Genomic DNA, 72,089 nt, shown 5'->3' on the forward strand with positions numbered 1-72,089 from the left:
AAGTATCTTCAGACATTGCCAAATGTTCCCTGGGTGGGGGGGCAAAACTGCCCCTGGTTGAGAACCTCTAAGCTAGATTATTGTAACTGCCTCTTAATTGTTCTCCCTAGTTCTGCCCTTGCCTCTCTATAGTCTATTCACAGAGCAGTCAAAACCATCTTTTAAAAATATATATCAGATCATCCCACTTCTCTGCTTAAAACCTCTAGTGGTCTCCTCCTATAATTAGAATACAATCAAGTTTTCATACCATGTCCCACAGAGCTCCCCATAATCTGACCTCTGCCAACCTCTTTAGACTAATCTCATGGCTCCAGGTCTAGCCACACTGGCCTTCTTTCTCTTTCCCCAACATACCTGTCTTATTCAGACCTCAAGACCTTTGCATATGTTCTTCCCAACTGCCTGAAACGCTCTCCCTAGTGTGGTAGGCAGAATAGTGGCCTCCCAAAGATGTCCACATCTGAATCCCTGGAACCTGTAATGTTAAATGACAATGAGGAATTAAAGTTGCTAATAGGCTTACTTTAAGATAAGAAGATTACCCTGGTTAATCCAGGTGGGTCCAACGTAATCACAAGGTCCTTATAATGTGGAAGAGGGAGGCAGAAGAATCAGTGTCAGGGCGATGTGATGTGAGAGACTTGACTATCTATTGGTGGCTTTGAAAATGGAGGAAGGAGACCACAGTACAAGGAATGTGGGCAGCCTCTAGAAGCTGGGAACAGATTTTCCCCTAGAGCCTCCAGAAAGAATGCAGCCCTGTTGACACCTTTATTTTAGCCCAGTGAGACCTGTGTTGGACTTCCGACCTCGAGAACTGTAAGACAATAAATTTGGGCTGTTTTAAACCACTAAATTTGTGATAATTTGTTACAGTAGGAATAGGAACCCAATACACCTAGCATCTTCACTGCTAACCCCTAAAGCCTCAGAATTTATGCAAATGTCTTCTCCAGTAGGAGGCCACTCATGACAACCAGGACTGACGTCACCACTCATCCCACCTCCAGTGGTTCCATATCAATTTACCCATTTTATTTCCTTCATAGCTCTGATCACTATCTGACATTACCATAGTTCATTCTTTGCACAGCAAAAAAAAAAAAGGCCCATTTTGACAAAAGGTAGAAAACAATGAGAAACTTGAAAAAATAAATGTGGTGATCATTTTATATGCCTCAGAATAGGAATGCCGGAGAAAGAACCAGGTTTGGATTAAGCAAAGAACTTTTATGTTGGATGAAAACACATTCTTGACGGTAGTTGGAATAATTGCGCAATGAAACAGGCTGCCAAAAAGGGCCACGGAGGCCTAGATTGCGGCAACACTCACAAAGAGATTAGATAACTCAAGTCAAGAGAGTAAGCGGAGCTCAGCCTCAAGCATTTACTTGATGACCTGCTTGTTCTTCCTCCAGCTTTAAAATGTGTGGAGCACAAAGCAATGAATCACGGGACAACATCTGCATGTAATTGCATTTCTGTTCCAATAATAAATGTTTCAACTGCTACGCTATTTACGAAAGCTGTTATCATAAAGAGCCAAGTGGGGGAAATTCGAAACACAAATGCTTATCTTAAGAAACCTTTGCTTTGCAATTCAGTGTCCAAGTACCCAAACACCAAATTTGCTGTAGTATATGAATTGTCCTGAGGACTTTATTTTTGAAATTCTATTTTAAACTGATTTTTAGGGGTTTGATTTCCTGTAAAAGACCTGTCACCCATAGTGTTCTTAATATTTTTTGAACCCAAAGAGGAGCAAAGGCTAGAAATTATTCATGTTTCCCTCATGGACCTATCATCTGAATTTTGGACCCATTGTTAACCTTGGAGAGGTGTTTGGCACCTTCTTTTTAGTCAAGAATGTTTCCTCTCAAAACAGAAGACTAGAAATACAGATTTCCCCCACCCGATTAATCCCTACAAACTTCTCACCCCTCCCCAGGATTTTTGGCCTTTAAATTGCTTGCAAAATGCCAGGACAGTTTAAAATTATTAAGAACCAATGTAGAAAAGAACAGGAAGTAAAAGAAACTCTTATTCCCTCCGACCAGCCTTGTCCTCTCATCTCTCCACTGTGGCAGATACGTTTTCTGTATGCCTTGGCACAAGAGAAGCCGACTTCTCCACTCAACATTCCCCAAGCCAATGTGCCACCATTAAAGCCCAGCCATTGTTTTGGCCTTTTAAACTTAGCTTTGAGAGAATGCATGTTCCACAAAATAAAGCAAGTTGAATTTTTAAACAATTCACTTTGCTTTGCATCTTTCAGTTGTGTCTGTCGGCACTGTAACATTCACTGCTTTGGGTAAAGCATGAAAACTCAGGCAAGCTACAGAGAAAATAAAGCCACAGCTCTTAAAAGGTGGCCTCTTTCCATTTGGCTAGGCAGGTGTTTCAAGATGATGTCGTTGAGAGTTTCTCTTTTAATGAGATGGCAAATAACCACCCGGGAGGGGAAAATCCTCAAAGAGCAATGAAAACAAGCAATTTTACAATAATAATTCTAAACAACTTCCTCATTCCCCAAGGTTTATATTCTTAACTCCTAGATGCTTAGTTTTCACTTCATTAGCACTGTTTAAAACACCACAGTTGAGTATCAAAAGCAAATGAAAACTTAGAACATTCTTTCAGGAAGATAAAAATATATCACAGTCTTTCAAAGTTATTTTTAATTAACTCTTTAAAACCCAGATCGATAACAGTAGTTGGGCTATCAAATGGTTAGCATCCAGGCTGCCTAAGACTTCTCTTTTTCCCACCCAGGGACAATGACCCACGGTGTAGATGAGGATGGAGACAGATATAGAGATAGTCATTCCTTCATTCACCAAATATATTGGGTAAATACTATGTGTCAGACACACATTCATATATTATGGTAGATAACAGCAACGTAATTAAAAGTTGAAAGAGTTTCAAAAGTTTTGTTTTAGTGAAACATACAAAACATTCCATTTTCTTGTTTTGAAATTAAGAACAGTGTGTATTTAGTGGTATTAAAAATCAACAAGAACACATTGCCAGTGATAAGTGATGTTGACAGAATGTACCCCCATTACAACATGATGAGAAGGGTGCTTCATCTCTGTGGCATTTTCCCCCAAACCCATAACCCCAGTCAAATCATGAGAAAACAACAGATAAACCCAATGTCTTAGTCTGCTTGGGCTGCTGTAACAAGATACCACAGACTGGCTGGCTGATAAACAACAGAAATGTACTCCTCACAGTTCTGGAGGCTAGAAGTCCAAGATGAGGCTGCCAGCATGGTCGGGTGAGCACACTCTTCTGGGTTGCAGACTTCTTGTCCTATCCTCACATGGTGGAAAGGGCTAGGGAGCTCTCTGGGGCCTGTTTTACGAAGGCAATAATCCTAATTATGATGGCTCTGCCCTCATGACCTAATCACCTCCCAAAGACTTCACCTCCTAATACCATCACACTGGGGCTTAGGATTTCAACATATGAATTTTGGGAGAATACAGACATTCAGACTGCAGCAGCTAAATTGAGTGACATTCTACAGAATAGCTGACCAGGACTCCTCAAAACTGTGAAAGTGTCGGAAAGGAAAGGAAAGAGAAACTCACAGCCCAGGGGAGCCTAAAGTGACATGATGACTAAATGCAACGTAGTGCCTTGGATGGGATCCTGGAACAGAAAGAAGACATTTGTAAAAAAAAAAAAAAAAAAAAAAGAAACAAACTAAAAAACTAGAGAAATCCAAATAAAGTCTGGAGTTTAGTTAATAGTGATGTACTGATGTTGGTTTCTTAGTTTTGACAAAAGCACCATGGTAATGTAAAACATTAACATTAGAGGAAACCAGGTGAAGGCTATACAGGGTCTCTCCATACTTTCTTTGAAAGCTTTTTGTTAATCTAAAATTATTCCCAAAAAAAATTTAAAAAAAACAAAAAACAAGAGCAACAAAACAATATACCACATTAGTTTTACACTGTGGCACGAGAAGGGGAAACAAGGTGGAGAAAAGATCCATCCAAGAAGGACAGAGACAGAGGCAGGGACATGCAAAGAGCCACAGACAGGTACGGAAATAGACTGGTGGCTTCAGGAGGCTGTTAGAGCTCTAGTGCCCGGTTAGATGGCTCCCTGCTAGTCTCTTAAGCTATAGAAATCAGAGAAAAGGAGCATTCTTTAAAAGAACTGAGAGACTTGACATAGGTTGGAAACATATATCAAAGTACTGAGAAACTTCTCTGCTTTTTCTATTTTCTATTTTTTTCTATGTGGTTCTGAAGGTTTTGCAGATGTGTCAACGAAGAGCTTTGGTTTAGCAAGTTTTTCAGGAACCGTGGAGAGATTGATCACCTAGCTTTTAACACTGAAAGCTGTCATGTGCCATAGAGTTGTTCTTTGAGAATCCCGGCCTCTCTAGTGTTCCAATGCCAACGAGATACATCTAGAGTTGGCCTTGACTTCATCTTAATGGGCACTTCTATTTAGAAATCAATCTAGTTTTTGATCTACCTGGGAATAGATATAATGGGAAGTTAAAAAAAAAAAAAAGATAGTTAAAAAAAATCCCTAAGGGCCGGCCCCGTGGCTTAGCGGTTAAGTGCATGCGCTCTGCTGCTGGCGGCCCGGGTTCGGATCCCAGGCGCGCACAGACGCACCGCTTCTCCAGCCATGCTGAGGCCGCGTCCCACATACAGCAACTAGAAGGATGTGCAACTATGACATACAACTATCTACTAGGGCTTTGGGGGAAAAAAAAATAAATAAAATAAAATTATAAAAAAAAAAAAATCCCTAAGGTTAGGTTAAGTTTTCACAGTTGCACATATGAAGTCTTCGGGGGTTTTCTTCTTAAAAGAAGAGTCCCAGTATTTCACAAAAGTTTCCCAGATCATTTAACCCTGCAGTTGATCTGCAATTAACGTATGCTAAGAATTTCTGCAGCCCAGTGTGCATTCACACTTTCCATGGTGTTTTTCTAAGAGGGACTTGAAAACAGTATTAACTGTCAGGATACTCTTGACAAAGTTAAGTGTGAGATATTAACAGCCAATCAAAGGTATTTGATTAGCGCGTGCCCCAAATCAGTCCAAACATGTGTTTTATGGATGGGATACTCACACCCAGGTCTCCAAATCTTTTATTGATGTTGATCAGAGAATCCACATACCGTATTACATGGAAGAAATCTCTATCTAGAAACAGATTAAGACTGTGGTAATGATTGGCGTGTTGGAAATGGGAGAGTAGGGAGATAGATCTGAGAAGATATCTCAGAGGACTGCATTTTTCATCTTGAATTAGTTTTATATCATAAATGTGAAGTTCTTGTGAGCTTGGATTTAAACTTTAATGCGGCAAATTACATAAACTCTTTAACAAGAGCCAAAGTTCTAAAGTGCCCTCTTATATTTGTTTTCGTTTTCCACTGAAACAGCATACCAAATCTGAATCTGATTAAGTCTTCTGAATCTGTTATCAGTACTAGGAACTATATAGTCTCTACAGAAAATTAACTTTGCCTAGAAATGCATGTTTTGGTGGTTTTACTCCTAAAAAATGCTGATTAAAAAGTCAATAAATATTGGGAGAGGCCAAACTTCATTTTTCCCAATAAAGAATTGGGTTTGTACATAGGCTGTAAACAAGGCTGGGATTTTGAGGTGTGAAAACACATAACGACTTTACATTAAGTTATGCTGTCAATGAGGGATGCTCTGGTTATTCTCTGCCGAGCACTGTGCCTAGCACTTGGTATATATGTAGCTTTATTCCTATGTATCTACGCATCTACCTATCTATCTAGCTATCTTTGTATCTATCATCTATCTATCTATCTTTTTATCTGTCTCCAAGTTTCTCAACTTCAGCACTATTGACATTTTGGATCAGATAATTCTTTGCTGTGTGTGTGTACGGGGAGGGGGGCTGGCCTGTGTATTGTGGTATGTTGAGCAGAATCCCTGGCCTCTACCCACTAGATGCCAGTAGCACCCCCTCTCCCAGTTGTGACAACCAAGTATGTGTCTAGATATTGCCAAATGGTCCCTGGGTGGGGGGAGTGCAGAATCTCCTCCAGGTAAGAATCACTAATTATCTCTATCTCTATGTATCTACATACCTATAGAAGAAACAAATGAATGGACAGATTTTATAGTAAAACATCCAGGCTTCAAACTGGCATGATCAACTGAAAAGGTGAGAACAATTAGTGGGATTTATTGCATATGATAGTATGCATAATATATATATCCATTACAATAATAAACTACAAGAGAATATTTTAGGATCCCCCATGCTTCCCTCTCCTATGCCTTCTACCTATTACTCTTCTCCTGCATACCAGGTGGCAACAAACTTTTTCTGTGCACACTGCTTTCAATATTGTTTAGAACACGTAAGTCAGTTGTTGGGTGCTGAATCAACTTAGTAAATTTATAGCAGATAATAATAATCTAAAAATCAAAGCTCACTTGATATATAAAAATTAGGCTTTTTTGGGGGGGGGGATGGGACTTTTTTTAATTTAAAAAGCTTTTCCTTAAATATCAAGATCCAGAGCCCCAGCTAATTCAGACCACAGAAATTAAAAAAAGAAAAAAATGGACCAAAGAGATTTGGTTTCTGAAAGCAAAGAGAGCTGTGTCCTATTTCCCATCTAGAAAGTGGGGGAAAAGACAGCTTTGTGAGGTGCCCTGTCCCATTAACCCAGTGGCTTGCACACAGTAGGTACTCAATCATTATCATTTAAAATAAATCAGGGTACGTTTTTAAGAATACATAACTGGTATCATTTCATACTAAACCTTAATCATGAACAAGACCATAATCAGAATAACTTGGGTCACTTTCTTTGAATCGAATCTCTGTGTTTGCTTTCTCACTGTGTCTCAGACTCCTCTGCACCATACTGAGTAGAACATAGACATTCAACTAGGAAGTAGACAAATGACCTTGTGTATGCCAGTAAAACTCTTTAAGGCTCTTTGATTCCATCATCTGTAAAAACGGAGGGATATTAATTTCTATCTCTCAGGTATTCTCTGGGATGAAATGAGACCAATAAGACCAAGTACCTTATTTTAAACGTTTAGTCATTTGCTTAATGCCCCTGAAGACTGGCTTCCATGGTCAACAGCTTCGAATGCCGTAGCAAAATTAATTTCCCCCCTACACTTGAATCAAGAATGTGAAAGCCTGCTGAAAAGAGTAAAACATGATATAAATGTAGGTAAAGTGGCAGCAGCGTACGCCCTACTCCTTCGAAGTACTTCTACCCTATCTCTCCTTAAACGGGAGCAGGATGCACTTGAAAATATGACTCCCTTTTAACTCTGACCATTGTTTAAGGGCCCCCAGGCCACCTAATCCTAGGAGGCAGACAGAGTGGAGACTAGCTTCAGCCTAAAGTCAGGACTGAATTGTTTGTCCAGAGCTGCCCTGGCTGAGCAGGCTTACTGACCCTTGTCTAACTCCCAAAATATGGTGGACTTGACTATTCCATCGTGGGTTGGGTGACCTCCATTAACTCGACCCCTGGTGTAAGTGATCTCCATGGCGTCATTCACTCACTCCCTTATTCATTCACTCATTTCTTCCCTGAGCAACTATATTCATATTATAGTAAAACAGTGACTCTGAGTCTTGTGGAAGATCAAAGGATGATTAAGGGATTCACTGTGCTCACAATGTGTGCACACACACATATATATTATATATATATATATATAAAATAAAGGTAATATGTGACGTAAAGAGAATCCAACGAAGATGTTCTTAGAATTCGATGAGAAAAAGACTACAAGTAAGAGGCTTATGCGAGTCTTTGTTGAAGGGCATCTAATCTGGTCTTTGAGGGATGGGCAGAATTTGGGCATAAGGAAAAAGTGGCCATGTAGATGTTCATTTTATAAAAATTGTTAAGCTGAACACATATGCTGAACTCCAAAACACTTTGACAGACACTTTAATCATTGTATTTCTAAAGTTTGCACTACATTCTCTGCTTCTCTGACCATTGCAAAGTATGGTATCTGAAATCTATATTTTAATTAGGCTAACAAAATTATTTTGTCAAACCACTTCTAACAATAATTGGGGTGTACTGTTGAAATGAAAAACCAGGATTGGGATTCATCTATCTAAGTCATCTAAAACCCTGAAACCAAGATAATTTTCCCAAAGAAATAGAACCTATACCTCTTTTTGCCTTCTTTGACTCAATATTTCCTCTTGTAACATATGGATAATATTACTTGTCTCCCTGAGGTGTGTGGCTATTATGGGAGTTACTAGGGCAATTTGTTCAAGTACTTTAATGAGCCCAGTGTATTTGAGATCAGTTCAGAAGATCTTTCTTCCATGGGCAGGCTGACCAAGGGTTCAGAGACTAGTTTATCCATCACAGCATAAAGGGCCTTAGCAGAATCTACCCAATGGGTGGAGGGTGAACTACTCACCCAGGGTCCCTTGGGGGAAATTGACAACTAGATTGGTAAGTGACTTTGGGGGCCAGGGATGGCTAGTGGGAAGGACAAAGAAGGACAGGTGGAGTGAGATATAGAAGAGAGAAAGTCCAGGTACCAAGTGAGAAATGTTTTCACTGGCTGGTGGCCTTGGAGGGTAAGAGATTAGGAATCAGGGGACCTAGGGGTTAAGGCTACATATGAGTATTTGTATATTCTACTTATGTTTCAAAATCAGCTTATAATAAGTGACACAGATAAAACAGAACTATCAAAATAAAGATAAAAGAGTAAGAACAAAATAAAATAATGAACCAAGGGAAGCAGTTAGATTAGAAAACAAGTCAGCAGAGTTATTACAACTGAACGTAATTATTAGTTCTAAGAGCCCTGGTAGCCAAGGCAGAAAGGGAAACAAGACAAAATACATAGTTCACTAGATAAAGAAAGAGGCAAACATTTTGCCGGCAGCAAGACCTAGATATTTTATTCAATTGATCTTGTGGTAGGCAGAATAATGGCCCCCCCAAGATATTCATGTCCTAAATCCCAGACCTGTGAATGTTACCTTACATGGCAAAAGGGACTTTGCAGACATTATCAAGGGTCTTGAGATGGAGGGATTCTCCTAAATTATCCTGGTGTACCCAATGTGACCACCAATGTCCTTATATGGGAAAGAAAGAGGTAGGAGGGGCATAGTCAGAGAAGGAGATGTGAAGACAGAAGTAGAAGTCTCAGTGATGCCATTGCTAGAAGGGGGCCATGAGCCAAAGAATGCAGGCAGTCTCTAAAAGCTGGAAAAGGCAAGGAAACAGATTCTCTTCTAGAACCTCCAGAAAGAACCAGTCCTGCTGAAACCTTGATTTTAGCCCAGTGAGATCCATTTCAAGGCTTCTGACCTGCAAACAGTAAGATAATAAATTTGTGTTTTTTCAAGCCACTAAATTTATGGTAATTCGTTACAGCAGCAATAGAAAATGAATACAGAGTTTTAAAAAATAATAGACCAAGAGAAAAATCATTGAAATGTAACTTTTAGGTCACTTCTGTCAGGAGTAAAAATAATATGGCTGAGTCATATAACTTTCTGGTGAGGCTGACTAGATGTAAGAATAAAGATTAGAGAATTTGGAGTGATGATTTCTCTCTCTCTCTCTTTTTTTTTTTTTTTGCTGAGCAAGATTCGCCCCGAGCTAACATCCACTGCCAATCTTCCTCTTTCTGTATGTGAGCTGCTGCCACAGCATGCCTACTGACAGACAAGTACGGTAGGTCTGCGCCCAGGAACTGAACCCAGGCTGCCAAAGTGGAGCATGCTGAACTTAACCACTAGGCTACCAGGGATGGCCCTGGAGTGATGATTTCTAAACAAGGTACATCAGAATCATCTGAGGTGATGGTGAACAGTTCAGATTCCTAAGTCCTTCTCCAGTCCTACTAAACAGATTCTGTGGCTAGGACCTGGGAATCTGTATTTTTTTTGTGCGTGTGAGGAAGATCAGCCCTGAGCTACCATCCATACCAATCCTCCTCTTTTTGCTGAGGAAGATTGGCCCTGAGCTAACATCTATTGCCAATCCTCCTCATTTTTTTTTCTCTTTTTCTCCCCAAAGCCCCAGTAGATAGTTGTATGTCATAGTTGCACATCCTTCTAGTTGCTGTATGTGGGACGCGGCCTCAGCATGGCGGGACAAGGAGTGCGTTGGTGCACGCCCAGGATCCGAACCTGGGCCGCCAGTAGTGGAGCATGCACACTTAACCGCTAAGCCACGGGGCTGGCCCCGGGAACCTGTATTTTTAACAAGCATCTATATTAGTTATCATTGCTGCAAACAAATTACCACACATTTAGCAGCTCAAACCAACACACATTTATTATTTCACAGTTTCTGTGGGTTAGAAATCTGGGCTTGCCTTAGCTGGCACCTCTGTTTCAGGGTCTTATAAGGCTATAGTTGATTTTCCAGCTGGGGCTGGGGTATCATCTGAAGGTTTCACTGGGGAAGGATCCACTTCCAAGCTTGCACAGGTTGTTGGCAAAATTCAGTAATTTAAGGGCTGTTTGACTGAGGTCCTAGATTCCCTGCTGGCCATTGGTTGGAGGCTGCCCTCACTTCCTTTTCAGATGGGCCTCTCCAACATGGCAGCCTGCCTTATCAAAGCCAACAAGAGAGAGTCTGCTAGCAAGATAGGGGTTACAATCTTAGTAACGTAATCATGGAAGTGACATCCCACTACTTTTGCCATATTGTATTGGTTAGAAGCAAGTCATAGGTCTCGCCCACATTCAAGGGAGAGGATTACATAATGGTGAGAACACGAGGAGGAGGGGATCATTGGGGGCCTTCTTAGAGTGTGTCCATCACAGCATCTCAGATGATTCTTGTGTACAACCAAGTTGGGAAGCACTAACCTAGGAGAATAAATGATTAGAAGGAATCAACCATTTCAGTTGGGCTTTTGACAGGAAGTGGATATAAAACAATTCAAGATTGTGGGCTCTGGTGATGTCTCAGCGGTGCCCTTTCCATAACAAATGCTATGGGTTAGCATAGTGTCTGGGCCTTGGAAACAGTCTCTATCATTACTCTCAGGCCCCTCTCTGCTGCCAGCTAAGATGCTCACTGTCCCTGAGCTGACCTCAACATCTCAGGGTAACAGCCCAATTTGGAGGGAAAGGGGTGAAGGAACAAGGGGGGATAAATTGACATAGTAAGGGTGGGTCTCTGAAATTTATGAGTTTTGATTATTTTTACTTTCTTGTCAAAAAATGTAAATTTTGCCCTGTCACAATATAAAGAGAATCCTTTTCGCAATTTACATAGCTGATTTTAAATACTATCCCATTCCAAGCTCCATCACATTTTCCTCAGATATTGAAATGTTATTCTGGCAGAAACATTGGCATGTGCTTGCCAAGCCCTCCTGGGCACAAAACTAAACATCATTTCCCAGCCCCTTGCAGCTAAGTGAGGCCAGGGAATGGGGTTGGCCTGTGGCAAATAACCTTACTCATAAAGCCTCTTGCGTGGTCCTTAAGATTCTCTCTTCACTCACCTCTTGGCCAGATGATGAGAACATAGCAAAGGTCTCTGAGGCCCTAGTGGTGACAGAGTCACTAGACTGAAAGAACCTGGGTCCCTGGACAACTACTCTTCTTCTACTGTCATTGGCCAACTGCATTGAAGTCAAATGTGAGTGAGAAATGAAGAGTTGTTGTGGGAAGTCACAGTTCATTACAGCAGCTGATGTCACTTATCCTGGCTAAAACAATTGTATTATTTTCTGTGTGGGACAGATGTCACTTGCTGGGTATGGAGGGACATGTAATAGAATAGGTCATGAGGATGGTGATGGGGGCATATTCCCTTTGTGTTCTTTTCTTCTAAACTTTCTTCTAAACTTCTACATTAGCATGGATCATTCTAGACACTAGTTCTCTATCTGTGGAAATTGAGGTCTTTTCTCTGTGAGTCTGTATGACAGAGTGGAGCCTCCTATTCTACCTCAGACAGTGATTATAAGGGGGCTGATTGTCTGGAATTGTCATACTCCCACCCATCTGACTTGAAATCGTGATACCACTGGAAGCCCCTGATACCAACCTTTGCCCCCAGATCAGAGAGCTTTTGTACTGATGCCAATTTGGTCCAAGCATATGTTGGCTACACCTTTTACACACTATGTAGTGGAATGCTGGCTTCCACTTGAAGGTTCAGTGATGGCTCAGGCCCAGTCTTGTTTCTACATTAACACACAAGCCTGTGCCATTAGCATATCAGCCCCTCTTGTATCAAAATCCAAGACTTATGCTTTTAAAAAGAAGAAAAAAATATAAGTCATCAAATAGCAAAGGTCTTGATTTGCAATCATGCATTTCTTGGAGGAAGCAACTATTGGAAAATGCACTGCTTCTCATCAAGCTTTTTAGAATAGTGGTAATAATAATAATCATAATAGCAATAACTACCACGATAATAATGCCATTTAAAATGTGTGAGGCCTTGTGCTCAGCGTATTACGTTGTATATAGTTTTATTTAAATTTCTGAGGTAAAGTATTAATATTATATTGCCACGTGCTGATGAGAAAACTGAATCTCAGAGAAGTAAGTTGCCACAGAGCTAATAAATGGGAGGATCTTGGATTAGGAGGCAAAACAAATTCCAAAGGTGATATTGTTAACTCTGTGAGTGTATGTGTCTGTATTCATTGAAATGGAGTCTCCAAGGAGAGAATACTGACTTGGCCAAGGTCCCAAAGCTCGTGACAGAGGTGGAAGTCTATCCAGAGCTCCCCCCATCTATACAAGCTGGCTTCCTTGAAATCCTAAGTGTTAATCTTTCAGAGTAGCTTCTAACAATTTCAGCACATGTTTTTCAAAGGACCAGAAATCTGCATCTCCTGCATCATGCCAATAGAAAAGGCCATGAGACCATCTAAAATTGGAGTGTCCTGTGGATTATAAAAATAATATTAAAGGTTATTTCTAGAGTTCCTTATAATGCCATATTTGAAATGCCTGGATTAAAAAACAAACACATGATATATCATATAACTAATTCAGAACCTGTGGAATTTGTGAATTAGTACGTATGCTAATTTTTAAAAGTGCAATTCTTAAGTTTTTTTTAGAGGGTTTTAAAACATAACCTTTTTAACTTAGACTGCACATACACAGAGCTTTGGAATATCATCTCCTATATCACTTATAAAAAATTATTTGGTAATAATTCTTAGGGCTTGGGCAGAAAATGCTCTTAGTTGATATTCAACTAACGCTTACTTATTTACTGAATGAATGAATGAACAAATAAACGAATAAGTGATATGAGAATCACACTATTAAACCTGAATGATAACTAAGGTTATAAAGTATATACCATGGATTTTTCTGAGTAAAACAAATCAGGCAACACTATTTGCAACACATACAAGATGACTGTCAGGTTACTAAATGTTAACTGATGATAAACTTGGCAGTTTGGCTGAAATTATGAATTAAAATCTGATATGGGTCCTGGTTTTGTATTCCACAGTTTGAGGAGAGTCTTATGCCAACTCGGGCTGCCATAACAAAATACCATAGATTGGGTGACTTAAGCAACAGAAATTTATTTCCTCACCGTTCTGGAGGCTAGAAGTCTGAGATCAGGGTGCCAACATGGTTGGGTTCTAGTGAGGGCTCACATGATGGAGAGAGACCAAGCTCTCTGGTCTTTTCTTACCAGGGCACTAATCCTATCAAGGAGGCCCTACCCTCATGACCTCATCTAAATCTAATCACCTCCCCAAAGCCCCATCTCCAAATATCATCACATTGGGGGTTAGGGCTTCAACATATAAACTTTAGGGGGACACAATTCAGTCCATGGCAGGGAGTATAGTAATGAGATCTTGACTTTATTTTTAATTTTCTAACCAACACTCTGGTTACATTTCTAGAATTTTGTTATACTGACCTCATATCACAAGCCCCTCACAGTCATGTCTGTGTAACAGAGTTTCTCGACTTTGTCACTATTGATGTTTGGGGCTGGATCATTCTTGGTTGTTGGGGGCTGTCCTAGGCCTTGTACGGTATTTGACAGCATCTTTGGTCTCTGCCCACTAGATGCCAGTAGCCTCTCACCCAGTTGTGACAACCAAAAGTGTCTCCATTCATTGCCACATGTCACCTGGGGGGTTCAATTGCCCCGCTTGAGAGCCACTAGTGTAGAAAAATGAGGAGCGCATTTGTTATGCCTTCAGCAGGGAGCTGTAACCCCATGACCTGGACTCGGTCGCAGCTATCAACTTTTATCGGGTGGGACTCAGGACGTTGACCTTCCTTTCCATCTTAGTTGGCTCCAGGCCTCTTTACAAGGTGTCCTGAAATTAACCAATGACCTAGTCCAATCTCTCCACCCAGTTTATTTTTTATTTTTATTGAGATATAATTGACATGTAACATTGTGTACGTTTAAGGAGTACAATGTGCTGATTTGATACATTTCTGCATTACAATATGATTATCACTGTAGCATTAGCTAATACCTGTATCATGTCACATAATTATCATTTCTTTTTTGTGGTGAGAACAATTAAGATCTAGTGTCTTAGCAACTTTGAAGTTTATAATACAGTATTGCTGACTATAATCGTTATGTTGTACATTAGATTTCCAGGACTCATTTATCTACTAGCTGCAAGTTTGTACCCTTAAACTACATTTCCTCAATTCCCCCACGCCCAATTACCCCTGGTGACCACCATTCTATTCTCCGTTTTCATGAGCTCAACTTTTTTAGATTCCACGTATAAGTAGTATCATACAATATTTGTCTTTCTCTCTCTGGCTTATCTCACTAAGCGTAATGCCCTCAAATCCAGGTTGTTGCAAATGGCAGGATTTCCTTCTTTCTTATGGCTGAATAATATTGCATTGTATATATATACCACATCTTCTTTATCCATTCATCTGTTGTCGGACATTTAGGTTGTTTCCATGTCTTGGCTATTGTGAATAATGCTGCAATAAACCTGGGAGTGTAGATATCTCTTCAGTATCCTGTTTTCATTTCCTTTGGATAAATACCCAAAAGTGGAATTGCTGGATCATATGGCAGTTCTATTTTTAATTTTTTGAGGAATCTCCATACTGTTTTCCATAGTGGCTGCATCAATTTACATGCCCATTCATCCACTTTAAATTTTGGCCATATGGATAGGACTTTTTTTTTCTAATCAGAATAACTAAAGTTTAAAGTTTAATTCTTACCTAACTCTCTTGGGATCTGGTAGAGTTACCTCAAAAAGAATGTGCTATTATATAGGCTACTTTTTAAATTATTTAGATCAGAATAGATAGTAAATGTGATGCATTTCATTGTCTTGACATCGACAGCTATTTTAAAAAAAACCTGATGAGCATGCTTGTTTACAAGTATCTTCTTTCTCAACAGAATCTCCCAAGTAAACAATCTCTTTTGCCTACTCTTAGATGAGTTTTTAATAACATTTTATTAAGATCTCCATAAGATTTGTAGCAACATTTACCTTTTGTTTTCAATGCTATAAGGAATCAATTGCTTTTCCTCAGGGGAAGTAAGGCTTCCCAAAACACCTTATTGCTTAAGGGAAACAGTTAGCTACAAATGCTAAAGGTTAGTATTTCAGCCCAGAGATAAACTGAAGAACCTCTCTTATCCTCAGAAGCAAATGGAGTTAACTCCTGAATTTGCTACCAAAAATATATTTTCACCAATGCTCCCTGTGAGTTAAATCAAGTCTGAAGTTCCACAAAATAAAAGCATTATGCAGTAAGTGGGCAGGTGTGGCTTAAACAAAGAAATACAAACCATTATGCCTCTACACAAAAAGAAAAGTTCTCCAAGTCACTCTCAAGTGTTTCCTCTGTGTGACTCAAGTTTCTATGTCCAGATTTGCAAACGCTATTGTTGACAAAGTCCTCTCAAAACCAGAACATAACATTCTATGCTTATTCTCTCTCGGTAATTCTCTAGTAAATTTATTTGGAACCAAGATATGTTATTTCAAGCCACAAGGTCCTCAACACAGCATGAGAAATCTGGGTTGTCTTCCATCTGCCTCTTAAATCTTTTCTCTTAATAACGATCCAGTAATCCAATTTTAGCTTGCATTTAACTCAGTGCTCTATCAGGCAGTACAGAATTCAGTTTGTTCGCTTGCTTCCCAAGTAGTCAGGCTGAAAAAAGTCTTGTTATTGTCAAAGGAAACAATGTGACTTGAAGACTTACAAGGAATTAAAAAGATAAAGAAAACGAGCCCCTATTCCTTCCATATGTCATCTTTCACTTTTTATTATTAAAACGGTAGCAGAACGTGGATTTGTTTTCAATAGAAAGTAGAACTTGAAAAAAGTCTTTTGTAAATAAGCAATTTTCTCAGGTGCTCCATGGATGACTTTCAAGGGAACAAGAATAGCATGTGATATTACTGAGAGGATGTATTCATCAATAGTTAATGCAAAAGCTTCCTTCTTGCCATTCCAAATTGCCCATGGTAAGCCTCACGACTAAAACCACATTAGAGTTCCAGCATATATTTATCCCTCTCTGCACAAAATTCTTATCTTATGTTGTTGGTTCAGATCATCTCCCTCAAGATATTTTCACCAGAAGAAATATTTTGCTTTAAATCAAGTGTCCCAGGTCTCAGCTTAAAATCAGTGATATGCTGAGAACATTTCTGTGGGGCAGCACTTCGCTACATCTGCCTACCAGCTGCCAGAAATGTAAATACATAGAACAAATTTTGTATCAGAGAGGCAGGTAATTTCGATCTCTTAGAAGAGAAAAGGCAACATAGAGAAAAGCTGCTGAAATAGAGCAGGAAATTCCCCTTCTTACCCTGCCCTGGACGTCCCTCACCCCCATCCTAAGTTTTTAAAAGTCGTCCTACAATTCAGAACTCTAAGCTCAGACTTCTCATGTTCTTATTGTGGCTTCTGACCTTTCAGCTGACCCACTGATAACCCAGTATAAGAGAGATTAACTAACCATATGCTGAAAGGTTCGACCATCCCTTAGGGGGTATCGAACTACATGGAGAACTCTATGTCCTGGCAGGGGAAACACAGTTTAACCCAATTTTCTTACCACTACATGCATTTCACGGCCCTGGGAAAAATGGATCTTCTTACTTGTTTTACCAAACTCCATCAAAACAAGACTAGGTGTCGCCCAAACAACTAATCAGAGCCTGGATTTTATTGTGGCTCGAGGGGAAAGCAGAAAGATCATTGACATTTTCTTGGCTCTAAAGCTACGTTAGGGGACCTCACAACCCAAACATTCCTCCAGGGATACCAAATGTCATTATACTTGATGTGGAAAGGGGTATTAACTCAAGAACCCAGATACCCTCATTCTTGTTTTGGAAAATTGACATATATGAGGGTAGTCATGCACATAGACATTGTGCTACATTTGTTCTTAGTGCCTTCTTAGAGTCTAAAATATTGAGCTGATTCTCAAAGCCTCCCTTCTGACGCCAGAAAATCTGTATGCGAGAATTAGGTGCACTATCATCGGCAGAGAGCTACTGCTCAACCTAGAGGCATTGTCTGCTGGGTAACCTCCCTTCCAAAGCTGTAGATCTCTGTCTTCCAACAAAGCAAACATCCAACACCAGGATGGGAAAGAGCCATAGTCCCTTTCTCAAAGCCTCTTGGTCAAGGTGCCAAATTTTCCAGTCATCTCTCCCAACCATAAGTGGCATTACCAGTTTCAATCACTTCTCTACTTTTCATCCCCAACACCCCTACTTTGGTTCAAGCCACCATCTTATCTTCCTTCCATTATCACAATAGCCTGTTTTGTTTTGGTAAAAGTTAATGTGGTATAATTTACATATCACAAAATTCACCCCCTTTATTGTGTACATTTCAATGACTTTTGGTAAGTTCAGCGAGTTGTACAACCATCACTGTATTCCAGTTTTAGAACATTTCCATAACTCCAAAGAGATCCCTCTTTACTATTTACGGTTAATCCTCGTTCCCACCTCCAGCCCTGGACAACCACTAATTTTCTTTCTGTCTCTATAGATTTGCCTTTTCTGAATATTTCATGTAAATGGAATTATACAAGATGTGACGTTTTGTGACTAGCTCCTTTCACTTAACATAATATTTTCAAGGTTCATCCATGTTGTAGCATGAATCAGTACTTCATTCGTTTTTATGGCTGGATAATATTCCATTGTATGGATAGACCATATATTGTTTATCAATTTAGCCATTGATGGACATTAGGGCTTTTTTGACTTTTGGAATATTATGAATAATGTTGCTATAAACATTCACGTACAAATCTTTAAGTGGGCATAAGTTTCACCTCTAGGATTGGAATTGCTGGGTTGTATAGTAAATTTTTGTGCAACAGTCTCTTAACTGTTCTACTTATCTCACATCTTGACCCACTTCAAGACCTTCTCCCTACTCCAGCTAGAATGATCTTTTGAAAGTGCAAATCCAGGCATTGTTTTACCGGGTTAAAAAACACTCCAGAAGCTTCTCATTGTTCTTAGATTAAAACCAAAACTTTGCTACATTGTTTATGGAGCCCTGCGTGATCTTTTCTCACTTCTGCAGCCTCTACTCCTGTTTCTCCATTTCATCTGGCCCCTTCTCCTTCTCTATATCAGCCAGACTAGATTTTAGTTTTCTGTACAGACTCTCTCAAGGCCTTAGCTTGGGCTTTTCCCTGTACCTAGAACTCTCCTTATCTCTAGGGTAGTGGTTAAGAGGGCAGCTCTGGAGTTAGATACCTGAATTCATCAATTAAAGCTGTGTGACACTGGGCAAATCATATCCCTGTGCATCAAGCTCCCATCTTTAAATTGGGGATTAATAATGGATCCTGATTCATAGGGTCCTTGGAAGGATTACATGTGTTACAATGTGTGAAGCCCTTAGAACAGTCCTCATTGAAAGTTAGTGATGGCCAATGAATTCTTCATGTTTTGGCTTAGCCTTGACTCCCCTTTAGAAGGCTTCATTGACCTCTTATGTCTAGGCTTGCTCCTTTAAATGTCTCCATAATACTCTGTTCTTGCTGTATCATATTATCATTGCCCTCATATTGTCATCTACTTGTCTGTCTTCCCCTGGCATTCTGAGTTCTGCAAGGCAAATTAAACCACTTCTATCACTTCTCCCACATGCATCTCACAAAGCACGGCTCACAGTAAGTGCTCATTAAAATATTTGCTGAATTGCAAAGCTGTACTAGATATTCTCCATATTCCATCCATTCTCAGCTTTCTTTGTCCAGTTCTCTCTCCCAGAGAGATCTCCATGGAATATATCATCCAGAATACTGACCAGCTGCAATTTGGTTGGGTTTGGCCAAGAGGAGGCTCTGGTAAGAAATAGATGGGTGGGTGGAAGAAGAGTTCATGGTAATTACCCTTCCCACTTCCTCCCTGCTGTGGTTCTGCTAGTGGTTGCATTCTGCTATAGGTATGGCTCCTGTCAGGACTTCCTACTTCCATAGCTCTAGCTCTTTCTGGTACCAGAAAAAACATTCCCTCCCTTTGCCCCTTCAGACCTAGGAGTGGTATAAGCAGTTTCCCACTATTGCTAATCCCTTGGTGCTCTACAACCCCTCCATCAGTCCATCCTCCCTGTTCAACCCTCTGTAAAAAGTTCATTAATCACTCTCCATGTAAACCCATTTGAGGGTGTCATCTGCTTCCTGTTGGGACCCTAATTGTTGGTACAATGACTGAGTATAGCCATTATTGAACAATCCACATTCCCGCTGGGAGGCCCAGGTGGCAGAGGGGTGAGGGGAGACTCTTTGCTGTGTTTTGTTGGAGAGGTGGTGGAGAGGTGTTGGAGAGGCTATTTATTAAAATAGCCTGTGATGTTTACAGTTCTTATTTTTATATGTATACATGTCACTTGCCATATGTCAGGATGTGTTATTGCCAATGGTTTCCATATGGATCGTTCTTAAGCCATTTTACTGGTGGATCTTGCTTTCCAGAGCACTCTGTAGTGAAGACTGAGTAGCAGCACTTGACTTGATTAATGGAAAATCGTAGTCCACCCAGAGTGCTAAGCAAGTATCACAATTCTTTCCAGTTCCAGCTAATGGTACATTTCCCAGGCTATTATTTCTAGTTCTATTTGAGAAACAACGCTGAATATGTGATACCATAAGTTCCAATACAGGAATAGGCTGTAGATAGACAAGTATCAGACTCTGAAACCAGGGAAGATCTGTAGGTCCAAAGACCACCTCCTGGACACCTGTGTCTTTTGTGTTGATCTGTTAACATTGGTTGAGCACACACTCCTTGCAGATCATGGTCTTATTTGCTCAGTTCCCAACAAATAAGAGGCTTGGACTGAACATTCAAATAGTTTATGATATAATTATTGCTTTGTGTCAAATAGATTTTTTTTTGCATGTGAACTTAGAGTTATAAACAATCACTCACAAGGACTTGGCATTATTATCCAATTTGCATGATTTAAAATGATTCTCTAGTATGATCAAAGCTAAGATTTCAAGAGTTCTAACTAAACTATTTTGTTGAAGTCATCAAAATTTGTCACGTGCTAAACGTGAGAGGCTGCACAGAGGAATTGATGAAATTTTAAAAGTGCACATTCTAAAAAGGTAGCTGTGTTAGTTTCCTATGGCTGCTGTAACAAATTGCCACAAATTTAGTGGCTTAAAACAAAGCCAACTTATTATTTTACAGTTGTGGAGGTCAGAAGTCCAAAATGAGTCTCACTGGACTAGATTCAAGATGTCAGCAGGGCTGTATTCTTTCTGGAGGGTCTGAGGGGAATCAGTTTCCTTGCCTCTTCCAGCTTCTAGAGGCTGCCTGCATTCCTTGGCTCGTGGCTACTTTTTCCATCTTCAAAGCCAGCAATGGCTGGCTGAGACTTTCTCACATCACGCCATTCTGACATTGCTTACATCCTCACATCTCCTTCTCTGCCTCTCCTGCCTCCCACTTTCACTTATAGGACCCTTCTAATTACATTGAACCCAACTGGATGATCCAGGATAATCTCTCCATCTCAAGATCCTTAACTAAATCACATCCACAAAGTCCCTTTTACCATGTAAGGTAATATACTCATAAGTTTCAGGAATTAGGATGTGGATGTATTTGGGGGCCATTATTCTGCCTACTACAACACCTGTTAAATTACTATTTAAAATTTTAGAAATCTTTGCCTTTGTTGTTATAAATAATGAAAAATGGTGGAAATAAAAACTATTTTATGAGTGTTTTTAGTCTTTCCCTAAGGCCATAAGAAAACCCTAGACACGGTCTGTTGCCTTGATGTCTTTACATATTAAATGAGGGTAAAAAGAACCACTTCAAAGGGTTTACATTTTTGAATTTTAAGTTACTAATACAGGTAAAATTACTGATGTAGAGAAAGCGCTCAAAAATAATCCCCTATTCATTACATACCATTTTTATACATATTATTTTCCCTGAGTTAGGAAACATAAATATTTCAGTAGTAATAATTATAATCATTTAGGTTTCACATAACATTTTATGACTTGGAAAGCTCTATGAAATAATTTCATAGTTTGTATCCTCTCATCTTCAAAATTAACACAGAGGAAACACAGTTTTTGAGACTACATATAATTTTTTCTTAAGTAGTTTTGGATTTGGCTTTCTATAAGATAGGAACTAGAAAATTTTTTTGGTTTCTGTGATGGAAGCTAGGAATTCTTCCCCAAATTCACAAGCCAAACATCATATGTGATTATCTATTTCAGCAACTGAGAAGGTCATTGGAAGATCTGAAGAAGGTCAGGTTCTACTTTTTTTTTTTTGTGAGGAAGATCAGCCCTGAGCTAACATCCATGCTAATCCTCCTCTTTTTGCTGAGGAAGACCGGCTCTGAGCTAACATCTATTGCCAATCCTTCTCCTTTTTTTTTTTTTGTTCCCCAAAGCCCCAGTAGGTTGCTGTATGTCATAGTTGCACATCCTTCTAGTTGCTGTATGTGGGGCGCGGCCTCAGCATGGCCAGAGAAGCGGTGCGTCAGTGCGTGCCCGGGATCCGAACCCCAGGCCGCCAGTAGCGCAGCGCATGCACTTAACTGCTAAGTCACGGGGCCGGCCCTCAGGTTCTACTTCTTAGCACCACAAAGATATCAGAGCTGTGCCACTGTATTGAGGACCATGAAGTAAATGGCTACCCAAAAAACTCATATTAATCAAAAGATTAACTGATTGCCAGATCAAGGGACAAGGGCGGTGCAAACAGACAGGGCCCCTGCTTTTGTGGTGCTTACATTCTATGGAGGATAAGGGGGAAATAATACACCAATAGATAAGTGAGTCGATACACAAGCAGTATAATTCCAAGAAGGTTAAATGCTATGGTGACAGTGATATACTGGGCTGTTTGTGCCAGAGTGGAAGCTACTCTAAGGGAAGACGTCTCTGGAGAGGGGATAGCTGAACTGTCATTTGATGACAAGCAGTTCATGCTGTAGGTTCATAAAACTCAGATCCCTATGGCCTCTTCTCCTCATTTCCAAAGTAGGGTATGTGGACTACCAAGGGTGAGCAAGGTAACCAGTTGGAGTAAAGAGAGAAAAGGTTAGAACTTCGATTTGTATTTATTTTTACCTAGAAAATAAGAAAGAAATTAAATTTTACTAATATTTAAATTTTTACATTGGCAATCTACACTTGGTCCTTATGACAGATAGTCATCCTCACTCTGGAGTATTGCAATGTACTGCATTTTATAAGAACCTAGTTAGGTGAATTTAGAGATTATATTATCTAATTTTAACTAGAATAAACCTCACATAATGGACCAATGGCTGTAAAAGTTTTCTGTAAGGAAACCAGGGGTTGAGGTAATACTATTATTGCAATCTTAAGTTAATAAGAAGAAAATGTCAGAAGCAACTCTTTCCCTCCTCCAAGTAGGCCATCATGAGCCACGTTATGACTGTTTATTCATAGCTGAAGAGAACTCAGTCACAAATATTTAACGTTATCAAGAAATCCATATAAAACATGTATTGACAATAACGTTCACTACAGACAAACCTTACCTAGCCTTCCCATAGGATGAAGCCATCACAGTGAGCAACACATTTAAAAATATTATTTATTTACTTCATCTTTATTCCATTATGTGTGCTTTATAATATACAAAATGTATTGGTTCCTGATTCATGTATATAATTTATAAATTGATATACACATATTTAGGGTTTGTGTGCATTTATTTTTACTTCTAGGCTTGCATAATCAAACATGCTTTGTGATCACTGTTCTAAACTATTTGATAGTTTATGGCCCTTGTCAGCGACTGTCAGCAACCATATACGGGACAACCCAGCTCTGAACTCTGGAACAGATTTTCAAGATGGTGTGAAGTTTTGAGCATAATTAAGGTGCCAAGAATCACATAATCCAGCAGAATCTGGGTGGAGCGACAATTCTCTAGTGATTTGGAAGGAACATTCCTATTCCAGCTAGAAGCTGCAGGGAATCTAAGCTGATCCCTGAGGTAGCACTATAATGCCTGTGCCTTTGGTTCATACAGGATATTGGCCAAGATTCCTCTGCAAATTTATTCCTCAAAAATAGAGTTCCATGAGTCTATAAAGGGTCTGACCAGTGACAAGTTTTAAGTGAGTGTGAGTGCAAGTGTGTGTGTGTGTGTGCATGCACACACGTGCACCAAAGTGACACCAAGCTTTCTTTCAGCCTTGTAGTTTTATCAAACACCTTTGAGGTGCTTTGATGCTTGCTTTATTTTAACATTGGATAAAGTATTTCATAAAAGAAATTGTTTTACTTTCTTTGGTCAATAGCCAAGAAAATCCAAAATATAACTATGGGCACATTTAGCATTAAGAATTAAATGTATTTTTAAGTGTGTGTGTGTGTGTGTGTGTGTGTTTCTTTTACTCTAATGGCATTGATGAAATAACTTGCAATTTTATTTGTCCTTAAGTATAGGCTTAAATGCATCAGGTTTTCAAATGCTCTAACGTAATCAATTGCCTGTGGTAAAAAGGATCTAGTAATCTTTAAGGATTTCTTGGTGATTAGATTGCAGATGCTTTAACATGCACAACAGAATGTGTTCCCAGGAGAAAAGGGACAATACAAATTCAAAGGTGCCCCAGGGCTTCTGTGGCCTATATCCCACATTTATCAAAGTAATAACTGTCCTATCAAAGGACTTTTCTCTCATTCCCTTTTCCTACTCCCTTTGTCCCCTCTTCAGCTAGGCACACACACCCACTTCTTGGAATACAGACTAACTCATCCCAGAAACATGAGCAGGGTAGAGTTACCTAAGACTCAGCCAGTGATTAGTATTTTAAGAGATTTGGTGCATTTCATTCCCATTTTTCATCTATATCGATACCGTCCCATGCTTTGAAGTGTAGTACCCCATAAAGGACACGAATACAAGCATTTTTGTGTGTAAATATATGTGTGAGCATGCGTGTCTAGGTTATAGTGCCCAATATCTGTGAGGAGATAGACAAATTCATGGAAGTTTTCCTCAGAAGTCACTGCTCCAGGCATTTGAGCTTTGGTGGTGGTGGGGGTGTGTGTGTGTGTATGTGTGTGTGTATGTGTGAGTGCACATACATCGGCAAAAGGTGAAGGAACAGGCTTTCGTAGAAAACTCTTTCCCTTACTGTGGGAAAGAAGATAGGGTTGAAGCCTCTTAAATTACTAAACAGACACTACTTGAGGGCCCATACCAGGCACGTGAAACTTATGAAAGTGGCTTGCATGATCCATGAAAACTCTACATTTGGACCTGATTATTTGTTCCTTAAGAAACATCTTCCATTCCTTTCTTACTTTTACCAAATCTACCCTGAAGGTAGATTCTGCATTTAAGGTTCAGGGAATCTGTGAATTCTAAATCTATTTTAATAAAAATATTTCTGGTTCTAAGCAATTCAGGGGTAAGTGACAAGCTAGCCCCTATCTGGGTGAGGTGGTCAGCTTAGAGTGGGACCTCGCGGATTTGAGCAGTGGTGAGAAAGAAAGGGGTGAGGATGGGGCCTCTCAATCACTTTGGCCTCCACTTTCTTCTCCCCAGAGACCTACTTAGTCGCTTCAGTCTTTCAATATTGAGGTCCTAGTGGATTTCTTCTGCAGAGGACAACTTCCCAGGGGGCTTCAAAAGCCCGATGTCCTAAATTAAAAACACAGAAACTCAAGCACCCCCTGCCTCTTGTCATCACAATAAACATGTACCACAATAGGATGGTTTAATTTATTTTCCATGTGGAAGATTTTATTAAGTTTAAAGTAGACTGGGTACACAGTTCTTTCCTGCAGCTGCAGTTTATGACGAGGGTAACCCAAAACACATGACCACATGATATAACAATGTAATGCAGCACTAGAAGAATTCCAAGTGGACAGAAGGTTGGAAAGCGATCCTTTGTATAACTAGGAGCTGGCCTCACATAATGGTAGATGCTTATAGATTTGAAAATCCAAAGAAACATGTGCTTTCCCCAGGATGTCATTCTCAGGATAATAAACATGATTCCAAATACTTTTACATCAATATTGTCACGTGAAGAGCCTGGATGTCTGTCATCCTCCAGCACCATCTATTTGGACAAAATGTAAATCTGGAAATCTCTGGAGGGGCTTTTTATTTTTATAAAGGTAAATTCAAAAAATATTTCAGCATTTTTCTTTTTCTTGATCTTGCTGTCAGGTTACCAACCGACTTCCTTCCTTCCTTCTGATGTTAGCCCAAGTGGAAGAAACTTCTTAGATGACTTTTGCAGGTTCCTCATTTCCCTGCAGCCCATGGCCTCTTTTCCTGGCCAATCCAGACACACGTCTTCAGGCCCTCCACCACCACCAGTGACATGCTCTAGCACTTAGGAAACTTTTGCAAGATGTTCTTTCATTCTCACAAGTATAATCCTCTCACAATGTATGAAATATTAAGAGATAAAAACAGTATTTTGGAAAATATTTTGGATGACAAATGCAGGAATTGGACTAAGCATGAAATGCTGTGATTTACTGGAAAGAGGACATGCTTTTTAGTTAGAAGGCTTGATTCACAGTTCTCACTCTGCCATTCACCAGCCAGGGCAACTTGGGCAAGTCATTTGGTCTCTCTAAGCCTCATGATCCTCCTAATCTTAAGAAGGACCAAGTATATCTCCCCTACCTACTCACAAGGTGTTTGTAAGAATTCGATTATTTGTGAAGTGATACACTTGGGTTACTTATTGGTATACAATGATAGGTTACTGTGCTGAAGAGAGTTATAGCAAAGAGGTACTTCTTAGAGATTATTTGATAAAACCAGTTCATTTTCTGGATGAGTGATCTGAGGTACAGAGAAGAGAAGAAACTCAAAGTTTGTCATTGCTACCCAGTGGATGTGTTTTCAAGATACAAAAGAATGACAAACAATTGTGTTATCCTGTGGACTCACTCACTATAATAATTTACATGATACCTATAAGGAACCAGTTTATAGAGTATGACAGGAATATTTTTTCCCCAATCACTCCTTTCAAACATTCCTCATTCCAGCTCCCTTTTCCTTCCTCAAAGATCCAAGGCAGGCCCCTTACTTGCCTGCTTATCCTTATATTTGAAAATGCCCAGGTTTAAAACTTCAATCTCATATTCAGTTTATCATGAACTCTTCCTCGGGGCCCCCAGCACTGGGCCTTGGCCTGAGGAGTTTTGAGTAGGGGGAGAGCTTTTTCGACTTCTTTCACACCACCCTCTTCCGGGTTCTTTCTTCCTGTTTTGTGTCAGAGCCTAGGGGGAAGGAACAGGAGTGGTGGTATCTGAGGTGGACATCTCTGGTAGACGAGGTGCATTTGTAGTCTTCTCTGTTGACTATTCGTGCTCCTCCGCAGAGGCCCTGTGCATGCGTGAATACAAACGCTCCCTCTGACCAGAGGCTAATGGATATATTTTTTCAGAGGCCCCTTGGGATGGATCTTCCCACTACACAGTTCTCAGGTATGAAAGATACACTTCAGTTTGAACCCACTTCAAATACTGCCTGTGGGCAGTGCACCACACAGCCTCTGGTTGCCAGAGGCCCGTTGCCCGATAGGCAGCCATCATGGGTGAGGTGATGGCTCAAGCCCAAATACCTTTCTTTGTGTCTGTTTGACTCATGGGAAACCCAAATATCTTGGCTTCACCCAGAGTGAATGCTCCTTGGTCTCTTTCTTGCTATCTCTCCCCAGCGATTGTTCTGCCCCTTAGTCCCAGAGAATAAATCAGCAAGTCTGTTACACAGGCAAATAGCCAACTATGGAATGAGATACCACCCTTCATCTCTAATAATGATTCTCTAGAACCTTCTCCATCATTTGACTTAAAATTTAGAGATATTCTCTGATGATTCTCCAGTGCATTCCCAGACTTCTACCTATATATGTTGAGGGAGGTGGTGAGGAGATTGCAGCAATGTAGGGCCTCCAAATTCTCCTTAAGTTCTATAAAATTTGTGAATAGAATGTGGGAACATTTGATGCCTGTTGTTTTCATCTTGGTGTCTTTATCTGCTCAAATCTGTTGTTGAGCTCCTCTAGTGAATTTTTCATTTCAGTTCTTGTACTTTTCAACTCCAGAATTTCTATTTGGCTCTTTTTAAAAAATAATTTCTAGCTCTTCATTAATATTCTCCATTTGGTGAGACATCTCTCTCATACTTTCCTTTAGTTCTTTAGACATGGTTTCCTTTAGTTCTTTGAACATATTTAAAATAGCTGATTTAAAGTCATTGATTCGTAAGGCCAAAATGTGACTTCCTCATGGACAGTTTCTATTGACTGTTTTTTTCCCCCAGTGGATGGCCCATACTTTATTATTTCCTTGCATGTCTCATAAGTTTTTGTTGAAAATTAGGTATTCAAAATAATATAAAATAGCAACCCTGGAAATCATATTCTCCCCTTTCCCTATGATTTGTTGTTATTGCTCTTTTTGTTGTTGTTGTATTCTTTTAGTGACTTTCCTGAACTAATTGTGTAAAGTCTGTAATCTTTGTCACTCATGGCCACTAAAGCCTGGGCTCAGTTAGCTTAGAAGTCAACTAATGATTAGACAGAGATTTCTTTAAATGCCTGGAATCAGTAAGTCTCCCAGTCTCTGCTGAGGGACTGTGTGTACATGTTGGGTCACACCTTCAACACTCAGCAAAGCAGTTTACAACTTGGCCTAGCCTTCACATCCTGTTTGCACAGATCCTTAAGGTCAGCCAGAGGTGAGAATTTAGTGCCTTCTCAGGTCTTTTTGGACATACAGCCCTGGGCATGTACACAACCTTAAACATGCATGCTGCTGTCCAGGTTCCCAGTAATATGTCAGAGACTTTCAAATCTCTCCATGGACATCTCATTCTCCAGCTTTTCCTTTAAAGCTTTTTTTGGTTAGCTTATTATTTGCCCCAACTGTTATCCACTGCCTAAGGTAGCTGAGATGTTCAACAAAGGCCTCTAATTTTTTTAGACCCAGTGAAAAGGCTGTTAGCACCGGGCAAGCTCTGAGTCAGGTCGAATAAAGACAACCTTGTGAGCGGGGTCTTCTAGGGAAACAACAGACTGGTCAAATATACAGTTCTATGGGAATGAGGCCCTGAAGGAGATCTAGCTCTATTTTTCCCCCTACCGTAGCTACCAGGCTGCTGGCTTTCACCACGATTGTGAGCTGTTGGGTTTCAAGTCTACCAAGATTCAGTCATTTTTCTTGAATAAATGCTCTTGGATTGCTGGAAGGCTTTGGTTAATTTTCAGAGGTCTTAAAAAGTTGATTCTGAGCATATTTTGCCAGTCTTATCTTTTCTCTTACGGAGGAGAGAGTTTTTGGAGGTCCCTCCTCTGCTATTTTCACTGACATCCAATTCTACCTTAGAGTTTTTAGCCGTAACTCTGACACAAGAGAAATGGACCTCTTCAACAGCCTGTTACATATGCTTAGCATGTATCTGGTTTCATTCTATTATACAAATGATCCTCTGTTAATCAAATGATTCTATTTGACTTCATTCATATGGTCCCACAGAGATAGTAGTGTATGGTCATAGGTAAGAAAGAATATTGATTAGAAAATATATGAATTAGTGCCATGTTTATACTGCAGTAGGTAACCACTATAATAGTTTTGAACTGTAGTTTTCTCACTATATTAAACTTGTCACTCTTGGAAATGGCATCATCTTGTATTTCCGGTACAGGTCTAGACTTAGCCAAAGTCTTCTTCTGGATCTTCCCAAAGTAGTCCTTGGCTCCTAATGACCAATAATAGAATCAAGGTCCTGGTGTGTGGCATCTCTAAAATTACTGTTGTCACACACTCCCTCTTGGACATCCTTAGCTTTCAGCCTAATGGATATATATATATATATATATATATATATATATATTTGGATATATATATATATATATATAAACACACACACACACTATACACACTGATATAGATAAAGGTATGCTAATCTATCTAACTATCATCTATCTATCTATCCATCTATCTATCTATCATTGGGTCTAATTCCCTTACTAATATTTCTTTCCCTGGATGACTCATTTCCTTCTTGCAGTTTGACAGAGAATGAGAAAAGTGAATAGAGCTCTATGTCAACCTGTGGGTCTGGTATGAATGTTCTAGGTATCTCAAAGTTCATTAGTAAGGATTGCTCCCTTAATCAAAAACTTAGCCCAAGACTCAAATTTTTCTTAGGTCCTGGAGGATGACTCCAAGGTGGAGAGATCACATGAGCTGTCATTCCGTTGGATCCCAGCTCACTATTCTTCCTGTCAGCCTTTGCTTTCATTCATTCATGTATATGTGGGTCTCCTCTCCCCTAGAACTATGGGAGGATATACACTTAACAAACTCCCTTGCCATTGGACAGAGTCATGTGACTAGTAATAGCCAATAGGCTGTGGGCAGAAGTAACTTGTATCATTTCCCAGCTGAGGAATTTTATTGCCATTGTGACACCCTGCAGCACTCTCTTCCCACTGATGTCATGACAAGTGATGTTCCACACGTTGGTGCCTCTATTAGACTGGGTTCCAGAGGTAGGATGACACAGAGAAGCACCCTCACAGACATTTGCTATTTATCAGCTATGATAAAAAAATAAACCTCATTGTGTTACAGGACTAGGATTTTGGGGTTGTTTGTTAATGCAGCATCATCTGTGCTATCTCGACTGGTATCTTACTTCATTTTATGATTTTAAGCTTGACTTACCTACAATCCTCTGGCTTGGCCATCTGCATCATTTTTTATCACATATGTCACATTCATCAGCATCCTCATGCTTATTTGAGACAATGAAGGGAGGCAAGGGGCTCATAATTTTTTTCTTTTCCTCTGAGTCTCCCACTAACATATGAAGCTACAACACAAACCACGACAAACCATAGTCTGTTCTATATTTAACTAACATTCTCTCTCTAAGAGACAGATTTGACATGGAACTCAACTATCTAAAATTAACTGATGAGAATATACACATACTCAGAGTTTGAATGCCTCTTTATAACTTCAGCAAACCACCATCATCTTGGGTTTCCTTTTGCTGCTCTGTAAAGCAAGGGCAAGAGTGATATTTCCCAAGGTGGTTATGAGAATGAGAATGTGTGGGTGTGTGGGGGAGTGTTAGGGGAAATGTGGTGTATTTTGCATAAAGTAAGCTATAATTGAAAAAGGCACTCCATTCTAAGGGAGCAATCAAGAGAACTATAGACCTCCAGAGCATGCTGGAATCTGCTTTCTATTTTCCCACATTTGTAACATGCTAAACTATTTGGGTCCCCATTCCTCATTGAGATATTTGGCCCCAGCCAAACATGGAATTGCTACACTTATTTACTGATTTAAGAATAGTAGCCAATCCAAAAAGAATCATGCTTATGTCAGCCTGAGGGGATAATAAAAAATTATGTATCTTCAAATTCTAAATGCTTTAATTTTTAACTTTTTGTTATTTTATTCATAAAATAACTGGCCATTATTCATGAAAACATTAATACAGTTACACAATATTAAAATAATAATTAAGCCTTATAAAAGGATATGCAGGGAAAACTACATTTCATTTTCACCCTAGGCATCCAGATTCCAGTTCTCCCCAGAAGCAACTCTTGTTACTATTACATGTTCTATGCTATACAAATATAATATATGGTATATACAATGTAAAAAACCTACCCCCTCCCCATATTTATCAACATAAACGGGAGCAGAGTGTGTACACTGTTCTTAAGCTTTGTTTTTTCACTTAACAATGTTATCTTGGCCATTGTTTCTCTTCAGCCCATATAGACTTACCCATTTTTTCTAATGGCTAAATAACATTTCATTGTATATTTAGGACTTGACTTAATGGGGCAGTTGGCCAAACTGGAGGGCTGTAGGTGGGTCTAGCTCAACATCATGAGATGCAGTAGAACGTCTGTTCTGATAGTGCAAGTTATGCTGCGGTAACAGACAACCCCCAGGTGATGGACATTTATGTTGTTTTCAGTCTAAGGCTATTGCAGACAATGCCATGGAGATCTTGTTTTACCTTTGCATACACGTGCAATTATATCTAAATGATAAAGTCCTAGCAATGGAGTTGCTGACAGAAAGCGTATGTACATTTTCTTTTCTTTTTAGTAAACTTTATTTATGAACAATAAAATGTACCCTTTTTAAGTGTGCAGTTTGTGTACACCCACGTTACCACCTACACAATTAAGATATAGGACATTTCTGTTTTCATAAGCTTTATTATTATTGAGTTATAGTGAGGCCAACAGATCAAGAGACGACTGTCGTTGAAAGGATAGCTTACTACATCCCCAGTTCCCAAGAGAGGGAGTACACATCTCAGCACGGGGCGCCACACATGGAATCACCGCAGGTGAGGTAATGATGTCGGCGGGCAAGAGAGAGAGGAACTGTGGGCCAAGCTTTTATTGTGGTTTCCACAGGAAGCGCAGGGGAGGAGAAATGACTTCATCGGTTGTTTGTGAGGGGTATAGATTCTGGATTGGTTGGTTAGTATTTGAGATGACTTAAATCGAGCTGTGCAGAACAAGGTGTGTCTGGCATCTGCATACAGGACAGATGTTAAAGTATCAAGGTTACTAAACCTAGAAGTATGCTTAGTACAATTTCCATTACTGCAAAGGTTCCCTCACAATCCTTTGCAGAAAATCCCTCCCCAACCTCTGGTTCCGGGCAACCACATATCTGCTTTCTGTCACCATCTGCTAACTGTCACCAGTTAGTTTTGCCTGTTCTAGAATTTCGTGTAAATGGGATCAAATAGTATGCACGCTTTTGTGCCTGACTTCTTCTGCTCAGAATAATGTTTTTGAAATTCATTTATGTTGTTTTGTATATCAGTAGTTCTTTATTTTTTCATTGTTGAGCAGTATTCCACTGTATGGATATACTACAATTTGTTTATTCACTCATCTTTGATAGACATTTGAGTTGATTTTAGTTTGGGGCTGTTATGAATATTACTGCTTTGCATATTCTTTCCAATGTTTTTCAAGGGCACAGGTGTGCATTTCTCTTGGGAAAATACCTAGGGGTGGCATTTCTAGGTATATGTTTAACTTGATAAGAAACGGCCAAATGGTTTTGCAAAGTGGTTGTGCCCTTTTATACTCAAGACGGTGCACAAGAGTTTCAATTGCTACACATCCTTGCCAATACTTGATATGGTCAGTTGGGATGTACATTTTGATAAATGTTGTTCTCCAAATGTGTAGCAGACACTGCTAGTTGTCTGAACCAACAACTGTTCCCATCTTCCTTCTCCCTTGCCTCCCATCATTAAGCTAACACTTTCTTCGTCTACCTTGCAGCTATATGTGATCAATATATCACAGTTCCAGCCAGTAAGGGTATAAACCAAAGTCTGCTGGGACCTGTCTAGGTAAGCTTTTATTTACCTAACAAAGCGACAGATGTGCCAGCACTGCTCCCTTCCTTTCTCCCTGCTCCTTAACGACTTGATTGCAGACATGGTTCCTGGTGCTGTGGTAGGCATCTTGCCATCCACCATGAGGGAATGGCCAAGAGAACCACAGCAGACAATGGCCATCCAGAGCCCTTGAACCAGCAGCCACCTACCTCCAAACTTTGAACTATGTGAGAAAAGTAAACCTGGACTTATTTCAGCCATTATGCCCCAGGTATTCTCTTACTGGAAGGATATCAGATGAATATACCTCACATTCTTATCATTCATTTAAGCAATATCAAAGGGGATCCCCAGTTGACACCCATAGCGAAAGAGAATGCCTGTGTCCCCACGTTTTGCCCAGCACGTGGCATGGTTTTAATCTTTAGTATTTTGTTGTTTTAATATACATTTACTTAATTATGGCTGAAGTTGGAACTTCATTTGCTTAAAAGCTATACATTGTCCTTTCTGCGACTTGCCTGTATATGTCTTGTGGGTGTTGATTTATGAAAATTCTATCTTGATAAAATCAGCTCTTCATCTGCCATATTCATCATTTGTCTCTCAAATTTGTGTATGGTGGGTTTTCTGCTGGTCCGAAATTTTTACCTTTTATACAGTGTATTTTTTTTTTTTTGCTGAGGAAGATTCACCCTGAGCTAAAATCCACTGCCAATCTGCCTCTTTTTGTACGTGAGCTGCTGCCACAGCATGGCCACTGACAGACGAGTGGTGTAAGTCTGTACCTGGGAACTGAACCCAGGCCGCCAAAGCAGAGCACGCCAAACTTAACCACTAGGCCACCAGGGCAAGCCCTATACAATGTATTTTGAAGTGAAACATCCTTGTATTCAAATGCTGTTTTTGCTCCTTACTAGTTCTATGATCCAGAGGTTATTCTACACTCAATTATCTATCTTTAAAATATGTATCTCTAACACAAGTTGTGCTGGGATTTGAACCCAGGTCTACCTTACTCCAAAACTCATGATCTTTTTACTACGTATCAAAGTACTTTATTATTATTTTTTTTTTAGTGAGGAAGACTAGCCTTGAGCTAATATCTGCTGCCAATCCTCCTCTTTTTTCTGAGGCAGATCGGCCCTGGCCTAACATCCGTGCCCATCTTCCTCTAGTTTATATGTGGGATGGCTGCCACAGCATGGCTTGATAACTGGTGTGTTGGGCCGCGCCTGGCATCTGAACCTGCGAACCCCGGGCTGCTGAAGAGGAGTGCGCAAACTTAATCACCATGCCACTGGGCCAGCCCCTGTATCAAAGTACTTTAAATCCTACAGATTGTATGCTGTCTCAGTCCATTGGTGTACACAGTATTTAGGTCATCATTCTAAGGGAAATCACAGAAAAGATTGGCTTTCTTAAGTATGCATACTACTTCCAATCTTTGTGAAAATGTGGCTCCCCTATGGCTTTGTCTGCAGGTTATGAACAGATATGTGGATCATCTTTCTAAGAGAAATCACACCTAAAGCACTGAACAAAAACTGGCTTTCTCTGGTTTATGGAAAAGTTGTACTCCTACTTCCAATCTTTTCTAAAAACATGGCTTCTCTATGACTTCATCTGCAGGATATGTATAGACACGTGGTAGGTCCAAGTTGGTCTCCTAAGATCAAACTTTATCTCCCTTTTCATGATCTCTACTAAAATAATTTGTTTTAGTTCATGAAATCTTCCAATGCCATTATCAATTGAGCCCCAAAATGTTATCAACAATTTAAATTATTATTAACATACAAATGTAAGAACCACGGACAATCTGCTTAGTGCGGACTTGTCTTTCCTTCTATGGCTATACAAGGGTAGGAGTTTCATTTTTTTAACCTACATGAAATTAGCATTTTACAGTACATGCCAAACAAAATCAGCCTTTTCCTCAATCCCATTTCCATTTTAGACTGTGATTTTGCTTTGGCTTACATTTTAATAAAGTTGGCATTTTTACCTCTTCTGCATCTGGAAATTCCCAATTGACTCTGTCACGTTGTGAACTGAAATAGTAATTCAGTTGGACTGAATTTGCTTTGAGGAATAAACCACCACTTTTTACATTTTTCTCCCTTATGATTTATTGATTTGCAAGATATGCCATGAAATATATGTCTGTGTACATATATATATGTATATATATGTACACACTCACACAAACTGAAGTTAAAAACTGAAATTAAAAAAGAGCAAGAGCTGCATACATGGTTCAGTTGACTGTTAATTTGATTTCTTCATTTAGGGCAGTTCCAAGGAGTTAGAAGCTGAATAAAAGCAAACTTAGGAGAGAGGACAAACAGCAAACATATATGTAGATGGTTGAAAACACAATTGTTTCAATCCATTCATTGCTTTTGGAAAATAAGCAGTATTTTTTTAATGTGTTCAGTATTCAATTTTGAGAAGAACATATTCTGATAAATCATTAACTATAGGTAAATCTACTAGATACCCTATGTCAATGTAACTCTTAAATGTTTGAAATAATGTGACAGCAATTAAAGATGTCTAAAGGGGTTCTACTTTTTCATCACCTTTGAAAGTAAATAAGAATGTAATTTGCCAGCCAAGAATGGCCATCCTGCTGATGGCACTTTCTTCTTTTGTTTGAGGGGAAAAGCAGGATAAGGTGACCGATCATCCCATTTACCCAGAATTGAGCAAGTTCCCAAGATGTGGGACTTTCAGTGCCCCGGAAAGTCCTGGGAAATGATGATGAGTTGGTCAGCTGAGAGCAGGGAAACCTGTCATGGGTGTTACAAATTGCACCCATCTGGTTTTGATATTGGAGCACATGACTGTCCTTCATGTGCCCAGAACTGAGATCATCCCTGGAAATGCTCACAGTGTCTAAATGGAAGAAAAAATTCTGAAACCACAATAAAACCTTAAATGTTTTAAAAGTTTAAAATGAGTGCTTTTTGTAGTTTAATGTCTCCAGAGTAATCAGGGTATTGATATAAACATAATATATTCTAAAAACAAATTCAGTTGGAGAAAACTATCCTTCCCTAAGATAAATGTCAAGTCTAAGATGCACATCAACTTAGTGTTTTGCTATGAGGGGAAGAGAGACATTTAAGGTATGGGTAAAAATGCAACATTATGTTCAGAAAGCAATATAGAAAGTAGCTTTTTTTATCATTATGAGCATTGAATTCTCCAAGATAATGGAATGCCCATTTTATGTGACAAAGTCACCAGTGGCTGACATTCTGGTGGCAACTTTCAGAAAAACTTTACTTGAATCTATCACTGTTATCTACATTCAGCTATGCTCAGAATTGGGGACTATATCTCATGTGAATCCGAAAAGGAGATATTTACACTCACAGATTAAATATTAAGTACTTAAAAAACAACTAGACACCTCTCTTATCTCTCCTTCACTATTGGCCATTTTGTAGGAAGTGTTTCGGTTGAGAACTTTTCCATCTACTTTTGAGTTGATGGCACTGCTAGATAATATGCACAGATGAGGGATGAGAGGGACCTGGCTGAACTTGACCCATTTCATTCTATGAGAAGAGTCAGGGCGTAACCCAGATGTCAGCCCAGCCATGCTTTCCCTTTTGATTTTCATTAAATTGGTTGTATCTCCATCCCAACTGCAGTAGAGATCCTCCAGGGGGTGGGTGGGGCTTGGAGTTCTGCTAGTTGTTTCGGACTCCAATTCCTGCTTCTGATGAATTAGTTCAGTGTTTGGACCACCTCACCCTTATGAGCTTATCATCTTTGGCGGCCACTGAGTGGTTGCGCCACTCAGATCTCCCTTCAAGAGAATCTGTTGCCAGGAGTGTGGTTAGCAGACGGCCGCCAGCTGCTGTACCTACAGATCTGCTGTGGCATTTATGCCAAGGTTATACTGTCTCAGAGCCATTCTCAGCCAAAGACAGCACGAAAGCACACTAGATCCAGGCTGATGTGGATTCTTTAATGGGCAAGCTTTGCTCAGGGGCTCCCCATCAGCCAGGCCATGATGGTCTCGGAGCTGTGCTGCAGGCTAGGAGGCTTCTGTCCCAGTCTTCTGTCCTTCCTTCTTTCCCCTCACGGGTATTAGAGGTGCATCATGGATTAAAGGCTCTCCCTGCCTACTCCTGCTCTCTCTCCTCCTTATTTTTCATTGGCATTTTCTCCATCTGTGTATCCGCTTCTTGGAGGACCTGAATTGACACATAGTTCTTCTTATTGCCTTATGCTAGATGCCACTCAAAGTACCAGTGACACAAGGGTCTGTGTGCAGAAGTTTTTTTTTTTTTTAAAGTTTCCTCATACCTCCTTTATTTATTTATTTTTTTGAGAAAGATTGGCCCTAAGCTAACATCTGTTACCAATCTTCCTCCTTTTTTCCTTTTTTCCTCCCCAAAGCCCTGGTAGATAGTTGTATGTCATAGTTGTACATCCTTCTGGTTGCTCTATGTGGGATGCCACCTCAGCATGGCTTGATGAGCACTGTGTAGGTCCGTGCCCAGGATCTGAACTGGTGAATCCCAGGCTGCCGAACTGCAGCGGGTGAACTTAACTGCTACACCACCGGGCCGGCCCCTGTGTGCAGCAGTTTTTTATTGAAAGTTGGAGGCAAAGGACGGCATTTACCCTATAGCACACCAAATGATGTAAAACTGAATCTTTAGCATCCTTGTCCTTAAAATCTTTTGTTCACATGCCTATCTGAGAATTTCCCATAAACTGTTTTTCCATAGGCTCCAATCTCTTGCCACCTCTTTCACGTTCCCTGCTTTGCCTCGTTTCTTTGATCTCCACTCTGCACTAAATATTTGCTATGCCCCCTAGATTCATGTTAACTTCCCTTTTTACAGACTATGTCTTGTGGATGTCACCTGCCACAGTTCAAGTGGTCTATTATTTCTCTTTCTAAAAGCAACTGTCAGGTCAAGGTAAAAAATAACATTTTTTTTCAAACCCCACTATGGATACTATGCACGATTAAAGATAAAAGACCACAATTCTCATATTTACAGATGAAAAAAGAAATATCTCCATAATTCTATCCAATCAGAAAGAATATTTCTTTACCCCTTTGAAGTCATGAGAAAAAAGGAAAGGAAAAAGAGCTAAATTGGGTCAAACAAATGGTATTGTGGTTATGTTTTTATACATTTGGGATTTACTGTAGAATATTCTCTTATTTGCCATAAAACCACCTTTAAGCACCTACTGATAGCTGCTAATTCTAATGATGCAGAATGTGGAAGTGATTAACCACCTGTTCACTAAACACATTTCCCTCTTTTGTTGGGCAGTTCTATGGGATCACATGACTGAACTGTGGCTAATGAAATGTGAGCAGGAATGATGTACACCACACACCACCAGGCTAGGCTCATAAAATCCCCAATTTATGGATCCTCCATGCTCTTTCCACCTCTTCAACAATTGTTGAAGATGGCAAACACCCACCAAGGAAGGATCATGAGTTTCTAAAATTAGGCATGGAGAAGAGCATCCTACCTGTCTAAAATTTTGCCAATTTTTTATTAGGTGGCTAGTTTTCTTATATTAAAGTTTGAGAGTTGTTTATATATTGTGGATACAAGTCCTTCATCAGATATATGATTTGCAAATATTTTATCCCAGTCTGTGTTTGTCTTTTGATTCTCTGTTTTGATTCTCACTGTTAAGTGACTTTCAAAGAGAAGATATTTTTTCTAATTTGATGAAGTCCATATTTCAATATGTTCTTTTATAGATCATATTTTGGTGTTGTATCTAAGCAGTTTTTGCATAATCCAAGACAAAAAGTTTCTCTTATGTTTTCATATGGAACCTTTATCATTTTAGGCTTTACATTGTGATCATAGATCAAATATAGTATGTACGTGGCATGAGGCATAGATCAAAGTCCATTTTTTTTGTATATGAACATCTAATTGTTGTCATCATTTTTTGAGAAGACTATGCTTTCTCTGTTGAATTTTATTTTGTTCTTATGTCAAAATTCAGTTGTCCATATATACATATGGGTCTATTACTGGATTTATTCTATTCTATTGATATATTGGTCTATCTTTGTGTCAATATCACACTGTCTTGATTACAGTAGCTTAATAATAATTCTTGAAATTTGGTAGTGTTAGCCCACGTTTGTTCTACTTTTTATGAGATGCTTTGGTTATTTTACATTACCTGCATTTCCATATGAATTTTAGTATTAGTTTGTCAATATCTATAACAAGCCTGCTGAGATTTTGATTAGGATTGCATTGACTCAACTCAATTGATTAATTTAGGGAGAAGTGACATCTTAACAATATCCAGTCTTCCGACCCTTAAACAAGGCATATCTGACTATTAATGTAGGTAATTATTTAATTTCTCTCAGGAATATTTTACAGTTTTAACTGTACATGTCTTTTATATATTTTGTCTAATTTATCCCTAAGCATTTCATACTTTTATGCTACTATAAATGATATTTTTATTTCAATTTCTTATTATTTCATGCCAGTATATAGAAGTACAATTATTTTTGTATATTGATCTTATATCTTGCAACTTTGCTAAACTCACTTATTAACTCCAGCAGATTTTCTACATAGGCTATCATGTCATCTGTGAATATAGACAGTTTTCCTTTTTCCTTTCCAATCTTTATTTCTTTTCTTCAATTAATTTCTCTGGCTAGAATCTCTAGTACAGTGTGAAATAGAGGTGATGAAAATGGACATCCCGATCTTGTTTCTGATTTTAGAGAGAAAGCTTTCAGTCTTTCACCATAAGTATGATATTAGCTGTGGGTTTTCCACAGATGCCCCTTATCAGGTTGAGGACGTTCTCTTCTAATTCCTATTTGCTGAGAGGTTTTGTCAAATGGATGTTACGTTTTGACAAGTGCTTTTTCTGTGTATATTAAAACATAGTTTTTTTCCTTTTTTAATTTGTTAATGTAGTGAATTACATTAGTTGATTTTTATATTTTATGCTACCCTGCATTCCTGGGATTAACACCACGTGGTCATGATGTATTATTCTTTTTATATATTGTTGCATTTGATTTGCTAAAATTTTATTTAGAATTTGTTTTTGAGAAGCACTGGTCTAGCACATACTAAATGTTCAAGAAATGTTAGTGACCCCTCCCCTCAAATGTACATACCACTTCTATAGTTGCTGTTTTTCTGGAGTATGATGAACAGAACTACAAAAAAATGTGCCCAGTAGTGCATTTAAGCACCTGGGCAAATTTAATTAACCTGTTAGGAGTTGTCATAGGAATTTAGGTTAAATTACATTTAAACTTAAGTTGAACTTCTATTTCTTAGCTACATGAAAATAATGAGCACATGTCCCTTCCTGTCTGTAACAAAGGGTTTCTGGAGCTGACGCTGTGACCGCAATCTCAAATTTCTTTCCGATTTTCTATTTTCAGTTTCAGACTTATACAAGCAACAGAAAAGCCCACCTTTCAAAACCATGGCCAATGGGGTGCCTTTACATCCACACAGGACAGCAGGGTCAGGCTTCTAGTAGAGAGAACTGGGGAACCCATCCAAATACATTATGTTCTGTTAAACCTCGCACTTGAGATCCATTCACCCTCGAGCACACGATATGTCCAATTCACATTCTACATAAACAAGGCTGTTATGCAAGTTGGCACAATTCCAATGCCTGTAATCTTCTACCCCATTCTTACCTGTCAAGCAAAACCAGGGACAACCTGATGCAAGAGCAGACAATTGGCCTTCAGATTGAGCCCTTTGTGTCATCACCTTCCACCATTTCCTGGGTTAGTGTCATGGGCTGCATAACACAGTCATTCAAACTACCCAAGCCAAAAGGAAAAGTAGCCCTTTCTGTTATCAACCACAGACTGTTTACGCAACAGCTAGACAGACCCCGGGCAGCAGCTGAGTATTAAGAGGCCTGAGAGAAGGGAGACAGCAAAAGAATCAGTAAATGTTTTGGGTATGGGGGGACTGTCTGTTGTGCCATAAGATATAATGTAATATAATCTAAAATCTCTGTATAGAAAACAATATTTAAGCTTAGCACATTTATGTCTAAAAACCTTGAACGTTTATGGTTACATTTGACACTAGGCTGAAGCATTCAGGGTGTGGTAGCAATTTAATCCCAGGGGTCTCAAGTACTTGTAAGGCAGGCTTGGTTGGTCTTCCAATTTGTCTTCTGATCATCTTCTGAATGATCCCATTTGGGGTTCAAAAAAGACTATAATTTAATCTAATATTTTGTAATCAACCTCAGGCGCAGTAGAGTGGAAGTACATTTCTAAAATGAATCATGGCCCTACTGTTTGCCTAATTCTCTTTTTCCTTCTCTTGGTCTCTATTTGCTATTATTATATTCTAGGCAAAGATAGGATGGTAAATTAATAGAAGTTTTGTTGACTGTGATGTATTGCTAAGAAAGCTCTGAGCTATTTCTCATGAACAAATATTTCTAAATTTATATTGTTTCTGGCATTAAGTGAAATGAAGCATTCTTTCTCTTCATTTCTTATAATCAACATAATTTTAATGCATAGTCTTTCATTCAACTTTTTTCGAATGCCATCTGGGTGCCCAATGCAAAGTTTCTGTTTTTAAAATAGTAAGGCCTTTGTTTGCAAAGATAATCTTTTATATTTATTTTTTAGACACCAGTATACCTAAGACAGTGCATGGCACATTATAAAATTTCTATAAATACTAAACAGAATTTGAAAAATTGTGTAGTTAGGGCAATTCTTTGTGTTGTTTGGATATTTGGTCCAATGGTTTCCTTAATTCTTTCTTATTTTCTGTGATTTTTATCATAGACAAATTCTTCTTTTACTCTAGCAGGAAGTAGATTTTCTTTTAAATAAATAAATGAATACATAAATAAATATAAAAATTTTATAAATTTATATATTGTATATTTTTGTATTTATTTATGCATTGATGTATTTATTTATTTCCTTCTGAAAACATTATTGGCCATGATCATGAAAGAAGGACATTGCCAGAGACCACACTCTGTGTGTTGAACATACTTTGGCAGGACTTTCTGAGCTATGACCACTCCCCTCCCCTGGAAGGAGGAAGCACAGACTGGCAGAAATGCTGAGCTGACACTTCTAATGATGATTTTCTCTCTTTCACTTGGAAGGCAGGTTGAACCATGAAAACAATATCTGCAACCAGAAGTTTGGGCAACAGGAAGCAGTAGAGAATGGGATGTAGCCCATCTTCAGCAAATGAGGTTTGGAGGGAGGATTTCAGGACAAGTAATCTGGACAACTTGCCCAGTGCCTCAGTCCAGTGTTTAAACACCTCTGATGTTTAAATTGTGAATGTTTGGAAGGTCACAAAGCTCACATTCAAATTTCATTGCAAAAGGAGTACTCCAAAGCCACACGCAAATATCATGTTTAGGTATCTGAATTATCTGAGACTCTGCTCCTCTCCTTTCCATAGTTAGTAAAGAGCCAACAGAAGTAATATTTCTGCCCTTATTCACCTAAACACTGTCCCTCTCCTTGCATTATTTATTATCATTCAAAGCAACATGATGCTGCTAATCTTATGGCTCTATACAGCCTGACCAATCCCCTGGGAAATACTCCCAGGGTTAAAATCTGCCAACACTAGACTAGTCTTAAAACACACAATTGGCAAGTAATTAATTTTAGATATCAACCAAGATGAGCAAAACAGCAGAGACTGAAACAGAAATAGGCATGCTAGTCAGAAACTCAAAGTGGAAAGAAGAATAGCATCTGCTGGAATTGTTGGAGGGAAGCACCAAATATCAAAGAATGACATGCACCAGGTAGAACAATTCAAGTTGAAAGGAAGAAGAAGGTCAGAGATTCCCAGAAGGAGCAGAGCCAGAATCATCAGGCAGGAGGAAAGAGAAGGGAATGCTTAAAGACAGTCTTGGGAGAAAACATGACTCAATGAATGACCTTGGACTCAAGTCCCTCAACCTCTCCGTGTCTCAACATCCTCCTTCATATTCCCCTTCCTAGGCAGTTACACTGGAACATTCTGATGTCCAAAAGTCTAGGAATTGAAGTACATGAATGGAATGTATATTTTTAATGATGTCAGTGCCTTATCCAAACTCTGAATTTAACATAGCATCCTTTAAACTTACACCCTTGTGTTTTATTTCACTAGTTTCTTCATGAAAAAAATTTCATTTGGAAGCCAACTAGTAAGCATAAAATAAAATTAATGTGGTGAAAGTTGTCAGTAGACTTACATGTATGTGTCAATAGGTGGTGAAAGGGATTATCTGATTTGTTAACACCTCATTTTTGGATCAGCCCCTCCATAAATACCCTTCTCACGCTTCAAAAAACAAGAACAGAATATATTTAAACTGGGCTTGCTGGATGAGTCCAAAGCATTGTCAGAAAATTTGAAGCCTTGAAACCATAGGTTCTCAGTATATGAACAAAGTGGCACATAAATTTATTCCAACCCTGCAATCTGTTGTTTAAAGGAACCATGTTCTTGTCTCTTCTTGGTTTTACGTATTTGTTTGTTTTGTTTTATTTCAATTTATTGAAATTTCTTCACATCTGGAAAATATCTATATGGTAGAGGGGAGAGGGAAGGAGATGGAATGGGGAGAAGGAAATAATCTTGGGATGGGTAGGGGGGAGTTCCAGAAATATTTTCCATGCAAGTTTCCATACCAAGCCAATGGTAATGAGAACTTGCTACACGCCAGGCACTGGGTGAGGCAGACAAGGCACCATGCTAGATGAACATCAAAGAGAGAGCAAAGAAACACAACAGCTTGGCAGACACACTAACTTAAAAACCCATTTGCACAGGCTTGAGGAAGCCTGTTGTCTCCTGGGGAGGCTTTGGCATGACCAGAAGAAAACATCAAAGACACTCCAGACTTTAAATCTCTTCCAAGGGTGCGATCAGCAGGACAGGAAATGGGAAAGTCATCCTAGAAGGGATTTGGAAGGGAAGGGGCTTATCCAAGGATGCTCCTGGCCCTGCACATGAGCTCTCACCATGTGTACATTCAACAGACGTGATACGGTGAACAGCTTGGCACCCAGTCAGTAGCAAGTCTTGCCTTAGCCCCCCACCAAGAAACTGCAGGGAATAAGGCGACACAAGAAAAGATAATTCAATAAGAGTGTTTTGTAATCTTCATGGTTGACTTAATATTTTGAAAGGATCTCATGGAACAAGAAAGCCTGCATTCTAAAACAACAGAAGCATAAATAAATATCCAAAGAGAAAAGCCCAAAGGGATAGGAGAAGACCCCATTCAACCAAGAGAAAACAAAAAAGTAGGGTTTGCCTGAAATAATATCTGGCATGCTAGACTAAAACTCCTGGTAACCCAGCAGGGTCGCTTCATGCTTATAGTACCTCAGTATGACCGAGGAACAAAAAGTTGCCAACAAACACAAGGAAAGGCCTTTAATTCCATGTTGCTGGGAAATAATGACAGACTATGAAATCTGCCCATGTGCAGAGCCCAACCAAGACTGAAGTTTCACATGCGGCCTACCATTGAAGTAGGATGGTAAAAATAAACTTGGCCAAGCTGCTTTTCAAAACACAAAGTTTCTACAAAGGCAAGGGATAGGAGCTTTCTTGAAGTGACGGGAACGTTAAAGCAAATGTATGGGATATACTGGATATATACTGATTGTATGTATCGTGTGTATGTTGATTAAACCAAATAATACACACTACATATATACATACATTCATACCTATATATATATAAATATATTTATATATTTTAAAATAAATTAAAATATAAATTAAAAAATATATTTTAACTTGAATAAAGCTGAGATCTTAAAGTAAGACCACAGCAAGTGGGGAATTTTTATTTATTTTTTTATTTTATTTTTTTTTTAAATTTTTTGTTTATTGCAGTAACATTGGTTTATAACATTGTAAAAATTTCAGGTGTACATCATTGTACTTCTATTTCTGCATAGATTACATCATGTTCACCACCAAAATACTAATTACAACCCATCACCACACACATGTACCAAATTATCCCTTTCACCCTCCTCCCTCCCCCCTTCCCCTCTGGTAACCACCAATCCAATTTCTGTCCCTATGTGTTTGTTTATTGTTGTTATTATCTACTACTTAATGAAGGAAATCATACGGTATTTGACCTTCTCCCTCTGACTTATTTCACTTTGCATTATGCCCTCAATGTCCATCCATGTTGTCACAAATGGCTGGATTTCATCGTTTCTTATGGCTGAGTAGTATTCCATTGTGTATATATACCACAGCTTCTTTATCCATTCGTCCCTTGATGGACACTTAGGTTGCTTCCAAGTCTTGGCTATTGTGAAGAATGCTGCAATGAACACAGGGGTGCATGTACCTTTGCAAATTGGTGTTTTCAAGTTCTTTGGATAAATACCCAGCAGTGGAATAGCTGGATCATATGGTAGTCCTATCCTTGATTTTTTGAGGAATCTCCATACTGTTTTCCATAGAGGCTGGACCAGTTTGCACTCCCACCAGCAGTGTATGAGAGTTCCCTTCTCTCCACATCCTCTCCAACACATGTTGTTTCCTGTCTTGTTAATTATAGCCATTCTGACGGGCGTGAGGTGATATCTCATTGTAGTTCTGATTTGCATTTCCCTGATAGTTAGTGATTTTGAACATCTTTTCATGTGTCTGTTGGCCATCTGTATATCTTCTTTGGAAAAATGTCTGTTCAGATCTTTTGCCCATTTTTTAATTGGGTTGTTAGTTTTCTTGTTGTTGAGATGCATGTGTTCTTTATATATTTTGGAGATTAAGCCCTTATCAGATGTATGGTTTGCAAATATCTTCTCCCAATTGTTAGGTTGTCTTTTCGTTTTGTTGATGGTTTCCTTTGCTGTGCAGAAGCTTTTTAGTTTGATGTAGTCCCATTTGTTTATTTTTTCTATTGTTTCTCTTGCCCGGTCAGATGTGGTGTTTGAAAAGATGTTGCTAAGACCGATGTCGAAGAGCGTACTGCCTATGTTTTCTTCTAGAAGTTTCATAGTTTCAGGTCTTACATTCAAGTCTCTAATCCATTTGGAGTTAATTTTTGTGTATGGTGTAAGGTAAGGGTCTACTTTCATTTTTTTGCATGTGGCTATCCAGTTTTCCCAACACCATTTGTTGAAGAGACTTTCTTTTCCCCATTGGATGTTCTTGGCTCTTTTGTCAAAGATTAGCTGTCCATAGACGTGTGGGTTTATTTCTGGGCTTTCGATTCTATTCCATTGATCTGTGTGTCTGTTTTTGTGCCAGTACCATGCTGTTTTGGTTACTATAGCTTTGTAGTATATTTTGAAATCAGGGAGTGTGATACCTCCAGCTTTGTTCTTTTTTCTCAGGATTCCTTTAGCTATTCGGGGTCTTTTGTTGTTCCATATAAATTTTAGGATTCTTTGTTCTATTTCTGTGAAAAATGTTGTTGGAACTTTGATAGGCATTGCATTGAATCTATAGATGGCTTTAGGAAGTATGGACATCTTAACTATGTTAATTCTTCCAATCCAAGAGCATGGAATATCTTTCCATTTTTTTGTGTCTTCTTCAATTTCTTTCAGAAATGTTTTATAGTTTTCGGTGTACAGATCTTTCACCTCTTTGGTTAAGTTTATTCCTAGGTATTTTATTCTTTTTGTTGCAATTGTAAATGGGATGGTATTCTTAATTTCTCTTTCTGCTACTTCATTGTTAGTGTACAGAAATGCAACTGATTTTTGTATGTTGATTTTGTATCCTGCAACTTTACCATATTCGTTTATTACTTCTAAAAGTTTTCTGGTGGATTCTTTAGGGTTTTCTATATATAAAATCATGTCATCTGCAAATAGTGACAGTTTCACTTCTTCCTTTCCAATTTGGATCCCTTTTATTTCTTTCTCTTGCCTGATTGCTCTGGCTAGGACTTCCAATACTATGTTAAACAGGAGTGGTGACAGTGGGCATCCTTGTCTGGTTCCTGTTCTTAGAGGGATAGCTTTCAGTTTTTCACCATTGAGGATGATATTAGCTGTGGGTTTCTCGTATATGGTCTTTATTATGTTGAGGTACTTTCCTTCTATCCCCATTTTATTCAGAGTTTTTATCATAAATGGATGCTGTATCTTGTCAAATGCTTTCTCTGCATCTATTGAGATGATCATGTGATTTTTGTTCTTCATTTTATTAATGTGGTGTATTACGTTGATTGATTTGCGAATGTTAAACCATCCCTGCATCCCTGGAATAAATCCCACTTGATCATGGTGTATAATCTTTTTAACGTATTGTTGTATGCGATTTGCTAGTATTTTGTTGAGGATTTTCGCATCGATGTTCATCAGTGATATTGGCCTGTAATTTTCTTTTTTTTGTGTTGTCCTTGTCTGGTTTTGGTATCAGGGTAATGTCAGCTTCGTAGAATGAGTTAGGGAGCTTCCCCCCCTCCTCAATTTGTTGGAAGAGTTTGAGAAGGATAGGTATTAAGTCTTCTTTGAATGTTTGGTAGAATTCACCAGGGAAGCCGTCTGGTCCTGGACTTTTATTTTTGGGGAGGTTTTTGATTACTGTTTCGATCTCCTTACTGGTGATTGGTCTATTCAAATTCTCTACTTCTTCTTGATCCAGTTTTGGAAGGTTGTATGATTCTAAGAATTTATCCATTTCTTCCAGATTGTCGAATTGGTTGGCATATAGCTTTTCATAGTATTCTCTTATAATCTTTTGTATTTCTGAGGTGTCTGTTGTAACCTCTCCTCTTTCATTTCTGATTTTACTTATTTGTGCCTTCTCTCTTTTGTTCTTGTTGAGTCTAGCTAAAGGTTTGTCAATTTTGTAGATCTTTTCAAAGAACCAGCTCTTGGTTTTATTAATTTTTTCTATTGTTTTTTTGGTCTCTATTTCATTTATTTCTGCTCTGATTTTTATTATTTCCCTTCTTCTACTGATTTTGGGCTTGGTTTGTTCTTCTTTTTCCAGTTCCTTTAGGTGCATTGTTAGATTGTTTATTTGAGATTTTTCTTGTTTGTTGAGATAGGCGTGTATTGCTATAAACTTCCCTCTTAGAACCGCTTTTGCTGTATCCCATAAATTCTGGCATGTCGTATTTTCATTTTCATTTGTCTCCAGGTATTTTTTGATTTCTTCTTTGATTTCTTCGTTAAACCAGTCGTTGTTCAGTAGCATTTTGTTTAATCTCCATGTATTTGTGGCTTTTCTGATTTTCTTCCTATAGTTGATTTCTAGTTTCATACTGTTGTGGTCAGAAAAGATGCTTGGTATTATTTCAATCTTCTTAAATTTATGGAGACTTGTTTTGTGGCCTAATATGTGATCAATCCTGGAGAATGTTCCATGTGCATTTGAAAAGAACGTGTATTCTTCGGTTTTTGGATGGAATGCTCTGTATATATCTACTAGGTCCATCTCTTCTAGCGTGTCGTTTAAGGCCAATGTTTCCTTATTGATCTTCTGTTTGGATGATCTATCCGTTGGTGTAAGTGGAGTGTTAAAGTCCCCTACTATTATTGTGTTACAGTCTATTTCCGTTTTTATGTCTGTTAATAATTGCTTTATATATTTAGGTGCACCTACATTGGGTGCGTAGATATTTACAAGTGTTACATCCTCTTGTTGGATTGTTCCCTTGATCATTATGTAATGCCCTTCTTTGTCTCTTTTTACAGTTTTTGTTTTAAAGTCTATTTTGTCTGATATGAGTACTGCTACCCCAGCTTTCTTTTCATTGCCATTTGCGTGGAGTATCTTTTTCCATCCCTTCACTTTCAGTTTGTGAGTGGCTTTAGGTCTGAAGTGTGTCTCTTGTATGCAGCATATATATGGGTCTTGTTTTTTTCTCCAGTCAGCCACCCTATGCCTTTTAATGGGAGCATTTAGTCCATTGACGTTTAAAGTAGCTATTGATAAGTATGTACTTACTGCCATTTTTTAACTTTTTTTTTTTCCCTCAGTGTTTTAGTAGTCCTTCTGTGTTCCTTACTGCTTCTATACAGAATTGATGGTCACTTTAGTTTGACCTCTGTCTGAAAGCTGTACTCTTTAACTCCCCTCCTCCCTCCTTTTATGTTTTTAATATCATATCTAACCTCTTTTTTGTGCATTTGTATCCATTACGTTCTAATCATGGAAATAGATAATTTTTCCTATTTGTGGTCTTCTCTTTTTCCCTTAAATTAGTCCCTTTAACATTTCTTGTAGCACTGGTTTCTTGGTGACAAACTCCTTTAATTTTTGCTTATCTGGGAAAATTTTGATCTCTCCTTCCATTTTGAAGGATAACCTTGCTGGGTAGAGTATTCTTGGCTGTAAGTTTTTTCCTTTTAGCACTTTAAATATATCATGACATTCTCTTCTAGCCTGTAAGGTTTCTGCTGAGAAGTCAGCTGATAGCCTTATGGGGTTTCCTTTATATGTAACTTGACATTCTCTTGCGGCTTTTAGGATTCTCTCTTTGTCTTTAATTCTGGACATTTTGATTATGATGTGTCTTGGTGTGGGCCTCTTTGGGTTTATCTTGTTTGGGGCTCTCTGTGCTTCCTGTACCTGGATGTCTGTTTCCTTCCTTAGGTTTGGGAAGTTTTCATCTATTATTTCTTGAAATAGATTCTCTGCCCCCTTGTCTCACTCTTCTCCTTCCGGGACACCTATAACACGGATGTTAGTGCGCTTGATGTTGTCCCAGAGGTCCCTTAGACTGTCCTCACTCTTTTTAATTCTTTTCTCTTTTACCTGTTCACCTTGGGTAGTTTCTTCTAGTCTTTCTTCTAGCTCACAGATCCGTTCTTCTGTATCCTCTACTCTGCTTTTGAGTCCCTCTAATGAATTTTTCATTTCCAGTATTGTATTTGTCATTTCTGATTGGTTCTTTTTTATATCTTCCATTTCTTTGTTGACATTCTCACTGAGTTCATCTATTCTTCTCCCCAGATCAGTGAGCATCCTTAACACTCTTAGTTTGAACTCTCTGTCAGGTAGGTTGCTCATTTCTGTTTCACTTAGTTCCTTTTCTGGGGTTTTGTCCTGTTCCCTTACTTGGAATGTATTATTTTGCCTCCTCATTTTGCCTCTTTCCCTTTGCTTGTTTTACGTATTAGGTAGGTCAGCTACGTCTCCTGCTCTTGGATAGGTGACCTTATGTAAGTGATGGCTTAGGAGGCTTCCAGTGTGCTTCCCTCAGTTCTCAATGTTCCAGGGGCGGCCCCTATGTGTGCTACGTGTGTCCTTCTATTGCGGCCTGTTAGCTCTCCCTATAGGCGCCCAGGGAGGCTGAGTTATGCTCCTGGCCAGCTGTTGTAATGCTCAGCTGCTTGTAGTTGTTGTGGGCCCTTCAGTCTCTTTATCAGGTGTGGGGCACCCCAGCACAGTTGGCTGTAAGTTCTAATACCACATGTGTGTTGCAGTATTTCTTTTAACTGAGTAGGCCCCCAGCGTGGCAGGTTGTTAGGCTCAGGGCCTTACAATTGCAGTAAGCCTCTAGCCTATTATGTCTCTTGTCAGCTCTCTGAAGATTGCAGCTGGGTGGGGCTGGCCTCAGGCACAGGAGCACCCGATTGTTTCAGGCTTTGGAAGGTGGAGCAAACCTCCTATGTGTGTCTTTGAGAAGCACAAGTCTTCAGCAGCTGACAAGCCCTGCCGCCCACAGGTCCACACACACAGTCAACACAGTCCTGCCCCGTGTGAGCGCCCCAACCTCCCCAAGCGGACCCAATCTCTCCATGGCGGGAGCCCCACACACTCCGCCACCGCCCCACACTCTCCACCTGCTCCTTGTGCACACCCTGCCCCGCTCAAGTCGGCTCAGTTGCCAGGCTGCAGAGAATCCAGTCACCAATCTATGCAGGCCCACACGTTGCCTGAGGGCTTGTTGTTGGGTGGGGCCAGTCTCTAGGGTGGGCTGCCTGCCCTGGCTGAGCTGGATTAAATCGGTTCTCTAGCGGGTGGAGCAGACCCTGGGCTAGCAGGCCTCAGGGAGAACTCCAATGGCGTCTGTGTCAGCAAGCTCGCACCAGGCCACAACAATGGCCGCCGCCAATGTCCCAGTCCCTGGAGAGGTCTCACCCCTCACCGAGATGCACTCAGGGCCTATTAGGTGAGTCTCTTGTCACCAAAGCACTGTGCACCTTTCTTTCTGGTGATTTTAGGATGCTTTCTGAAACGGGTGAGTTTGCGCGCGGGCCCTTTAAGAGCCAGTTTTAGTTTCTTTGTGAACCGGGTTTTCTGGAAGTACTCCCCAATGCTTTAGTAGCAGGCAAAGTCAGATATTATGCCGCTGGTCTCGATTGTGCTGGGTCCACAAAATGCCCACAGCGGGGGCGCTCCCGGCTCAGGGCCCCGCGCCTCCAGGGAGGCTGCGCACCTGTGAGCTGCTCCCGGCGGCCGTGAAGCTGGCGGCTTGTGAAGGCGGCGTTTTTCCTCTCCAGAAGGGAGTCTCTGCCTCTTCTACCCCAGTTAGGATTGTCCGTTGTTGCTGGAGTTCCTCTTATCCAGTTTTCAGTTCTGTCTCAGGGGTAATTTTTCCACAAGTAGTTGTAAATTGGCTGTGTCCACGGGAGGAGGTGAGTTCAGAGTCTGCCTACGCCGCCATCTTGACTCCGCCTCCCAAGTGGGGAATTTTTAAATGCCCCCAAGCCCAGTAATCCTTTCTTTCGCGTGCCTAGTCAGCGAGGACCCATGCATGCAGTTTGGAGGCCGTGTAGCATAATGGTCAAGCTTGGAGTTTCTGGAGTGAAATCTTTAGGCTTTAGATGCCAACTTCACTACTAACTACAGTATGTAGTATGTAGACTACACTACAGTATGTCTTAGAAAATTTCCTGAACCAGACCACAGAAAACATGGCATAATATCAGTACTTACCTTACATGGCTATTGCGGGGATTACGTGAGATAACATATGTAAAGCACTAGACTAGACCCTAGCACATATTAGGGACTCAATAAACATTCACTATTAATATCACAAATCCATTAGAAGCTCTGTGCCCCACATCCCTTTCTAGTGTCCACAGAAACTAACAGGGCAAAGAGTAACCAGTAGTATTTAATACATGCCTGTTGCTTGATTTAGAAATTAGGGTTCCATAACTTGTTTGAATCCCTAAATCCCACAATATAAACAGACATATAAAACAGAAAATTACTTTTCTTTTTTCTATGTGGTATTTCCATCAGTTATTAAACAAATGCATTTTTTCAGTGTACCTAACTTTTTGTTTAATTTCGGCGTCTTAGAACAGAGTAAATGCCTGGTCCTTGTCATCAGTATTAAATCCCATAAATAATTCTCCTAGATGTCAGCACAATATTAGTACCTTAGAACAATGTTCCTCAAGATTTCTCCAAGGAGGAGATTCTCCAGATGTGAATAGGTACCCCTATTAAAACAAATAATTCTATATTACAGTTAATTTGAAAAATGTTGGATTAAACAATGCTAACTAGGCATGCAGGATTTATCAGGGCCTTAAATATGCTAATGTGTGCTTTGGCTCTCCAAGAGATGAATATAAAATGCCAGGTTTCCACAAATCACTTGTCCACACAACCCCTTTTTCATGGAATTACCTCTTTCACAGAACTATGACCCTCAGATAGAACTAATGCTCTGTCATAGGCACTTTCGGATACCCTATCTTAGAGGGACTATCTGAAATCTACTAACTTTCCCCTGGAAAGCAGGTTCACAATCTCATGAGAACACAATCACTTTTCTACTCAGATGGTCTGCATATAAAGCAATAGTAGCTATAAAAGTCAGTGCCCTGATCCCCAGGGTTGATCTTGATGATTTTGCTGGTTGGGAAGGTGTTTCTTTTCTCTTATACACTCCCTATATGGGTTCTTCCTGCCCCTATAAACTCAGAAAAGCCAAATTCTTCAAAAAGTGAATGCAATACCATTTTTAGTCAAGGCAATCACTTGTTATGGAAGTGTGTTATGTTATGATAAACATATCATCAGCGGATACAATAAAAGATAACAAAATCTACATTTGTACTGAACTTTCCATAGTTATTTAAGCCTGCATTCCAATTTTGTCTTTTTATCAGTGTTTCCCAAACTTTAGGATAATAATAATCACCCATGGAACTTGGGGTAAGTAATTATTCTTGGGTTCTACCAGTCCACGTGTTTTGAAATGCTTCTCTGGTGAGGCTTATGATGAAGCATCTTTGGGAAATTCAAACGTGGCTACACATTACAAACCTTATTTTCTTGAAAATGCCAGACTCCTAAACAAAACCTACTGAATCAGAATCTCCAAAGGTGGGCCGGTATCTGTATTTTTTAAACATCTAAGAAATTTGGAGAGCTGGTTCTCTGAGAGGAGCCATGGCTCTACACCTCAGCTCATCTACTGACAAAGCTACAGAGGGAACTGCAAGGCAGCTCCTCCAACATGAAGTCCCAGGCTTCTTCTATGAGATCACAATAGTGGTCACGAGGTACTGATCAGCATGACGCCCTATACTGGGGAGGAGCCCCAAACACATACTGAATGAGGAAGGAAGGAATGTCAATAGTAATGTCTAAAAATAAACAAATAGCTTTCTTTGAAAGGCAGAGTTGAGAGCAGGAAATTTGTCCAAAAAGCCCCAACGTGGTTTGATCAAGAGGCTTTTCTCTAGAAGATATGATCATTCTACTTTACTTTCCAGTATTTTCTACAGTATAAAACAGCTCCTTAGGCTTTCTGTACGTGCCATGAAATAACTTCCCAAACTTCACCAAGCAGTTTTCTGACTGGTGATGTGGTTTCCCTATATATTTCCATTTCGGTTTGGTCCCCCAACCCCTTGAGCCTGAGGCTGTTTAGAATGAGCTCTCTACAAGGGCCTTCTTCTGAGTGGATAATGCATGAACATTGCTAAAAAGCAGAAGACTCATAATCAGCTATTGGGTACTAGACACTTCATGCTGGAGAGAAGAAGCAATATCAACACAGGTTATGGAATTAATCAATAATTCTGTCAACCTTGAGAATATTTTATTTGGAGAATTAGCAAAAATGGTAGAGATATTGGGAAGCGAAAAAGGATTAAAAGGGAACTTCTGGAGCTAATTTTGTTAACAGGATTCCTACAAGACACATCTCAGTAACCAAGATGCAATTTCTTTTTAACAGTTAATCTTTTCTTTTGGAGATAATTGTAGACTTACAGAAGAGTTTCAAAGATAGTACAGAGAGTTCCCGTATACCCTTCACCCAGCTTCCCCATCCTTAACATCTTATGTAACCATAGAAATTTTTGTCAAAACTAAGAAATTATCTTTAGCATAATACTATTAGCAAAAGTATAGAACTTTTTCAGATTTCACCAGTTTTCCCATTAATGTTCTTTTTTTTTTGTTCCAGGATCCCACATTGCATTAAATCATCATGTCTCCTTAGTCTCTTCTGTTCTGTGAGAGTTCATCTTTCTTTCTGGACCTTGATGCTTTTGAAGAATACTGGTTGTTTGTTTAGTAGAATGTCCCTCAATTTGGGTTTGTCTGATGTTTTCTCATGATTAGACTGAGGTTATGTATTTGGGACAAGAATACTACAGAAGTGATGAGCCCTTCTAGTGTATCATGTCTGGGGATGCATGATGTCCATAGGTATTACTGGTGATGTTAACTTTGATCACCTGGCTAAGGTGGTGTCTGCCAGGATTCTCCACTATAAACTTACTATTTTTTTCCCTTTGTAATTACTAAATACCTTGGGTGAGATACTATTTACGCAAATATCCTATTTCTTCTTAAAACTGTTACCCACTCATTCTAACATCCATTGGTGCATTTTGTCTGAGGTAATCATCACTGTAGTTTTATAATTCTATTTAGAACTATTTTATTTAGAAATTCTATTTTCTATTTCCATCATTCTTTCTACTTGTATTAATTGGAATTCTTCCACAAGGAAGAGTTGTTATTTCTCCTCCATTTAAGACAAGAGATTGAAAGGACAGAAACAGGCTACATAATTTTAGGTAGACCAGTAGGACAGCATGCATAGTTGATTGGGTCTTCAGAACATGATGCTATACCACCATCCCCTGATGGGATTCTGCCCTAAAGACAAGCCAAACATGCACTAGACATGGAAAATCTAGAGGTTAAATCTAAACGTAGGGCTAGGGCAGGGATGGCAGGATGGTGAGGATGTGAGGAGGGGTTATTCCTGGTGGTGTCCATCTGAAGAAGATGGAAATGCTAGCCAGAAGCAAAAGAATTTCTGGGGTTCAGAGAATTTAGGCAGAAAATGTTAAACAAGTTGATGGCAATTGGATGCTTGGTCAAAAAACAAGTCACTACCAAGAGAGTTCAGACAAAAGGTTGCAGGGCCAGTGAAGAAATTCTAGAAAGAACATAGGCTAAGATCTCACAGGGATTATGACTGGGCATTGAGGAGTCTGGGTGAAAGCAAGGAAGCCAGGCAAATGTGATGGACCCAGAAAATAGAAAAGATTAGCTGGTATAGTCAGAATTGTTCTCTATAAAGGGCCAGAGAATAAGTATTTTGGGCTTGTGGGGTGTACGGTCTCTGTCCAACAACTCAGTGCTGCAGCTATAGTGTGAATGCAGCCACAGACAGTATGGAAAGGAATGGACATGGCAGGATTTGGCTTGCAGTGAGTCAGATTTGGCCTGCGGATCATAGTTTGCCAATTATGAAGCAAATAAAGCCAATAGTGCACTGTGTCCTTTGGGCTATATAAACAGTACCTCTTGGTTGGTCCTCTCTTGACTTAAAAACCTCCCCAAGGGGCAGAGGACTAAAAAAATGACCACAATCACTCCAAACAAGGCATAACAATTTTGGAGATTCTTGATAGTGAGGGGTCATGGAGTTACCTAGTTATTACTCTATACCTAAATAGAGGGGTAAGCATTACCTTGGAATTTAACCAAATTACTTATGTTTATAACACATTCCCCCAAACTGGATACATTATATATTTTATTTGGAAGTTAAATTTTAGTAGTACTTTATGTTGAGGTTTCTTAAGATATTTTGAATCAAAATTGAATATAAGCCACTGCTACTACTAAATGGCCTCTTAACTTGGAATTTTATGATATGAGTAATTTGAACCAAGTTCTCGCCTTAAATTATTTCAGTAAGTTGAAATAAAGAAAATACTAACATTCTCTCGATCCTTTCATTCATCTCTGGTCTGGTGTTTTGTTTAATGTTCTCCTTAAACATTATACCTTTGAAATATAAGCTTTTATAACATAATGGTGGCTAAATAGAGGAGGATGAACCAGAGGAGAACTTCAAATCATTTTGCTCTAGGGGAGTTAGAATATATAGAAAATATTAAACTAACCCTTTTAGGAATGAGATATCAATTCTATTTTCCCTGTACTCTCTGGGCTTCTCTTGAATTTTTGAAATCTCTTCTCTATAACTACAATCCTTGTGAAGATATTTCTGTATATTTATTCTCAAGTAGCATAAAAACATTTTGGAATTCTTTACTGACTTAATTTTATAATTTTAACAGCCTTTGAAGTTATATAGATGCAAGCATAATGCAAGATAGGCAAAATGCTTGGCCACTCATCTGAGGGATTAATAAAAAGAGAAAAATATCTTTCAATATTTTAAGTTTCCATAATATCTTATTAGTTCCCTAGAAATTTAATATAGAACTTGTGTCATACTTTACAGATCTGATTTGAAGTAAAGAGTAAAGAGTCAATTTCAGTAAAACATCAAAAAGATGTTTTCACGTTTTAAATTTCATTAGACTGAATATTGGTGCAAGACATATGTGGATCCATGTCTCAATCTACTATTTTGTAACATTGGAGTTGAAATATTAAGCAAATTGTTTTTCATGTAAGAAACTTGTCAGCAATTTGCTTTTATCTTGTGAAAAAATAAAATAATAGTTTCATACCCAAAAGCCAGTAAACAGAGAATCATTTGAATCTTAGGGCTATGAATATTCTGATTATTATATTTATGCATTCCTTTGGGCATAAATTAAGTAGGCCACAGGGCAGTTGGAGGGTGACCACAGCTTGACAAACCTTATGGTTCAGCAAATGTGGTTGTAAGATATGGCTTCACTGAAAAATATTCACCACTAAGCAATTTTAGGACTCCACTTTGAGGTTTTGATTTAAAAACTGGGAATTTCCAATAGAAAAGGAGTGGGTTTACCATCATATTGGTCTTGGGATACAGAAATATTTAGTTGCCTCAAGTAAGCAATAATGTGAACCAACGAAGTATTTCAAATTGCAATATTTCTACAAATCTGTAAGTCATGAGTTGAGGAAGGTTTTCAGCACATGCAGTAATTCTGTTTCAGTTTCTTTTTGTTGACTTCCAGATACCCAGGGGCTTTTCTTCGTGTATATATTAGAAGCCTTTATGTGGGTCATTCCCTTTGAAAGATCAGCTCAATATTCGAATAAATTATTTGAACAGTGTATTTATTCTCTGATTTGGAAAATAATATGTGTATTCTCGAGTAAATGTAGAATTATTGAAATGTTCCAACACTGTAAAGGAACTATCACAGCCACTATAATTTCCTGGGCTGTGGAGCTGAACACCATCATCTATAATGTACATTGAGAAATTCCATAAAATCATGAGATGCACATGAATCGAGTTAAGTACCTAGACATGCAGGAGAATAGGGATGAAGGAGCTTCAGAAACAACCTAATGTCAACCTCATGCTTCCAAGGTTTGGGTTAATAAAAATTGAGGCAGACCAGCAGTACTACTTTGATCTGGATCAAAACTTCCCACTCTAATTCCTTGGCTGTGAGAGGAAAGTGAATTTCCAGATTTCTCTTTGTAAAGAAAAAAAAATGTGAAAGATGCTGACATACTTCTTTAACGGTTTTAGAACTTGTGGTTAAATTTATGAAATTTGTTAAGTTACAATCTAACATTTACATAAAACAGGAGGGGGGTTGATGAAATTAACATGTCCAAAAGTTACAAAGGAAACCTCTAAAATAAGGCAGGATTGCAGTATCTTTTCCTCAATAGGTGCTGGTTCTCCACCTGGGGGATAATTCCTACTAGTTCAAATACTTAGTCTACAGATCCTCTTGATTTGTTCCAATTTCTTGCTCAAGTTCCCATGGAATATTCAGAGTATCACTGGTTTTATTAGTCAGGATGCTTTGATTGGCCAATCAAGGCAATATTTATTTTAAAATATTCCTATTTACTTTTAGTATCCTTGAAAGTGACCATGCAAAAACCTCACTGCACTCACTCATACAGATGAATGAAGACCAAGAAAAAGTCGTATTCCCATTGCCTAGCAAGTTGGCAGTGTTCCCTCACTAGACTATAAGCTCCGTGAGGGTAAGGATATTAAGTATTTGTCCTTCAGGGTGTCATCAGCACTAGTATAGTGATTTGCACATAATATAGCAACTCAATAAATATTTCAGTTTGTTTGATTACATCTGGGGTTATCAGCCCCTGCTCAATGTATTTCCTCTACTTATTATCAATTACACCTCACGACTTTTCTAGCTAGGCAATGTCATCTTCATTGTATCAAGTCCCAAGGTCACACAGCAGGAAAGCAAAAGAATTGGGATTAGAACACAAGCTTTCATATTCCAAGTTTATTACCCTCACCCACATCAGCTGCCTGAAACAGTATTCAAGGGACAGAAGCAGTTTCAAAATCTTTTCTCATCCCACCAAATAAAGAATAATAGTTGATTCTTCTCATTTTTACCTGAATATCTGATATAGGAATCCTTCCATAACCACAGAAAAGGAAGAGTTTTGAGATCCATTATTTCTTTCAATTTTGAAGGAACAGCAAAGTCTTCAATCAATTATTTGAGAAAAAGCTTCTCAATCTCCATTCCAATATTTTCCTAATCATGTTCCTGGTTGGAACACAGGCACTGAATTTGGAACCTGAAGCCCATTTCCTGTCTAAAACCATTTTCATTCATTGAATGTGAACACTTGTTTTTTATTGCAGTTGTTTACAAAGCTGAGCTGCTGGAATTCATTTCTTTTAATGAACAAAAGAGTGATGGAATATTTAGCTGGAAGGAATTCACAGAGAGTTGCATGCAACTGGCAAAGAGTTTTAAGGAAAAGTTTTCAGTTGTAATGGAGGTTGCTCAGTCCAAATTGGAGGAACATTCAGGTAAAATTCTTTTAAGGAAAGAACTGGATGACTGAGAAAAGGAAGTTTGATAACCTCTTCAAACTAAACAGAGCTTGTTCTCATCCAAAAGAATCATTTGTTCAGGAAATATTAATGAACATAAAATCCTTGCTACCTGCCAGGCACCGGGATCCAAAGTTCACCAAAACTGATCTGTACCCATAAAAGATAAATAATTTTACGTTTTTATGAAAATGGCAAGTAATTGTTATTCTTAAAGATAATTCATTGAAGTGAAAGCAAATCATACTCAGAACCCCAATAGGTAAAAAAATAAAATCAACACATAAGGCTGAGATCAGCTGCATATACAAGTCACCTTGAAGACCAAAATTTGATTGATACTTGATCTATAGAATATATGTATTAAAATAAAGTGTTCCTTTTTTTATTGGTGAAGCTTCAGTCTTTTTATTTAAATTGAGATACAATTCACATACTATAAAATTCACCATGTTAAAGTGAACAATTTAATGGTTTTTAGTACATTCACAGAGTTGTGTAATCATCACCACTCTAGTTCCAGAACATTTTAATCACCCCAGTAAGAACCTCTGTACCTTTTAAGCAGTCACTCACCATTCCTTCCTCTTCCCAGCCCTGGCAACCACTAATTTACCTTTGTCTCTATGGATTTGCCCATTCTGGACGTTTCATATAAATGGAATCATACAATATGTGGTCTTTTGTGACTAACTCCTTTCACTTAGCATAATGTTTTCAAGGTTCACCCACATTGTCAGATGAATCACTTCATTCCTCTTTATAGCTGAATAATATTCCATTGGATGGATAGACCACATTTTGTCCATCTATTCATCAGTTGGTGGACATTTGGTTTGTTTGCACCTTTTGGCTATTATGAGTAATTTTGCAAAGAACATTCGTGTACATGTTTTTGTGTGAACATGTTCCTTTGATATGGTCAACTTATAAACAAAAGCAAGAGTCAGAAATGTACCTAGCACTGTGCCAAAGACAGAAAATGTATGAGTAGTCTGTTCCTTTTGTTGCTGAACAGTATTCCATTGTATGAAGATACCGCTGTTTGTTTATTCATTTACCAGTTGTAGGATGTTTGGATTGTTTCTAGTTCTTGGTAATTATGAATAAAGCCACTATAATCATTTACATACAGATTTTTGTGTGAATATAAATTTTAATTTCTCTTAGGTAAATACCTAGGTGTGGGATTGCTGGATCATACGGTAATTCTATGTTTAACTTTATAAGAAAACTGCTAAACTCTTTTCAAGGAGACCCAATCATTTTGCATTTCTACCAGCAATGTATGAGTTCCAGTTGCTCCACATTCTTGTCAACACTTAATATTGTCGTATTTTTTGTTTGTTTCTTTCTTTTGTTTTCAGCCATTCTAATAAGTGTGTAGTGGTATCTCATTGTGATCACTTTAAGTTTTGATGCTTTAAACTATCCTAGGTGGGGTTTTTTTACATTGTTTTTATCCAGTAATTAACCTGTTTTATTGTTTTTTTTTTGTTTTTTAGCATTTTTAAAAACTTGCACAGAAGTAGAGAGAATAGTATAGTAAATCGGCATAAACTGATCACCCAGCTTCAATGATTATCAACATTTTGCCAATTTGTTTCATTAAGCACCACCACCATTTTTTTGTTTGTTTTTTTCTGCAGTCTTTTAAAGAAATTCTCATAATTTCTTTCATTTCACTATTAAATATTTCAATATGAATCCCTTAAATGACTTTAAAAATAAAACAATGTGTAATCACAAATTAACAATAATTCCTTAATGTCCTCTAATATTTTGTCTATGTTCAAATATCCTCAATTGCCTCAAAGCTGTCTTTTTAAAAGTTGCTTTTTAAATTTAATTTGCTTATGACATGAAGTGGAAGCTAAAAAATTTGAGGTCTTACTTTCTCCAAATGACTGAGTTTCCACTCAACTTTCAGAAATAGTTTGAAGTTAGTTCAGATTTTACCTGAGTTATAGTTTAGCTATTCCAAATTATATTTTTATTACACAGCAGCAATTGGGGGTTATAAGGTAGATATTAAGAATACAGTATTGGCATATCATTTAACCCACAGATCAAAACACTTAAAAGATGCCTGCCACTATTAGACAGTGCAGCCAATTGATTCTGTTGGCACTGAATACATGGTTTGGCACTACCAGCCCATGATAGGGTGGCAAGGACAAATACAGAGTGGGAGGACATGGGAAGGGGTTCTTTATTTGGCCATCAGATAGAAAGACTTGCTTCTCTCACCTGGCATTGTTCAAAGCAAGGCTTATTCATAGTAGGCCCTCAACACAACTGGAAAATTAATAAAAAATTCTATCAAGAGGTGTATGTGTATGTGTGTGTGTGTATTGTGCATCAGGGGCCTTAGCCAAATAAAATTTTGGTTTTGTTTTGGAATAAATCCAAATAAGGAATTTTTTATCATGCCAGTTTTACCTTTCACTTTATTTAGTAAATAGATAAGACTTTATTTTGAATTAGTTTCATTTTAGTTTACAGTTGAGTCATACAAAAATCCAAAAATTAATATGTATATTTGAAGTTAAGTAACTTGGTGTGTTCTGTTCTAATTTTAAAAATTAACATCTCAGTTTAAATTCTTGGCTGTAACAAGACTTTTCTTCAATACAAACTGTAGTGCTGTGTTATATGGCTCCCTACAGCCCCTGAGCTCTTTTTCAACGTTTGCACAAATGTATTTGCTTGCTTTATTACCATTTAGTCCAGATAACGAGGCTCAAGTAAATGTAGCCTGCACAATAAGAATATAATCACTGTTTAAAATCAAACTTCAGAGCGGGTCAACATGGCATAATCTCTCGTCTAAGTGATCTGTAATTCGCCTCTCCAGATAGTCATCTTGGCCCTGGAGCAGTTTAAAAGGTAGTAGCTGCCAAAAATTGTTAACCATTAAACAAAGGTTTGCTTTTCTTTTATGTGGTAGGAACAAAGGTGCACTTCTAAATCCATGTCTGAAAAACTGGTAGGTTTTGAAGAGTCCAATCTACTTTACAACTCTTGCTTCTGGTATCCAGAACAAACATTTTAAAAGTGTTCTGGGGGTTTTGGTTTGTTTTTTGCTTTTTGTTTTGCCTTGGTTGGGTGATCTGATCCAAGGTAGGTGGGTTTTATTTCTGGGGGCAAAATTGACATAAAGAAAACTTGGAAAACCTGAGCGAGTCCTGAAAGGGGGGTGTATTACACTGGAATGTATTCCATCAATTGCCAGAATATTTAAGAACACTGAGTCATCATCATGGTGAATGTTCCCTTCATGGGGCCAAAGATGGGTTTTCATCACAGAGAATATTCATCTCTCTTATTGAATCATGGTGCAATTTAGCAGTCCACAAATTTGCCTTTCATGGTAGCTAAAAAGTAACATTAACATTTTTGCTCACTTTTCAATTTCATAAAGTTAGCCGACTGCATTATTTCCAGCTTCAAAGAATTCTATAGTTTCATTTTCAAGAGAACTCGAGAAGACATGGCATTTTAAGCACTAGGGGACTCATACACGCGCATTCCCTCATAGATTCAATTAGTCACCATTAGAACCTGAAGATCTAAATTGCTACTTAGTTGACTCTGCTCAAGGCAGGTTTCTCCCAGGGCATTGTGCCTTTTCACAATTATATTTGGTTTCTGCCAAGTTCTCCTTCTGGAACTTAGAATGTCTTTTTAGACCTTCACCAGTGGAAGGACAATGCCAGGTTTTTCATTAACGTAATGAACCCATTCACCAAAGCCAATGGGATATCATATTACTTATCAAATTCCTTAGAGTAAACATGTTGGCAAAGTCATTGCTTCCTCTACCCATTAGAATTCTGTTTTTTTACTGCCAGATGAAAGTTACGAAGATACTTGATGTGATGTTTTACAACCAGGGTTTTTCATCCTCCTTGGTACTATGAACATTTGGGGCCAGATAATTCTTTGTTGAGGGGGCTATCCTGTGCATTGTAGGATTTTTAACAGCATCCCTGGCCTCTACCCATTAGATGCTGGTAGCCACCCCCCACTGAGTCGTGACAACCACAAATGTCTCCAGACATTGCCAAATGTCTCCTGGGGGACGAAATCACACCCTGTTGAGAACTAATGTTTTATAACCAGCAAGACAGGTATTCATCTTCTGTCTTTTGAATTATTTATTCATTAATACATTCCACAGTCAACTACTATGTAAGGAGTGGTGTTGGACACAAGGTGGTACTAGACATGATCCTTGCATGATGCTTGTCCTCACAGAGTTCATGGATTAGCCTAGAAAGACAAGTCTAACTTTATTCATAACATGTCTCTAGCAAGAGTCCTGAACCATGGTCAGTATAGGCTAGGACCCATTCTGTGAACTCACATCTTATCTTGGCTCATGACCTTCCTATTTGCCCCCAAATCCCCAAACCAGAGCACCTGTATGGCCTTGATGGCTCCTCCAAAGGATGACCCCACTCTCTTTTGAGCTCTTTCCTGGTACTGGGTTTGTACCATTCATTATCTACTGTCCCGTTTATAGATGCCATGTACAGCTCATTATTTTTTTTTTCCCCTGGTGACTAACCCCTCTCTAAGACAGATGTCTGGCCGGGTGCCTGAATGGATGGTTGGGTTGATTACTGTGGAGTACCTTGGCAGCCAAACTAAAGAGTTTGGAGACAATTTTTTTTTAAGTATGAGAATGACATGACCAAAACAACCACTTAGAAATATTATCCATGTGACACTGTGCTAGAAAGATTGGAGAAGGGAAAACCTGAAGCCATGGACTTAGTAATAAAATTATTTTATATTCTTCCTATGGATCAATAAAGTACATTAGCAGAATACTGGCAACATGAATGAGGAACAAAATAATAAAAAGGAGAAGCATTTCAAAGAAAAATAAATAAGATTTTGGAAGAGGAAGTGATCATTACAAAGGAAATGGAAGTCAAAGGACTCTGAAGTTCAGAGTGGGAATCTGAAAATAGGGTTTCTCCATTAAATATAAATAGAAATATTGAGATGAGTCAGGGATATTCTGGCATACTGAGGTCATCATTCTTCATGTAACTTTCCTCACCTGAAAGTAATATTCTTATGAATTTCCTACTGTTACATTAAGTTCAGCAGTAATCTAAGAGCAATGAAATTAGGGAGTCAGATGATTGACATTGTGAACAATATCATATGGAAAATAATGATGAGAAAAGCAACACAATATGGGTAAAAGAGGACTTACAGGATCCCTCTTCCATTTTGAGGAGAACAGACTATGGTGCGGCAAGGGTAGAAGTGGGGATATCTTTTAGGAATTTATTACATTAGACCCCGGTATCAGGGGTGGGGACTATGAGAAGTGGTCAGATTAGGGATATATTGCGAAGACGGAGCCAACAGAATTAGTAGATGAATTCAGGATAAGAAGTGACTCAAAAAAGACCCCAAGTTTTATGGCATGAATTACTAAGTTGAGGAACTTAGGGAAGTAGTCAGTTTGGGAGGATATCAAAAATTCCTTTTTTAACATGGTAACATTGAGAAACTTGTTAGATATCCAAGCATAGAAATCGAGTAGCCATTTGGAAATATGAATCTAAAGTTAGGTGATTGGCTGGAAATAAAAACTTGGGAGTGGTATTGCACAGGTTCTTAATTGCAGACAACAGAATCCACTCTAACCAGTTTAAACAGAAATGGGATGTTACATAGTTCCAAGAATTTCTGGGTGAGATAGAACAAGACTTGAATGTTATGCAGCCAGAAACAATGCAGCCAGGGTAAATGCCCAACCACACCATGGGAAAGTTCTAATGGAAACACCACTGTTGCTACTACCCACTGTGATGTTAGGGACTGAACACTGGAAATCTATCTGACTTGCCTCAGACAAAACAGATGCCTTAGCCATCATGAAAGGTGATCCAATCTTTCCTAGCCATGACTGCACCCTAACCTTGCACCTGTGCATTTGAGTCAAGAAAATTCAGTCACGTCTCTACTCCAGCTACAATAAAAACACACAATTTTAGCTTTACAACCTCTCTAGTATGGGAAGGCTAAGTAGAGGGTTTGGAATGAGTGTTGAATAAGACAACTTGCTATATCTGATTGAGGGAGCCATTGGTGTATAGCTGGTATTTACACTTATGGTATTGGGTAAGGCCACCGAGGAAAGAAGTACAGTCGCTGGGATGAGTCCTTAGGCACCCCAATATTATGTGTCCAGGAAGAAGACTGAGAAGGATCAGGTAGTGAGGAGAAGAAAAACCAAGACAGTGTAGTGTCCTAGAAGCTCAAGGAGTAAGTGATCAACTGTAATGAATGGTGCTTTCAGATAAATTAAAGTCAGAGAACTGACCACTGGGTTTGAAAAGACTGAGACCCTTCATAACTTTGACAAGAGGCATTTTGACAGAGTGATTAAAATGGGCGCAGAAGAGATTTGGAGAGAGTGAAGTGGTGACAATGTGTATAAAATGACAAAGATATGGTGCTGGGAGTTGGAGGGGAAAATAGGACCAAGGGAAAGTTTTGTTTCAGATGGGACATATTTAAAAATTAAATATGAAAAGAAAAGACATAAAATAGCCACATTTTTAAACCCAACCAAGTTACATATTTTAAATTGTCTCTTTCACAGAAGTTACTTTATTTCCTGATCTTTGCAACAACTGTGCTTTTAAACATTTTTCCTAACCAGTTGGAATGCGCTTATGGGGGATGCCAAGGGATTTCTGTTTATCAGCTCATTGTGCTCTCAGTCTTGACACAGTCAAAGGCAATCATACTTTCACAAGTGGAGAATAAGGTCTCTGATCTTGTTCACGCTTCTCCTGAAGCACTTCTCATTTCAGCTTTCTCTACCTTTAACAAACAAGTTCATCAGAAAATACTACCTTGTGTTATCCAGAAGAAGAGGTGTTTACTTTAGAAAGTGCTAGAATATAAAGGTTTTGCTGTAATAATATGTATCTCTTCATCTGTTTCTGAAGCCCAGCTACTATGAAAACAGAATGAGTAACTGCTTCCATTCAACACTCCCAGCCCTCCCTAAAGGAAACATGTCTGAAGGATTAAGTGATTTGATCAACTTTAATACATTTTAATTTTCATAATACACTCTTGACAATTCAGGTGCCACAAATTCCTCCATTCAAATCTCCCACTGGGCACCTCTATCTTTTCACAAACTTTTTAGTTAGCACTGTTTTGCCTATGGAGATTAGGTTTGCTGCTATGACAAATTAGAGACAATTTTAAAGGATGACATTAATTTGACAATTTTAAGAACATTCATTCATACCTTTAAATATTGAAAGGAACAGAACAGTCATTTGGTTTTTCATCATCTGTTATTAAAAGGAAAAATAAAGGGCAGGTTGCTTTTCTTTCACCATCTATCAGAATCTGTGACTTTCACTTTATAACTTTATTTATTTTTTTCAAAATAGTTCTCTTGTGCCTATTATTCCCAGACTCTGGCAGCTGCTGATCTGCATTCTGGCCCTATAGTTTTGCCTTTCCAGAATGCCATATAAATTGAATCACATAGTATGTAGCCTTTTGAGACTGTCTTCTTTTACTCAGTATAATGCTTTTGAGATTCCTTTGTGTTGTTGTGAGTATTGATAGTTTGTTCCTTTTTACTGCTGAGCAGTATTCTATTTTATGGATGTGCCACAACTTCTTTATCCATTCACCAATTGATGAACATTTGAGTCGTTTCCAGTTGTAGGTGATTACAAATAAAACTGCTAAATACTTTCACATTCAGTTTTTTCTGTGGATAAATGAAGAGAAATGTCTTCATTTCTCCTGGGTAAGTATGGAACGGGACTGCTGAATCATAAAATAAGTGTGTGGTTAACTTTTATCTATACTGGTGGTGGTAACCATTTAACATTCCAATCAGCAATTTATCTTGTATCCTGAAAACTTGCTAAACTCACTTATTAGTTCTAAAAGTTTTTTTTGTAGATTCTTTGGGATTTTCTACATGGTCAATCATATTGCTGGAAAAAAAGGACTGTTTTATTTATTCCTTTCCAATTTGTGCCTTTAAAAAAAATGCCTTATTTCACTATCTAGGAGTTGATGTTTACTAGAAGTGGTGAGAATAAACATCCTTGCTTTATTACTAATCTTGGGGAGAAAATATTCAGTCTTTAACAGGAAAGTGTGATGTTAGCTATAGTTGTTTTTGTTGATGCCCTTTATCAGAATGAGGAATTTCCTTTTTTTCTTAGACAGTTTGCATGATGCACAGATGTTGAATTGTGTCAAGCGATTTTTCTGCATCTATCAAGATGATCATGATGAATTTCATTGATGTTTGAATGTTGAACCAACCTTGCATTCCTATGATAAGTCGCACTTGGTCATAATACAATTTTTTTATTCTTGCATTTTATTTGCTAATATTTTGTTAAGAATTTTTGTGTTTATGCTCACAAAGAATATTGGTCTGTAATTTTCTCTCCTGTAAATATCTTTGTCTGGTCTTGGTATCAGGGTAATGCTAACCTCATGATTTGGGTAGGAATGTATTTCATCTTCCTTTATTTTCAGGAAGAGTTTATATAACATTGTGTTATTTCTTCCTCTAATGTTTGGTAAAATTTGCCAGTGAAGTCATCAGCGCCCAGAGTTTTCTTTGTTGGAAAGTCCCTAACTACAAATTTAATTTCCTTATTTGGTATAGGATTGTTCAGGTTACCTGTTTCTTCTTGAGTGAGCTTGAGTGGTAGGTTTATGACTTTTGAGCAATTTTTTCCATTGCATCTAAGTTATCAAATTTATTAGCATAAAGTTGTTTATAATAGTCCCTTATTTCCCTTTTAATGTCCTTAGGTTCTTTAGTGATGTTTCCTCTTTAATCCTTGATACTGTTCATTTGTGAGTTCTCTCTTTTTTAATCTTGAGCAGTTTGGCTGAAACTTTATCAATTTTATTGATTTTTTTCAAAGAAAGATTTTGCTTTCATTGATTTCCTCTCTTCTCTGTTTTCAATTCCATTGATTTCTGGTCTTATCTTTATCATTTAGTTTTTTGTTTATTGCTTTCAGTTAAATTTACTCTTTTTTTCTAATTTATTCAGATAGAAGTTTAGGAAATTGGTTTGAGATCTTTCTTTTTAAACATTTAATGCTATACATTTTCTTGTTAGTGTTGCTTTAGCTGCATTCCACATATTTGATACGTTGTTTATTTTAATTCTTCAAACTACTTTCTAATTTCCTTGTGACTTTCTCTTTGACTCATCTGTTACTTAGAAGTGTGTTATTTCATTTCCAAATACTTGGAAGATTTTCCAGATAGCTTCTCATTATTGATTTCTAGTCTAATTACTTTTTGATCAGAGACATACTTTCCATATTTTGTATTCTTTTAAATTTGTTGAGGCTTATTTTATGGCCCAGAATATCATCTATTCATATTTTATGTTTATCACACTAAGTTTCACTACAGAAATATTCATATGATTTCTTGGGGTTTCCCCAGCCTCCACTGTGGGTGTTATATAATACACAGCATATACACCATATAATCTTCCTAAAATATGAAAAATTATAGATTCTAAAACACATCTGGGATTTGGGATAAGAAATTGTGGGCTTGTTTATTGGTTATATTATCATCCATGTGATCCAGAATATGTTTATATTGTTTGTGGATTATCACTGACATGAAAACACATAAATAAAAAATTTCATAGAAGAACTTGAAGACTTTAAAGGATATTTTCTTAGACCATGGAGGCCATGGTTCCCATAAAAAATACTTAGCCATGATGAATTTATGACATAATAGTGTTGAGCTTTCTTTGTCTCCAGCTGCTTTTCTTAGCAGAGACTTCCTTTGAAATGCTACACTATTTGACAGGCAAATTTGGGTGGCACTTGTTGTTTCAGATTTTCTTGACTATGATCAGAATTGTCAAAGGTAATTTTACTGATTTTCTGTGATGAGTACTAAAAATTCCAAGGAAATCTCTGAGGAGATAGAGAAGATGAACAGTTCATGACAAATATCAACCTCGTTCTAGATCAGAGCTATCTTGTTTATTGAAATCCTATAATTGTTTATTGAAACTAAGAAAATTGCTTATTGAAACCAAGAAAGTTGACAGTTTTAGAAGAAATTCTTACTAACACTATTCCCAAATCTGCAGTAATAAACCAGAGGCAAAGAGTACATTTAAGTGTCCTTATAATTGCAAACCTTAGCCCAGACTTAAACAAATAATGCCAATCTTTATAAAAATATTATTGAATGGAAGTGATAAATCAAGAGGGCCTGAACTGTGTAGGCTGAGGGCAAAAGGCCTCAAGATCAGCTAGTAGGACTTAAATTAGTAAATTCAATAGACTTTGTGTAGGTCAACCAAACCGACAGGCAGGAGGAAGACGACAGAGGGAGAGAAGGCAGGCAAAGCTATGACATGGTTTGCATTCTTTTAACCACAAGAATTCAAAGAACCAAGAGAATTGCGGGAAACTGACTACATATAAGAAAGGTTGATGCCACAACTGCTCTGTACATTTTCCACTTCTGGTTGCCCAGGAACTAAGATCTCCACCTTATTTCAATGACATTATAAAGAGAAACTCACATGCTAATGAGGAGAACAGTACTTGGTGGTGGAGCACAAGATCATCTGGTTAGCTCTATCTCAAGATAGACTTGTCAACAGTCTTGAGCAGGAAGTTGGGTTTGATGTCATTAAGGGGAAGAATATTAAAAATTACTTTTAACTGGTGCTGATGTGTTGCTTCCTCTCATGGAATCTGGGAGGACTCCATGTTAAATAATAAAAGTGATGTGGTTATGCATTTGAGGTGAATTACATTGTCTGCTCTTAGATCCCTGCTTAGAAGGAAATGTCCAGGAAGATAAGATCCAGGACAAGAACCAGATGGATGCCCCATCTCCTGGTGCTCTGTGCAGGGCAGGGGGTGGGTGTCAATATCTCTATTGCTGGAATGGCCCTCTCTCTTTACCCTTGCTCTGAGGGGAGGAGGTAGCACATAGAAAGTCAACAGGGTCTAGACAGCATTCTTGACTGGGCACTAACTTTTCACTTATATTTCACCTAGATTTTTTTTTTTAACTAGATCGGGGCTTTTCAAGAGCAAGTTACTAAACTCAACCTTTAGTAGGGATGTGGCTTAGAAAATCCTGTTATGATTCCAGTTCTTTTTCAAATTTAGGAAACATGCACACTCGTCTGCCTCAGCCTCCTCCATACATGAATTAAACTTTTAGGGTAGAATGGAGGTTTGGTTAAGTAAAAGGTAGGAATGCATAACATGCTTTGAAGAGAGAAAAGGCCAAGCCAGTGCTGCAGGCAGTCATGACTAGAATTCTTAAGCCCTGTGAGAAATCAAGCTGTGCATAATTTTGTTCTAGCATTGGCTACTCTCAGTTGCATTAAGTGACCACTTCAAGTGAAAGCAAAGTTCAGCTCCCCATGCTGAGCTACACACCTGAATGCTCTGGAAAGTTGTCCTTATTTTATTTTCCTTCAAAACCCTACAGGCTGCTGACCAGGTAAAATAATAGAACATATGGTCTTTATTTAATTCTTTCGTGCTTACTGCCAAGACAAGAGGAGGTTGAGGAGTGAAGATCTTTTGGCTGTCTCCAATGCTTTCCTTTAATCTTACTTTATTTACTAAGAGCTAATAAAAAATCTGAAGTGCTTAACTCTCAAGTGTTGTTTTTCTTCTGGGCATTGGTATTTGATTTGTTCCTTGGCCTGAAGCCCCCACTCTTTTTACTGCTGAATGTGCCATTGTGAATCTCCTTTCTTATGCTGCGCTGATTCTCCTTTCTTTGATATATTTTTTAGCTTCTAAAAGTTTGTCCTTTTCCACTCTTATTCGAATTACTCTATGTTATTTTAAAATACAATTATATTGGATTTATAAAAGTAAAATAATTGAATCATAAAAGTAATGGATACATGAACAATTTTGAAAAAGAGGAGAAAATCATTTATAATCTTACTGCCTGATTGCAATTGCTATTGATTCTCTTTTAATATAAATATTGCATTTTGCATACTGACAATCAGAGTGTGTATAGAATTCTTTAATTTCAAATGTCTTTCACTCACATTATCCTATCAGCATGGTTCCAGGTTTGCTAATTCTGCTTTGTAATTATTAGGTTGGATATTCGAATAACATTGCCTCAATTTATTTCACCATCCTGCTATTAATAGGACATTTAGATTGATAATAGCTGTTTTTAAGGCTATGTTAACACTGACAGGAGCTTTGTAAAACAATCAAACCTGCACAGAATTAACATGTAAGGGCTAATAATGTGTGAGACTTCAGATATAAAAATGACAAGTTATAGAAACTTTGTGACAAATAGTTCAACAAGAACAACTCTCTTTGGTTATTTTCAAGACATACAACTGTAGATTGGGGAAGTAAGCACAGCTATGACTAGAGTATCAGCATTCTTAAAAAAAAAAAAGATTACTAGTGTAATCATCCATGCCCAAAGAGTCAATTTCCTGCCATACCTTTTCTGAAATTTATGCTTGAAAATGTGATTCTTGATATATCCAACTCCCAGGTCAAACTAATTATATCTATATCAAAACCTTTAATATTTGTACGAGATAAGTATTTCTTTATCAATTACATCATAAGTAGCCTTTTAAATATCTTCCCACATTCTAATATTTTATTTGGAGCTTTTTAAAAATTGAATCGCTCTTCTAAGAGGTTTGTATTTCTCTATAAACAATACAAACTGAGAATAAGAACTTAATAAAACTGAATGCTCCATTACTATCAAGCCTGATCACCTTGTTTTTTGATAACCAGGAAATTGTAAAATATACAAAAACGTGCACTTAGCCCTTTATAAATTAGTCACCGTATTAACTTTTTAAAAAATTTTGTGCTTCTTAGTCTGGATATCAATTTTCTTTCCTTTAAAAATTTTTTAAATTTGTTAATA

Source organism: Diceros bicornis, chromosome X, assembly GCF_020826845.1.
Source record: "Diceros bicornis minor isolate mBicDic1 chromosome X, mDicBic1.mat.cur, whole genome shotgun sequence".
NCBI classification, from domain to species: Eukaryota; Metazoa; Chordata; class Mammalia; order Perissodactyla; family Rhinocerotidae; genus Diceros; species Diceros bicornis.